General features: G+C 40.7%; 2 protein-coding genes across 2 annotated transcripts; one reads left to right on the top strand and one right to left on the bottom strand.

Moving 5' to 3' along the window:
* Positions 1 to 1,343: 1,343 nt before the first annotated feature.
* On the bottom strand, positions 1,344 to 37,240 carry TRABD (TraB domain containing). The gene is made up of 10 exons (XM_060777784.2): positions 37,068 to 37,240; positions 20,108 to 20,164; positions 17,999 to 18,077; positions 15,445 to 15,611; positions 14,541 to 14,681; positions 12,510 to 12,620; positions 9,944 to 10,083; positions 5,915 to 6,087; positions 4,853 to 4,964; positions 1,344 to 3,088 (listed from the first exon to the last, which is right to left on the bottom strand). Exons 1-10 carry the CDS (start codon positions 37,212 to 37,214, stop codon positions 2,911 to 2,913), a joined length of 1,305 nt encoding a protein of 434 aa, XP_060633767.2. The 5' UTR covers positions 37,215 to 37,240; the 3' UTR covers positions 1,344 to 2,910.
* Positions 37,241 to 48,640: 11,400 nt separating this feature from the next.
* LOC132777186 (tetraspanin-7-like) lies at positions 48,641 to 49,418 on the top strand. Its single transcript, XM_060779550.2, has one exon. It carries the CDS (start codon positions 48,672 to 48,674, stop codon positions 49,416 to 49,418), a length of 747 nt encoding a protein of 248 aa, XP_060635533.2. The 5' UTR covers positions 48,641 to 48,671.
* The last annotated feature ends 12,038 nt before the right edge of the window (positions 49,419 to 61,456 follow it).

Below are 61,456 nucleotides of genomic sequence, written 5' to 3'. Positions count from 1 at the left end.
TTCTTACATACAACGCCCCACATGTCTTTATTATCTCCTCTGGAGAGCTAAGAGAGCTTCCAAAACAGAGTTTTCAGTCTTACAAAAGGAAAGGAAAATCACCCTTTCCTGGATCCCAAGATGGATCTCTTCTATTAGTATAAGAACCCAAATAAATTCTGCCTAGAGATTTAGTAAGAAGAGATTCTATCACCTTAACGTTTTAAAAAGAGAGACTCTGTTTGGGCCATTATTCCAACTAGAAAATAACTGTTTACATATGGTACTCTCAAGCTCATTGTCTCCTTCCTTTCCCCAAAGAGTCATTTCTCAGTCAACCTGTATGAGATAGAAAAAGTCTGGCAACATCATTCTTTAGTTCTCTGCACACTTTGGGTGGATTTATACCTTTTACATTCTATTATCACATCCAAATGAGCAAGTAGGGAACTTGATTTGTCATGAAGGATACATATAAAGATAGTTACTCGTAGAGGGTTAGTAGTTTGTATTGTTTGTATTGTTTACCATTTCAAAAAAGTGTCCTCTGGACATATTAATTTAATTCAGTGATTGGAGTTAAGTCTCAAATGTTATTAACTTGGAGCACTAGTTTTTTTCCTCACCCCAGATACAATTCTGATATATGATTTTTAAAAGGAAGATCAAGTTTCAGTGATGTCAGGATGTACAGTCTATTGGTGGTCAATGGGAAGAAACGGGTCAGTTAGTACAACTAATTTGTATCAATTGTCCATAAATTCCTGACTGGAGTCCATCATAAAATCATTATAAGTCCCATTCAGATCATTAGGAGGGACCTCCCTAAGCAACATTACCAAGTAAGAGATCAAATCTACCACCTCTTTAAAGGTAAGAACCCAAACCAGGCACAAGTGTAACATGGTTAATTACACGAAAGACCTACTGGTTTTACAGTGGGACGTAAATGTGCTTACACCTGCTAGGCTGTGCCCAGCAATTAAAAAACAAACAAGACATGCACATGAGCATTTCAAAAGACAAGCTGCAATGGTATCTTTTGCACAATGGCTTAGGAACCCCCCCCCCCCCCCCCACCCACCAAAGACAGAACCATGCTATGGACCTTATTGAGATCAGGACTCAAATGATATCTTCCCAAAGGAAGAGGAAGGGAAAGGATGGTTAAGGTTAGAAATTGCATTTTCTTCAGACATTGTGCGTTTGTATAAAAGATACAGTAGGCAAGATATTTTTACAGGGCAATGTAAGAGTCACCATTTTGATGACGTTAGATTTCGGCAGGCATGGCATCAAGTAAGACACACTCAGAAGCAATCATATGGGCATATAAATGTCTACAAAAGATACATGACAAAACGTTCTTTAAAAAATAAATGTAGATGTTTAAAAAGTTGGAACAATTGTAAAATAACGCTACACGCAAAAACCCCAGATGTTTCCAAATACTGATTGATTTCTGTTAGTGTAACATTCCACTTATTTTTGAATCAATATTTTATTACATTCGACTAGAACTATGATGAATAGCTCACATGGCATCCAAGAAATAACAGGTAAATATGACATTTGCATCAGTTCCATGTTGATTTTTCCCCAAAAGATCTACAGCAGCCTTCAACAACTTGGTGTTTTTCAGATGTGAACGTCAATTTCCATAAAGACCAGTAAGCAGAGCTGCTAGCACAATGGGAGTTGCAGTTCAGCATCTCTCAAGAACACCAGGCTGAAGAAAGAGCTAGTGAGTCCCTCAATGATTTCCTGGTACTAAATTTCCTACCAACAGTAACAATCTGAACACAGTTACTCCAAGAGGAACTGTGTGCTCTGTAAACATAATTAACCAGCAGCAATTGAAAAGGAAAGAGGAAAAGCAGAGAGATTGCAGCGGAACTTTTTCAATCAAGAAAAATAAAGGAGGCCTTTTAAAGAGGCCAGAAAAGCAAATGGAATGACCCAGTCACGATTAAACAGATTTGAAGGAAGCGGATGGGCTTTCCATCAAAACGGGTGGTTTGCGATGTTTACATCTGGCTGGATCAGACCCACTTGGTGCAATGGAAAAGGCAACTTCTTTATTTTGTAGTCAGTAAGGCTTATAAGAGATAGAGGTTGATCAACAATAGCTAGCACATTTGTTATTTCAAAAGCTTACGCAGTTATTGTTTTTTTAATTTTGTCTTTTTACAAAAAAGCCACTATGTAGAAAAGTCTTCCAGTAAGAAGAGGTCCTTCTAAGTATTTTTTTAGGTGCTTGGCACCAGGAAGGATAGTCTGCAATTATTTATACCAAAAACGCACATGGCTTTGAGGGCCCCTGTGCTTTCTACTAGGAACATAACTAGCATATTGCTCCTCTTCACCAGAGCCTGGAGAAGTGATTTTTGAAGAACAAGTTCCAGAATCCTCCAATGGCCATGCTGGCTGGGAGATTCTGTAAATTGTATTCCAAAAAAACAAACCCCAAGTTAGCATTGCTCTGGACCAAATTCACAAGCAAGTACTTTTGTGCAAGCCTCAGTGAAATGAAGAACAGCATCCTGTTACAACTTGGATTCATTTAAATGATATTTGCACAACAGAAATCACTTGTTGATTGTATCCATCAATGTTAGACTCCTTGTTGTATGTGTACACTTTCATAATCTTTATAAATATGTTATATACACATAATATTATAATATATATGTGTACATACTTTAGGTACCTTATACCGGCATATACTTTTATGCCACACATTTAATCAGGTTGGTTGGTGAATGCTCATTCAGTTAGGTCGTAGCTGGTGTAGTCTTTAATGTCAATCCATGGGTTATGTGGCAACACAGCATCATCAGGTGAAACCATGGGGCAGAGACACAGTCATTTTCCCCCTTGCCGCTGTTATCCCTCTTGTATTTTGCCCCAATTCATTGCAGTCTTCCAAATTCAAGGCCGAGGTTTTACATCTGCCAGTTTCTGAACATAGTTCTGGGCAACGGGCAAGGAGAGAATAAGCTGAACTGTCCTTCGTCCTACCCGATAGCAGCCATAACCCATTAGTCCAAATACAGTAGTCTTTATGACAAGCTTGAGGATCTTGCTGGCAGTTGATGGAGGAGGCACACTAAAATAAGGAAAAGGGGAAAACAAGTTTACCATCCAGTTATTTATTTATTTACTCTATTTATATCCTGCCTTTCTCTACTCCGAAGGGGACTCAAGGTGGCTTTACATATAGGCAATGCCTTCGAACAACATACAATTAAAATACATTTAAGTTAAAATTTGAAATTAATATTAAAGCACATATAAAAACATTGCATTCGCTATTCAAATCACACCATCCACAATCATAATCCTGGGCCATTCCAAAAATCACTGCACATATTCCGTAGTTAGCAACTTGGAAGGCTTTTGAAGGAGATTGGGTACATTCAAGGAAGACGCAGCCATATGAGTTAAGATGCCAATATGCCATTTCCATTAAATGAGACTCATTTGCAGAGAGTGAGGTAGGCAGTGCAGTGATAGGCTTCTTGTGGGCAATTCACTAGCTAATTGTGTGACTGCAACATCGGGTTAAACAGGCCTTTGGTATGATCCAGATTCTTCAGATTGAGATATGAATTAACAACGCATTTGTTATAAGTTCTAGAATCAGTGGTGTCAGTAGGTTTGGTGTCACCCAGTGTAGAGAAAGGAGGCCACATTGCCTCAGGTATTGGGAAATCAGCCCCTTTCACCATCCTGTAATGGCCAGCTGGCAGTCAGATGCCTTCTTTCTCCTAATACAGTCTTGCCATGTAAGGTGGGTGCCATGTAAGTAGGAGAAATTGTGAGGCACTTCTCTTGGACATAAATCCCCTTCCACCCTCACCTCAACAGCACCCCCACCCCATCAGCAACTTATGTTTAAAGGTTGAAAGAGGAAATACGTCCTTCTGGGAGGGAGGGGAGATCCCCTGAATTCTGTTCTTGCCAATTGAAGCAGTTGGAAGGCTGCTTGTCTCACCCAGAGACAGATTGTCTCTGGGTGACACCATCTGTTTACTGTCACCCCCTCTGATGGTGTCACCTGTTCTGGTCTACACTGGTAGTTTTCATGCAGAAAGGCCTTAAAATGGCTGAGGATTTAGCCTTTAAAGTTTCCCATTGTGGCCAATGGGCCAAATCTCTGCTGAATGAAACGGAAAACACCCCCCCCCCTTTTAGTAACTTTCTGGTAAACGAAATGAGGGATCAGATGAAAATGGACCCGAAAACTGTATGCCTTTTGGCCCAAAAGAACATGATTAACGGTTATCATGATTTTCTATGGATGAGCAGATGACTGGTATATGACATATGTTCTGTAATGGGGGGAAACAGGTGCAATTTTTGGAAAGAACAGGTCAAATATATCCAGAAGCAGGGCTAACATTTGATGCATCAAAATGTGTGTTAGTCAGTGCTATATATGTATGCACAAACATTTCTATACTTGTAACAAATTCACTGTTTATGTATCTGCTTCACACTTTGTATACTGAAACTAAGCTTTTGGGTCTTCGTACAGACAAGCACCCTCTCCCAATCCCCATATGTCTATTTGCATAGTAACTGTTTCTAGTCATGTATTTCATGCTGATAATAGCACAATAGCCTCTTTTCTAAATATCCATCTCCTAGAAAATACTTTCACTTTAACACCTGGATAACATGACTAGACTTAATGTCAGGAGAAACCTTTATCTTTACTGACAATAGATCTATTTTGTTTCTTTTATATTCTAGTTCCTCACAGCCTATTTCTGTACCTTTACATTGGTTTTCTTCTTCTGATCCTCAGATTACATGTAGACGTCATGGCTTATAAGTGAAAAAATAAACCTTCCAAAGATAGAATTACCTCATTATTTCCTGGATGTTCAAGTCAGTGTTCCAGTTCTTTTCTATTCCAGGCACGTGGCCCATTCCAACTACTCCAACGACAACAGAAGGGACACATCTTCTGGGTTCAGCTAAAATAGGAAAGACAAAGTGTAAAAGACCATGTTATGAATTTAGTTATTCTTTGGGCACATTTTAACCAGGGCTCACAGAAGAGCATGCATGCATATATATATTTATAAAAAGATATAGAAAAACCTTTGATGTTACTAATCGCCATAGGTGACTAAAACCAACATAAATTATTGACTAAAAGCTTACCATTTTTTTAATGTGAATCTTTAAGTTCTAAAGCCCATAAACAGGATAGGGGGAGGTAGGGTGCAGTCCGTGGCTTACATGTGGACCCTGAGCAAAAAAATGCAATGCCACCTGCATTTTGGGAGGGGCGTTTCCACCATGTTTTGGGCTTCCCTGGGCCAATTTTGATCCGAGAGAGACCTTTTTAAAAAAGTACTTAGGAAGTGACTTACACTCACTATGTGTTGTTAAAAAGTCCTCTCCTGGCACAGGAAGGACCAAAGTATGGTGAAATCATCTCTCATCTCTCCTAAAAAAGACTTTGGGGGCAAAAACATGGGAGCAAGTAATTTAGGGGGTGTGCCCAGCTGAGATCTCTTGGGGGTTTACAACCCTGCCTGGTTGCCCACATTTAAATCAGAGAGTAAGGTCCATTGGAAACCATGAACAAAATCTAACTGTTAGCGCACACTAAAATACTGTAGATCCACTGAATCAAGGAGAGGTAAAGTCTCATAGTGAAATCTAGCCAAATGTATCTTATATTTGAAAAAAAAAATTGCAGTAGTACCAAAAAAAAGCCAACAGATTTTTCATCTAGTGAGCTTGATTAGGAAGGGAGTAACAAAGCTTTCCAGTTCTTAATAACTGTCCACAAGATGCTTGTATTTGTCATCTGCTGTTACAGTCTTACAGACATAGTCATTGTCTTCAGATTTTAGATTTTCTGATAGACAGGAGGATTGGGAAGCATATTATCTGATTATACAGAATGGCATACCTTCAGAAGCACGAGGTAGTTCTGTTCGCTTTGCTGCTTGCTTCAGCATGTAGGTCAAGTAGATATCTCTTTCAGAAACAATTGTTCGATGGAGGTCAGGAAATTCTCCGATCATCTCTGCCATCATTTGCTCCAGCAAATCCTTTTGCTTACATTTTTCCACATCATCTTTACTGATGAAAAAAAGTGACAGTGTCAATGCAGTGTATGCATGGAAAGGAAGTGTAAAAGCACAGAAACCCTAACTTCCTTGTATACTCGAGTACAACCCAAATATAACCCAATGCACCTAATTTTACCACAAAAAACTGGGGAAAAGGAATTGACTCGAGTATAAGCCAAGGGTGGGAAATGCAGCAGCTACTGGTAAATTTCAAAACACAAATAGATACCAATAAAATTATATTAATTGAGGCATAAATAGGTTAAATGTTTTTGAATATTTACATAAAACTGTAATTTAAGATAAGACTGTCCACCTCTGATTAAATGACTATTCTAACTTTCTTCAATGTAAATGTGCCTAGGTATTCTTCTAATAATAAAGAGAGCAAAATAATAAATGTAATAATAACAGTAATAATAGAGTAAAATTATAAATAACCTTTACTCAAGTATAAGCCGGGGGGAGGGGGGCTTTTTCAGCCTGAAAAAAGAGCTGAAAACTCGGCTTATGCTCAAGTATATACGGTACTTGCATTGGTAAAAAAATTAGCAATCAAATGATTATTTTTAAATTAAATATTACACACAGAAGAGCCTCAGTTCTGGCTAGAGCAGAACACAGGATACAGAGAAGAGGGGAAGTTTATGCCAACTAAATTTCTGTAGTGTGCATCCCCATGGCAATTGACCTTATGAAGAAACATCCAACTGTTTTTTTTGTACAAGATTTGTTTTAAATGCTACTAGCTACACTGGAAAGACTGTATCACTGGGGAGGGGGGAGAATGGATAGGAAAAAAAATACATATTTGAAGTTTGTCACTTCAGAATTGTGCATGACATATTGTAAATCTGTTCCCTTCACTATAGAATCCTATAATTTAAGGGAACATGCAAAACAATTAGGTCAACAATTGCCATGGATAAAGATATTAAGGAAAGTAATTTCCTTATCCATGGCAAAGATGTACAGTCATAAAATTGAATATGTTGAGCACCCAAAAGATCTCACAAAAGTAAGAGCAAAAGCAGAACGAGATAAATGTTCCCCTAAACTAAAGGTGCTTTATTCCATGGATTTAGTAGTTTGGAAATAGGATATGCAATCTATCCTCCAAGGAAATAAAATTTCTCCCCCCCCCCCCTTAAAAAATAGTCAAATTTTCTGTAGTTGCTTGCAGAAAAATAGCTGTAAATAAACTTGGCAGACATTTCTATTCACAAGTGTAAGAGGGAGAAAAATAAACCAGTGTGTTACACTGCTATGTGTAGGTAGTGAGTGGGAGGTGTGGATGAGTAAAAGTGCAGAAAAATTATTCTAATTATAACCTGTTGTTTCCTTGGGGTCTATTAGTCTTGCCTTTGCTGTTGTAGCTGTTTTAGGCTTACTAAGTTCAAACATTAATACAGTAGAGTCTCGCTTATCCAACATAAACGGGCCAGCAGAACATTGGATAAGCAAAAATGTTGGCTAATAAGGGGGGATTAAGGAAAAGCCTATTAAACGCCAAAGTACATTATGATTTTACAAATTAAGCACCAAAACATCATGTTTTACAACAAAGTGACAGAAAAAGCAGTTCAATACATGGTAACATTATGTAGTAATTAATGTATTTATTAATTTAGCACCAAAACATTGCAATGCATTGAAACAGCTGTGAATCTGGGCAGGAGGCAGACTGTGTTGGCTAATACAGAATGCTGGATAAGTGAGACTCTACTGTAAAAATGTGTAACAGCACAAGAAGCGCATATCCTGAGTAAATCAATTAAGCTTAATTTTACAATTGTTTCAGTGGCAGCCTTCAAACTCAACCTGACTCCCTTGAGTACACTAGGTGTTTGAAATACTGAACAAATTAATGTATGTCAGCCTCACATATAAATCGAGAGCGGGCTTGAGGGCCAAAATTATAGACTTTTATATGACTAGTGGGTGCGCTGAGGATTCTGTGGTGAGCGAAAGGCAGAATGCCACCTCAGAAAGCCACTAGCCCCTGATTGCAACCACAACTTCCCCACCCAAGTATTCAAAACAGCCAGAAGCCACAACGTAGCCGAGAGAGGAGGGGAATTGGTGCTTCTTTTAGGTCCTCCTGGGACAGACTAAGGACCCTTCCACATAGCCATATAACCCAGAATATCAAGGCAAAAAATCCCACATCTGCTTTGAACTGGGTTATCTGAGCCCATACCACCATATATTCCAGTTCAAAGCAGATAATGTGGGATTTTATTCAGTTGTGTGGAACGGGCCTTAGCTCTTGCTTTTTGCACATTATTCTGAGATGAGTGTAGTTCCTTTTTTATAAGTTTGAACTAAAATTTCTAGACTATATGGGACAAGCATTAGTAAAATGCAGCCTGTGTGGCTCCAAAGTAATTTTGCAACTTCAGAAGATAAATAATTCTTTGACTACCCCCATTCTTTTTTAAAATATATATTTTATTGCTTTTTTTAAAAAAAAATTAAAGTGTGGGATAGGGGTCGATGAGTAGGGATAGGAGTAAGGTTTTTGGGAGAGGAGTGGTGTCTTTCAATGGGGGAAGGAAGAAGTGGGAGGGGAGAAGAAGAGAAGGAGAGGGGTTGAGGGAAGTAGATTGGGAAATTTCAGCTTCCAATCGTCTTCGCTGTGTAATTTTCCATTGGATTGTTGATCATTGTTGGCTGACCCTCTTGCACCATCTTCATTAAGAACGTTGTATTCAATTTTCATTGTATGTCTATCATCCATTTGACCTTGTCTTGAATAAAAACGTTCTTTACTGGAGACCAATCTGTTTTTGTTGTCTTCATCTTTTGATTCATGTTCATCAATTGTGTTAATTTATCCATATTCATGATGTCAATTGTCTTTATTAGCCATTGTTCTTGTGTCGGAGTCGCCTTTGATCTCCAGAGTCTTGTGTAGAATATTCTAGCCGCTGTTGCTAGATAGTTGAAGAGCTTGTCTTTATTTTTTTCCAATTCTATCTCTAATATTTGTAATAAGAAGTGTTCTGGTTTGAACTCAATTTTTACTTCTAGTATCTTCTCTATTTTTCATGTATGTTTCTCCAGTAGGATTTGGCAGATTTACATGTCCACCACATGTGGAAGAAAGATCTGGTTAGTTCTTTGTATTTCCAGCATCTATCGTTTACTTTTGAGTAACATTTGGCTAGTTTTTGAGGGGTGATGTACCATCTATACATCATCTTCATCCAGTTTTCTTTCAAATCCATTGCATAAGTGTATTTTATTTTCCTCTTCCAGATTTATTCCCAGTCTTCCAAATTGATTGAGTGTCCAATATTTGTGGCCCATTTAGTCCTTAATTAATTCTGTCTCAGTGAACCATTCTAATAATTTTCTATAGATTTTGGTTATTAGTTTATTTTCTGATGATAAGATTTGTCCCCCCTAAATGCATTCTATGGGACGTGGGGGCATTCTTCGCATTAGCCATACTCCATTATAAGCCCAGGAAAGCCTTTTTAATGCCCTGGAGAATTATTTGGCATTTTCTGTATATCCATAATAATAATAATAATAATAATAATAATAATAATAATAATTTATTTCTAGACCGCCCTCTCTCCCCGAAGGGACTCAGGGCGGTTTACACATACAAACATATCAAAATAATACACAATAAAGTAACAATATTAACAGTGAACTTATGACAAAGAATTATGAAATGCTGAATAACTTAACATTAGGAATGGACTAGTGCTTATCGACGCAATCCATGTGTCCAAACATATTTGGCAGTGTATACTTTTCACTGGCCTATGCACTTGTTGCTCCATCATTAAAGATATATGCCAACATATTCAGCAGTCAGAGGTTTGAGCATTCAACATCTAGTCATTTCTAACCTGATTGGATCCGAAAGGAAACACAGGCCCCAGGCCAGCTTGACTTTTTGCCAGAAAGAAAGTGCAGCAATGGCTCTCTTGAAGGTGACTGGGATTGGTCTGTCCCCAAGATGAAACTTGCAAAAAGGTACTCGACTTGCCTGTAAAACAATATGCCCATTAGCAGACAACAAGACATTAAAATCCTTTAAGTTGCGATAGATAAGCAACATTTTCATGTTGTATTGCAGTTATCAGTTAAAGGCATTCTACCTACGGAAAGGCGATTTCATATATTTATAATGATTACACAGCGGCTTTTATAAAAGACCCAGAAAAATCACAAATCATTTCAATAAACGGGGGAAAAAAATTCACAAATCCCACTTCCTCAGTGGTGGTTTCTATCCTCCTATTTTTTCTATGTTTATATAGTTTTACACTTATACTTTTGATACACTGGCTGAGTGTCTTCCTTGTTTATCTGGTTATCTGGTTAATTAAAATAACTATATTTATGCATGTTAAAGTTTGTGGGGGGGGGGGGGGGGGGGAAGGAAGAAAGAAAGGAAGAACAATCAGTCTGCCATTCTTTAAGTTTCCCTAATTCCTGGTTTCTAAAAAGTCTCTATTTTATTTATTTATTTGCAGTATTTATATTCCACCCTTCTCACCCCGCAGGGGACTCAAGGTGGATTACAATGTACACATATATGGCAAACATTCAATGCCAAAGACACACGACTTAGACAGACAGTGAGAGGCTATTTAACTTTTTCTGGCCGCCAGGGGAGCTGTTGCTTTCATCGTCCATCTGCGACACTGATGAAGTACTTCTGCATTCCCCGCATGCTTTTGCTGGAGTCTTTTTATGGCCTCATAAATTAGTTAAATTAGCCTCTCCACACATAGGCGGTACCTAATTTTCCTACTTGACAGATGCAACTGTCTTTCGGGTTGCAAAGGTCGACAAAAAGCTACACAGTTGATCTGATGCTCACTCCGACCCGGGCTGGCTTCGAACTCATGACCTTTTGGTCAGAAGTGATCTTAATGCAGCTGACACTCAGCCAGCTGTGCCTAATCCCGGTGCCTATTTTGCCTAAGAAGGGAATTTTAAGCTATCACCAAGAGAGCAGATTGGGGTGTCAAATAGACACTTGTGTTTTTCTTTAAACATGCATTAGATAAATGTTTCTTTGCTCTCTATTCAGCAAATGTAAAGCTTCTGGCATGTGTGAACATCCTACTCCCTATGACACGCCAGTCTAATAAAGTTCTCTGCTATTCATATTCTGTTGGCAAGGGAAACCCTTGAAGCAGAATGCACTATCCAGGAAACACTGTGAAGCTCACTACTAGAATATCATTAATGCAGAAGCAGCCACCTCCACATCCTTGCATTACTAAGGACGCAATTCCACTCAGAGGCGGCCCTAGGTAATTTTCAATGGTAAGCAAACAGTATTTTGGTGCCCCCCCCCCCCCCAATCACTGATATATATATTCTGTTTGTCGTGGGAGTTCTGTGTGCCATATTTGGTTCAATTCCATCATTGGTGGAATTCAGAATGCTCTTTGATTTTAGGTGAACTATACATTCCAGTAACTACAACTTGCATATGTCAAGGTCTATTTTCCCCCAAAAGAGCCTCAAGAGCGTCCCTGGGCAAAATCAACTATACTGCAAATGCTTACTTTGCATAATGGGTTGAGCCGCCCCTGATTCCACTGCAAAAGCAACATTACAATTTTTGTTCCTGGGTTATAAATGTCATTTCTTAATCGGTTCTATCATAAAAACATGGAAAAGGTTTATCAAACTGCAAAAACTTCTTTTTTGTGGGACATCCTGCAGCACATTTAGCTATAGTTCTTCAATGAATATCTCACCAAGTCTCAAACAATTCAACATAATTTATGGCGGCCACAAAAAGTGGAGTTTCCGAAGTATAACAACCATTTTCAAAGTAAGTACTGCATAATGATCAAGAAATAACATTTTCAAGCCAGGAACAGAATGTTTTTCAAATTTTGTTATATGGTGTTGTAGATGTCTAGACATGGGATAAATGTAATACTGAAACAAAATAGAAAAATCACAACATCGAGACTATGGCAATACAAACTGCAAGGAAGAAAAAGTGCCAATATTAGCAACTGTTTCAATACTTTATAAGTATCTTCTGTTAATAATGCTATTCATTTACTCTTTTTCTTGAGTTTGTATGATTCAGACTGTCTTTCTGCATTTGGTTTGTGTGTGTAGGTGATGGATGACCTTCTCTTTTATGGTTGTACTGAAACTAATTTCTGATCTGTCTGAATTTACCTCTGTGGTTAAAAAAGACATGTCTTACTTTGATTAGTTAACATCCTAATGCTGAAGAAGGAAATCCAGTTAGTTAAAAAAAATCAGATCTTCTTTAGATGCCATTTTTTGATCTTTCAAAATTAGCACAAAAAACCTGACGGAGTGGAGTACCATGCCGATTTCTTCAGTTACCTGCTTCCTGCATTTCACTCAGTATTTCTGCCTTTGGAAAACATACAACACATGAAAGAAAGAAAGAAAGAAAAATCCCACCTCTTTGAAAGCCTCTCTGAATTCCCCTCCTGGAGCCATTCCAAGCTGTTCAGTGATATGTGCAGAGACCTTCAGCAGGAGCATTTGCATCAATCCAGACATAAGACCATTCTGTCAGGAGGAAATGAGAGAAAGAGAGGGAGAGACATTAAAGACAGGTCACCTTTACATGGTTATTAGAAAGACAGTGATGTGGTGCCATTCATACACATGGAAAAACATCAGTTGTTGTGGCAAAGAGAAAAATACCAACTCTGTCTTTTGTGACTTATTTATTGCTCATCGCAATTTTCAATATTCCAATTGGTATATAAAGGATGGTTGTGAAAAAGCTTCCTAAAGTAAGGTGATTGTTCCCCCATGACATTGTCCAGTCGTGTCTGACTCTTGGGGGTGGTGCTCATTTCTATTTCTAAGCTGAAGAGCCAGCATTGTCCATAGACGCCTCCAAGGTCTTGCGGTCAGAATGCCTGCACGGAGTGCCGTTATCTTCCCACTGGAGGAAGAAAACATTTGGATGTTTTCAAACTGCTAGGTTGGCAAAAGCTGAGGCTAACAGTGGGATCCCATCCCTCTCCTCAAATTCGAACTGACCTTTTGGACAGCAGGTTCAGCAGCTCAGCAGTTAAACCCGCTGTGCCACCGGGGGCTCCAATAATAATAATAATAATAATAATAATAATAATAATAATAGTCTCTTAGGCATCTGATAATGTGTTTCATCGACAAGGAAATAAAGAAAAAGGCAGGCCCAAATTAGTCTGCCTGGCTTTAGCATATTGATGTTTATTGTTTGAAACCTTCTTCTCCCAAGAAGAGAAATTCCTAATATTTTTGGTAATTAAACTATTAGGCCAAACGAATTACACCCCTCTAAATAATTATTGTGAAAGAAGTAATTTTATATAGCAGGGTGTATAACGATTGCTGGGGAAGTTGGAAGTTAAATGTACATTCCTTTCTTTTCTTTTTTTGCTATTCTTTCTTCTTATTACTCTTTTTTTCTTATTGCTCTTTATTATTGGTTGTATCTTTTCTTTTTCACTTTCTTTTATTAGAAATATTCTAGTAAAATATTATATAGATAATGGATTATGTTTGGAGAAACAGAATTTGGAGTTGATCTTCCAGTTTTTTAATGTTTATGTTGCTTTTTAACTTTTATATCTTGTGATTTTAAAACTATATTGTTTTTATTTGTTATGTATATAATTGTGATTGTTTACTATATTGTATGTATATATTGATATGCAGTTTTCCCTTAACTCTATGTTGTTTGAGGCTGTGTAAGAAGATGCTCCAAGCAGTCATGCCAGCCACACGACCAGGAGGTGTCTAGAGACATAGGCTCCTCAGCTTGGAAATGGAAAAAGAGCACCTCCCCCAGTCAGAGATGAGCTCCATTTTCGAGCCGGAAATGAAAGGAGAAGTCTTTGCCTTTGTCTGTGTATTTATCTCACTGTATGTCATTTCTAACAAGGCACTGAACGTTTGCCTGTCTCTGTGTATATACTGCAATTTGCTCTGAGTCCTCTTGGGGAGAAGGGTGGAATATAAATAAAGTGTTGTTGTTGTGTTGTTGCTGTTGTTGTTGTTAAGCTTGGGAGTTCTCCTGGACTCATCACTGAGCCTGGAACCTCAGGTTTCAGCAGTGGCCAGGGGAGATTTTGCACTGTTAAAACTTGTGCGCCAGCTGCGCCCGTACCTTGGGAAGTCTGACTTGGCCACAGTGGTCCATGCCCTTGTTACATCCCGAAAATATTACTCCAATGCGCTCTACATGGGGTTGCCTTTGTTCGGAAGCTCCAAATGGTCCAACGGGCGGCAGCCAGGTTACTAACAGGAGCGACACTGAGGGAACACATTACTCCTCTGTTGTGTCAGTTCCACTGGCTGCCAATTTTCTACCGAGCACAATTCAAAGTGCTGGCTTTAACCTATAAAGCCCTAAACGATTCCAGCCCAGCTTACCTATCCGAACGTATTTCAAATGAACACAAATAGATGGTTTGGTCACTGTAGAACTCATACCTGCTTTATAGCCTGCTGAAGTTTTTCCAGATTGATTTCTTTGGCTTCTTTTAGTAACGTTCTTTCATCCATTTTTAACATAGAAACTCTATACTGGCATAGTTCAACCACCACTACATCAGGCTGTACCTCTTGTATTGTCTGAAAAAGATTCAGTCACAAGCCAATGAGATTAAAAAGCAATGAAGGCAGTACTGATTCTTCTGTGTGATAAATTTCCAAGCAAACAGTAACAGACTCATCTTCACAATATTTCAATGCAAAGGTAAAAATACAGAAATAACTTTAAAATGGAAGGGCACACATGGCCTCGCAGCAAGGAGAAATCTAAGACATGCTCTTCCAAATATATTATATTTAAAACTATAAACATGTCTGCTTTACTGTACTGATCTAAGGGCTTTCAGAGTGGCTTACAATTTTAAAACATCTCAGCAAAATAAATTAATTAATGTTTTTTAGGTAATCAAAAGAAAAGATATGTATAAGAATTTTCTCAATTTTGATCGACACTTCTAGTTATTTTACATCTGTCCTCAGAGAGAATTACAAAACACATAAAGCATATACTGTTTATCCCGTTCAAATTCTGTCTTTCCCATATGAGATCTCATGGGAAGAAGAATCCAGAACATATTCTTTTATCCACAAAGGTCCAAATATATATAAATAATATGTTCAGACTGAGATTAGAATAAATGAACTACATGTCACAAAGCACTATATACAATATAAAGGCTGCAAGATAACTTGGTTAAAGTTGCTGCTACTAAATAAAGTTAGTAACAGCAACATTACAATCTTAACATGGACTATAGTATAACATCTTTTTGTCAGGCATTAAAAATAATGATTTTCACAAAATAGACTCTGTAAAAGCAAACTTTTACAGGTTAAAGTTTACCTTTACTACATCCCTTTTGCTGCTGTCACTGAAGTGGGCAGTGCCAACGACATAGACTTTGGAGCCCTCTTCGGTGGCAAGTTCTGTCACAGTGCTTGGGAGGCTGGGCTTCTTCTGTCTCTTCTTCATCTTCATCTCCAAAAGTATTTTTAAAGCATCTGATTCAGCTACACAGATTGAAATAGCAAAATATTATAGTATTACGCTACATTCTGCAAAATCCTCAATGAGCTGAATACCAACAGACTAGACTATCTGTATCACAAAGAAATTGATTTATTTTCTCCATGAATATTTTAAGGACACAGAGGGGTTTCAAGGATCTGTTGAAGAAAAATTCCATGGGAGTTCAATGCATTTATTTTATTATACATATTAACCAATCTTTCCTCCATAACACAATTTAATTTTTACACACTCCTTAAGAGATAAATTCTAAAACAATTCCTGGTCCAAAGTCACACAGTATGCTTCAGGCATTGAAGTGTTCATCATGAGGGGTATCACAACAAGAATGTGATTCTTTAGTTGCCCATCATAACAGACATACATTATGTTCTGAATATTGCATTGCTGCTGAAAAATGTTGCTATACTGTCCGTGGAACTGTTTGATTGCAGCTTTTTTAAAACATACATTGAGGTTTCTGCACTAAGACATGGAACAATGTTTTCTCTACTGATTTAAAATAGATCCCAGATTACACTGGCCAACACACATTTTGGTGCCTCAAATGTTAGACCTGTTTCAGCATATATTTGATGTGCTGATTCCTAAAATGGCATCTGTTTTCCCATATCAGCTCTTAGTTTTTGAAACACATAACATATGCCATCTACCAGTCTTCATGTGCTCACCCACTGAAAATAATAATAGCCATATCTAAGAAACTAGACCTGATACGAGTCTATCCAATGCAATTTTCTGAATCAGTGCCCCAAATAACCCCAGGAACAGGTCTAAAAACCAAGGCAACATGAATTCTTTTTTCTTGGGCTGTGTTATCAAAGACAATAATCCAAAGGGCAGTGCCACAACAAGCACAGCCATTATTATTATTATTATTATTATTATTATTATTATTATTAACACAACAAGATTAGTACACAGCAAACAAAATCACTGTGCTGGCTGTTGTACTGGATCACACATCACACACTTCCCAAGTGTTGATGTATCAGTGAATAATGTGTGCAGATCCGAGTAGGGTGGCCTTTTGCAGCTGACAGATGGTAATTTTGTCAGCGCTGATTGTGTTTAAGTGCAGGCCAAAGTCTTTAGGCACTGCACCCGATGTGCCGATCACCACTAGGACCACCTTTACTGGCTTGTGCCAGAGTCTTTGCAGTTCAATCTTTAAATCCTTGTATTGTGACAGCTTTTCCAGTTGTTTCTCTTCCATCCAGCTGTCACCTGGGATTGCAACATCGACGATCCATCATCATCATCATGATAATCATCATCATTATTAAAAGTATACAGCTGAAATCTTAGCATCCTTATTTAGAACTCTACTTATGTGTTTATTGGGTACTACTCCCCCATAAGTTTTCTTTAACAACTTCTTGGCCATTTTCTGCCAGCCTCATTTGACTTTATTTATTTATTTATTTATTTTGCATATTTCTACCCCGCCCTTCTCAACCCCCAAGGGGGGACTCAGGGCGGCTTACAAAAGGCACAATTTGATGCCAACACAACAATACAATACATATATAGACAGCAATTGTAAAGAGTTAAAACAATCAATTATACATCACTATCAATAAAACCAGTCTAGTGCTAGACTTTGTGTCTTACACATGCTTTGGGCTACAGTAAGACCTCTGGAACCGAAATCCATATTCATAGTAACTCTTACCCAAAGGCGAAAAATGGTCTAAGAATTTGCAAGGTCCTTCAAGAAGTTCTTTTATGCTTTCCCCAGAAGCTACCATAAAGTTGTATTAGAGGTCCTAACTCATTCCTAGAAAGGATGCCACTCTAAGAATTTCTAACTCCTCCAATGCACCTCTATGGTATATTGGGACCAGAAGTAAGGCAATTTAGTGTGTTTGGTTATATCTATTTTTGGTTTTTTTGGTTTTAAATTATTGTTATACTAGCTATGGCTAAAGGGAGCTGCAGTCAAAAGCTCAATGCTGGTATTATGCTGTAGATATACAGTTGCACTTCTCATACTGTTGTACGGCAATTGCCATCATCCCTCATGCCTGGTTAACAACACCCTGATCTACACAGTCAGAAGAACACAGCAGTAGACTTGGGCATTTCTCAGTGGCCACTCTGTTCTAAAAACAAATGAACAAACCCTGGAAATATAAAAATGTATGTTAGAAACCAGTGTGATGTCCTCGTTTTCTATGTGAGCATTGCCATTCTACACAGACCTGCAATCCAAAGTAATCTGACCATTTCAGGTGCCACTATTTCTTTCTGCTGCCGACCTAGAAAATACTGTTTTCCTTCCCAATCCCTAGTTTTAATAAATTCCATTGATTGATTTAAAACATGGGGAAACTCCCATAATAAAGTTTAACTGACTATAACATACAAATATTTGGTGTATTGTCTGGAGCGTCTTTTGGACCATCTCCTTGGGCATCAGGCGATGACCCTGGTTCTGCGGCAGCCTGGGCAGAATAAAGAAGAAGAATTAAAAAAATGGAAAGAGTGATGAGGTGAATTTTAACCAAATGTTTTCACACCCTGTTTCACACTAACTGGCATATGAAATCACTTCTGTCATAAATCCTCCACAACAGCACTAAAAAGCACAGTTATTTGTAGGTGTTACTGCAATTATTTTCCTTTTTTCAAATGGACTGTCTGTGATCCCAACACATCAGCACCTCCAACTATATCTGGGGGACTCATTTATACATCACTGCAATCAGAATATGTTTCTCAATTGACTTTTGAAGTCTTGGTGAGTAGAAAGCAGCTTTAGGAGCTGCACACAGGCACACTTAGTCCACCTCCACTTTACATAATTAAATACTAAAGAAAGTGTGCAGTGCCAGATAACATTGATGAAAAAGTCAGGCAAATGGCTCTAGTTAGAGGAACAACCACCACAGAGAGTTCCATTGTGCAGGCATGCAAATTTCAGCAAGACTATTTCCCTCATTTTCTCTTCTAAAGTCTTTTATAACAACATTCTCCAACATCAGATGGGGAAGATCACATAGGAAATTTCTGTCATCACATTTTATAGCTGATAGAAGGAGATATGAATTAAGAAACTCAGTTCACTGAACTGGAGACCTAGGAACAACTTCACAGGGATGCTCTTTGTATATTATGTCCAATAGATCAACATGAGCACAGAGCAGGTATGGGCAAACCCAGGCTCGGGGGCCGGATGCAGCCCCTTGGACTCTTTTCTTAGGCCTTCCTCTCTCTCACCATCCTATTCTTCCTTCTCGCTTTCCTTCCTCCTTTCCTTCCTTCCCTCTTTCTCCCTCCCTTCTTCCCTACCACTCTGTCATCCTTCCTTTCTTCCTTCCCCCTTCCCCCTCTCTCTTTCTCCTTCCTTCCTTCCCCTTTGTCTTTCCTTCCTTCTCACTTTCCTCCTCCATTCCCTTCTACTCTTCCTTCCTTCCATCCTTCTTTTCCTCCCTCCCTCCCTCCCTCCCTTCTTTCCTTCTGGGGGATGTTTAGCTAGGAGAAGAGAAGATAAAGAGGAAACATGAGAACCACATTGTAAGATTTCAAAGGGTGTCCCTCCCATTGAGGAGGAGGGGGAAAACTGACTTTCTGCTGCTCTAGAGACCAGGGCACAAGGGAACAATGGGTTAACATGGCAGGGAAAGAGATTCGACTGAAAAGATTTGGAAGAACTTCCTGAGAGTAAGATCTGTTGGAGAGTGGCAGAGGCTGCCTATTGGAAGTGCTTTGATTGTGCCTTCTTGAATGGCAGGGGATTGGACTGGATGGTCCTTCGGGGTCTCTTCCAGTGCTAGGATTCTATATCAGGAGTAGGCAATACAGGGTCTAAAGGATACACTTTTCCCCTCCTTGTCCACCATCTCATCTTGACCAATACCAACCCTTTTGGGATCCAAATGTTTCCTGTGTTTCGTTCACTTTCTGCCTCCGAAAAGAGAAGAGGGAGGAAAAGGCAGGGAGGGGGCATGGGGAGAACCCCTCCTCCCGCTCACCCCACTCCATCCTACCATGCGGCCACCAAGTTAGAAAGTTTGCCCATGCTTAGCACAGAGCAACTTAATGTACTTCTGATCAGTTTAAATGTTTCATATGGGAAATACACATCACTACATATTAACAGGCATTTCTAAGACAGAGATAGTCAACATCTAGCCTGCAGGCTGCATGAACCTGATCTGGTTTATTGTCCTCAGTGTCTTGGAAAATCCTAAGTGTGATTCTTCTTTAAAACAAGTTCTGGACTCCCTATACATGTTGTTTCAAAAACAAAATTATGAGTTTTCCCACATCTTCTGACAGCATGCAGTACTTAGCAGATTATGGAAGCAGGAAGTTGGCTCCCTAATTAGTTGAAGGTGCTCAAGACCTACTCTAAATTTTCTCAGTGGATTTTGGATGTCTGCTTCAATGCTCAAACCCACAGCTCACAAGAGACATACGAAGCAATGTACTTTCTACTAACTATGCCATACATTGTTATTCCCAGATGTACCTCTTGCTGTTGCTCCTCCTCCATCGCTGGAATGTTCTTTAAGTCAACAATTAAGACCTGAAAAACAATATAGAGAAGAAGTTCAGGAAATAGAATTATCAAAGCTTAGGGTATTTCTCAAAAATATTGACTTCATACTATTGTTTAGCACTTTGCAATGAGTCACTGCATCTGTCCAGGTCAGCCTATAAAAACAACATGACAAATCATGCTACTGAAGATGCTGAAAAATAGGAATGAGCTCTGTCATCTGTTGATGGATGACTGCTACGCAAGAAATTCTAGCAAAAACAGTGCTTACTGGTTATCCCCCCTCCCCCCCCCCCCAAAAAAAGGTGAATGAAAGAGAAAAGATACATAGGGGAAGTCCATAGTTGACTATTCACTCCAAGGGCAATTAAGCAGCACATTACATTTGGACAGTCTCAAGCACATTCTCCACTACTTCCTCTCCTCCTTCCTCTTCCTGAAAGGACTACTTAAGAAGCAGAGTGAAATAGAAGCTGTCTTCTAAGAACAGCTCAGGATGGTTCAAAACAATTTACTCCCAAAAGACTGGCACAACACAAAGCAAACATGTCATGCAATAAAGAGAAGCAGACTCAGTGTGTGTATGTGTGTGTGTTTTTTGCTGCCACAAGCTAACGTGGCTCCCCTTTCAGAACTAATCACTATCATGACACATTAATGGAAACCACCTTCTGTGTTAAGAAGAAATTATTCAAAATCAAACTATTCAACAGTGTATGGATGGCTGATTGTCACAGGCAGAAAGAGTTTTTGATTAGAACAAGGCCATAAGCAGGCCAGGTTCAGATCAGTATTTCTACCTACTTTTTTCTGTACAGAAATTTCCAATACCTTTGCTTAAGAACGAACAGAATTATATAATGTAGCATTGTGTCAGTGTTGATCTAGGGCTTGGGAGATCCAGGATCAAGTCCTTACTGAGCTATGAAACTTACTGGATTGACCTTGAGCCTAGGGTTCTGGGGAAACTAAAATGGGCAGAAGAACAGCCACCTTCAACAAATTATAGATTGGTATAATACAAATGCAAATACTGTAATAAATAAAAGCAGATAAAAGTGATATAAACTCACTCTTTGATATTTTTGTATGCTTGCCAGAAGGTTTGGCTACTGTCATATTACAATAGATGTAGAAACAGACCCAAACATTACGAACATGTATCATGAACACTGGAAATAAATACCCTTTAAAATGATATCAAAAACATTCTTTGTAATATAATGTTTTCATGAATATTCTCCATGGTTCAGACTTTGTTATCAAGTTTTGATACTGAATACATACAATGGATTTAAGCATAAAGAAAAATCAATGACATTAAACACTTGTTGTCCTTGAACAAAAAAATAACAGAGTTCAAAGGGAAATACACAACAAGAATTCATCAGGAAGTGGCTTGAATAAGGACAATGCATATTAAACTCATTTGACTGCACACATTAATTTCCTTATCTATGCAGTTTGGCTGCATCACCACCTAACATTTGTTCATTTTATGACCATGATGGAAGAAATGTCTTCTGTTGGTCATTTTTGCATTTCTGTTCATTTCTTTATGGCAAATCAGCTGTAATGTGGAATGTTTTCTGAGTTTAATTTGCCACACTTTGAAATTTGAGAGAAAACTAATATTTCCAGTCATCTTTTCTTGAACTGCAGGACTAGAGATTCTACTGAAAACAGCTTATTTACACATTTTCCCTACTTATGAAGGTCCTCAGAATTATGTACAACTGGTCCTCCATATTTGTGGGTTTAACTTTTGTGGATTTGATTATTTGCAGATTTTATGAATATGTACTCTCCAGGGAAACCTTATGGTCAAGTTCCTGCAGAAGTTTTCCCCAGTCAGGCTGGAGGACTTAAGAGAGAGAACTCCTTCCTAGGAATCTCTAGGTCCTTCAGGGAATGCTATGGTTACTTTCCAGCAGAAGTTGACCACAGATTTACCATAGATCAGAGCTTCTTAAACATTTTCTATTCGTGACCCCTTTGAGCCCCAGAAACATGATCAGGGTACATAGGTATATGAAATAAGTATTAAAACGATTGCCATTTTTTGTGTGATCCCAACACTGGGCGAAGGGGACCCCATTTGGAGTCCGGACCCACAGTTTAAGAAATAATGCCCCTAGAGCAGTGGTTATCAACCTGTGGGTTCCCAGGTGTTTGGGCCAACAACTACCAGAAATCCCAGCCAGTTTATCAGCTGTTAGGTTTTCTGAGAGTTGAAGGACAAAACATTTGGGGACCCACAGGTTGAGAACCACTATCCTAGAGGATCTAGGTAGATTTTTTAAATACCGGTAGATTTTTTAAATTTGTCGTTTCCCCACTTTTACAGGGTTCTGCGTCCTGAGCCACTGAGCCGGGGGGGGGGGGGGGGGCTCGGGGGGCTTCAGCCCCCTCCGAAATTCTCATGTGGAGGGTCTACTATATAATGAACTCCCCCATCACAGAAACAGGGGGGGAAACCCAGATTATTTAAAAACAGAACAAAATGGTTCTCACTGTTCTTATGTGGAAGACTTCTGTTTTAAGTGGGACACACAGCTATGTCATATCAAGCTGTGCATTTTCTATAACATGGAAGAATTAGGCCACAATCACAAGTTTTTGCAGAGCAGCCAAATGTCTGCTCCAGAACTCACATGCAGAGAAACACATCAGGGTCCTACAAGCCTAGACAAATACTACCAATAGCAATTGCCATAATGAGTCAAAGATAAGCGCCCTCTGGACCAGGCAGCAATGTGTCCTGGGTGAATCAGAGGAAGCATCTCAGAAACAGGACAATTGTGGCAATGCGGTTTCTCTGCTGAAAATAGATCACCAGATCAAGAACACAAGAGAATCACTGCACCAAGTTCATCCTTGAACCAGCTGTCCATGGATGAACTTTGTGCCACAAGATAACAGAGGATATGAAATAAAAACAGCATACTTAAAAAAACCTACTATATACAAAAATACTAAAAGCCTTTTGTAGGGTGGCCAGTGGTTTCCCTTTTGGTCTTACTTCCAAAGTAAGATGATCTAACAAAGGCCAGCCATGTAAGAGATAAATGATTGTGATCCTTCAGATTTTTTTATTAGAACACCCATAACCTTCACTACAATTGACAAGGGCTGATGGGAGTTGTAGGTCAATGAACACTGATTCCCAAGCTCTAATGTAAACTGACCATGGTCAGCTTTGAAGAATTTTACGTATGTCAATGCTAAAGTCCTCAGTGGTTCGTAAGGGGAGATACATTCGGACAGGTAAGTTGGGCCAGAACCATTTAGGGCTTTATAGGCCAAAGACAGCACTTTGAATTGGGCCCGGTAGCAAACTGGCAGCCACTGGAGCTGGTGCAACAAGGGGGTTGTATGCTCCCTGAGCACCGCTCCTGTTAACAACCTGGCTGCCGTTCATTGGACTAGTTGAAGCTTCCGGACCATCTTCAAAGACAACCCCATGTAGAGAGCGTTGCAGTAGACTATACGGGATGTAACTAGAGCGTGGACTACCATGGCCAAGTCAGACTTCCCAAGGTATGGGTGCAGCTGGCGCACAAGTTTTAACTGTGCAAATGCTCCCCGGTCACCGCCGAGACCTGAGGTTCCAGGCTCAGTGATGAGTCCAGAATCACACCCAAGCTGCGAACCTGCATCTTCAGAGGGAGTGTAACCCCATCCAGCACAGGCTGTAACCCTATGCCCTGTTCGGCCTTGCATCTGACAAGGAGTGCCTCTGTCTTGTCTGGATTCAATTTCAATTTGTTCACCCTCATCCAGACCGTCACAGCGGCCAAGCACCAGTTCAGGACCTGGACAGCCTCCTTAGTAGCGGGTGGGAAGGAGTGACAGCTACTGGGTCTTTAGTTGTTGTGTTCCTCTGGTCCTGCAGTGATCTTCCCAGTTAAAACCCAAATGTTTTACTATCTCTTATTATGAGCTAGAGTAAGATATTTCTTCTCTTAGACATTTGAGAGAATAATTGTATCAGGAAAAGGTAAATTGGTATTAGATATTGTTGGCAGCTTTTGTATATTTTGTGAGAGGAGACATTAATAATTTATTTTCAAAGAAAAAAATGGTTAAGAAACAGGACAAAGCCTGGGTCCAATCTTATATATCATTATAAGATGACTACTCTTTCAATGACTGACTACTCTGTTAAAAAGAAAGGTATAGTGTGGAAAAAGAAATGCAACTGTACATGTATATTCTGATGCCAAGTTGCAAATGCCGAATATAGATTTGATGCATCATAAAACCACCTCCATTCAGAACTTTGTGCAAGCAGACAGAAAATGTAACTTTACTCATGTTTATACGACTTCTAAAGTTCACAGATGAAAAATACCTTTAAATGTTCAGTGAGGAAAACAGATCAACAATGAATGTTTTTACCCTGTAATCAACACCATTTAATTCACATGTATGTGTGCGCAATGTATTTAAGCATTTATTCAAGTGTATTCCTTTTCAGAATGGCATTATATAAATCGAGCCTGATTGTGAACCAACTAAGTACGAAGATTACACTATGTAACATGATTTTTGTTACATAGGTTGCAAGTGTAATTTCCCAATTGGTTCTAACATAAAAACATGGAAAGAGTTTATTGAACTGCAAAAACTTTGGGTTGCTGTGAGTTTTCCTGTCACAGACCTCACAACCTCTGGTGCCTGCCATAGATGTGGGCAAAACGTCAGGAGAGAATGCTTCTGGAATATAGCCATAAAGCCCGGAAAACTCACAGCAACCCAGCAATTCCGGCCATGAAAGACTTTGGCAATGCAAAAACTTTGTTTTTTGCACGACATCCTGCGGTATATTTTGCTATAGTTTTTCAAAGACTATCTCATAGAGTCTCAACTAATTCAACAAAGTTTGTGGCACCCACAAAAACCAAGTTTCTGGAATATAACAACTATTTTCAAAGTAAGTACTGCACAATTAAACAGGAAATAACACTTTCAACTCCAGCAAAGGATCACCGCCTTGTCGGGGCGCTGGAGCTAGAGCACCTCAATGATGTCATGAGCGAAACCGTGAAGGGCCACCCAAGACGGGACGGTTGTGGCAGAGAGGTCAGACCAAGCGTGATCCCTGGGGAAGGCAATGGCAAACCACTCCAGTATCCTTGCCAAGAAAACTAAATGGACCAGTACAACCAGAGATATGTCGGTATGCCATTGGAAGATGGGACTCCCAGGTCGGAAGATGGCCAAAATGCTACTGGGGAGGAGCAGAGGATAAGTTCAACTAGCCCCAGATGTGATGACGCAGCTAGCTCAAAGCCGAAAGGAAGGCTAGCGGCCGATGGTACTGGAGGTGAACGACGAATCCGATGCTCTAAAGATCAACACACCATAGGAACCTGGAATGTAAGATCTATGAGCCAGGGCAAATTGGATGTTGTTATTGGTGAGATGTCAAGACTAAAGATAGACATTCTGGGGGTCAGCGAACTGAAATGGACTGGAATGGGCCACTTCACATCAGATGACCACCAGATCTACTTCTGCGGACAAGAGGAACATCGAAGAAATGGAGTAGCCTTCATAATTAATAAGAAATTCGCTAAAGCGGTGCTTGGATACAACCCAAAAAATGACAGAATGATCTCAATTCGAGTGCAAGGAAAGCCTTTCAACATCACAGTGATCCAAATATACGCCCCAACCACAGCTGCTGAAGAAGCAGAAGTAGATCAGTTCTATGAGGATCTGCAGGACCTACTGGATAATACACCAAAAAGAGACATTATTTTCATTACAGGAGACTGGAATGCCAAGGTGGGAAGTCAAATGACAACTGGGATCACAGGCAAGCATGGTCTGGGAGAACAAAATGAAGCGGGACGCAGGCTGATAGAATTCTGCCAGGAAAACTCGCTGTGTATAACGAATACTCTCTTCCAACAACCTAAAAGACGGCTTTATACATGGACCTCACCAGATGGTCAACACCGAAATCAGATTGACTACATCCTTTGCAGCCAAAGGTGGCGGACATCCATCCAGTCGGTGAAAACAAGACTTGGGGCTGACTGTAGCTCAGATCACGAACTTCTTATTGCCCAATTTAGAATAAAACTAAAGAGATCAGGGAAAATACACAGACCAGTTAGATATGATCTCACTAACATTCCTAGCGAATATACAGTGGAAGTGAAGAACAGATTTGAAGGACTAGATTTAGTAAACAGAGTCCCAGAAGAACTATGGACAGAAGTCCGCGAAATTGTTCAGGAGGCGGCAACAAAGTACGTCCCAAAGAAAAAGAAAACCAAGAAGGCAAAATGGTTGTCTGCTGAGACACTGGAAGTAGCCCAAGAAAGGAGGAAAGCAAAAGGAAACAGTGAAAAGGGGAGATATGCCCAGTTAAATGCGCAATTCCAGAGGTTAGCCAGAAGAGATAAGGAACTATTTTTAAACAAGCAATGCATGGAAGTGGAAGAAGACAACAGAATAGGAAGGACAAGAGACCTCTTCCAGAAAATTAGAAACATTGGAGGTAAATTTCAGGCAAAAATTGGTATGATAAGAAACAAAGATGGCAGGGACCTAACAGAAGCTGAAGAGATCAAGAGAAGGTGGCGAGACTATACAGAAGATCTGTATAGGAAGGATAACAATATCGAGGATAGCTTTGACGGTGTGGTGAATGAACTAGAACCAGACATCCTGAGGAGTGAGGTTGAATGGGCCTTAAGAAGCATTGCTAACAACAAGGCAGCAGGAGATGATGGGATCCCAGCTGAACTGTTTAAAATCTTAAAAGATGATGCTGTCAAGGTGATGCATGCCATTTGCCAGCAAATATGGAAAACACAAGAATGGCCATCAGACTGGAAAAAATCAACTTATATCCCCATACCAAAAAAGGGAAATGCGAAAGACTGCTCAAACTTCCGTACAGTGGCCCTTATTTCTCATGCCAGTAAGGTAATGCTCAAGATCCTGCAAGGAAGACTCCAACAATACATGGAGCAAGAGTTGCCAGATGTTCAAGCTGGGTTTAGAAAAGGCAGAGGAACGAGAGACCAGATTGCCAATATCCGCTGGATAATGGAGAAAGGCAGGGAGTTTCAGAAAAACATCTACTTCTGCTTCATTGACTATTCTAAAGCCTTTGACTGTGTGGATCATAATAAATTGTGGCAAGTTCTTGGTGGGATGGGCATCCCAAGCCACCTTGTCTCTCTCCTGAGGAATCTGTACAAGGACCAAGTAGCAACAGTCAGAACTGACCACGGAACAACAGACTGGTTCAAGATTGGGAAAGGCGTACGGCAAGGCTGCATCCTCTCACCCAACCTTTTTAACTTGTATGCAGAACACATCATGCGATGTGCGGGGCTGGATGAATGCAAAGCTGGGGTGAAAATTGCTGGAAGAAACATTAACAACCTCAGATATGCAGATGACACCACTCTGATGGCCGAAAGCGAGGAGGAGCTGAGGAGCCTTCTAATCAAGGTGAAAGAAGAAAGCGCAAAAGCCGGGTTGCAGCTAAACGTCAAAAAAACCAAGATTATGGCAACAAGAATGATTGACAACTGGAAAATAGAGGGAGAAACCGTGGAGGCCGTGACAGACTTTGTATTTCTAGGTGCAAAGATTACTGCAGATGCAGACTGTAGCCAGGAAATCAGAAGACGCTTACTTCTTGGGAGGAGAGCAATGTCCAGTCTCGATAAAATAGTGAAGAGTAGAGACATCAGACTGGCAACAAAGATCCGCCTAGTCAAAGCCATGGTCTTCCCTGTAGTCACCTACGGATGTGAGAGCTGGACCTTAGGGAAGGCTGAGCGAAGGAAGATCGATGCTTTTGAGCTGTGGTGTTGGAGGAAAGTGCTGAGAGTGCCTTGGACTGCGAGAAGATCCAACCAGTCCATCCTCCAGGAAATAAAGCCCGACTGCTCATTGGAGGGAAAGATACTAGAGACAAAGTTGAAGTACTTTGGCCACATCATGAGGAGACAGGAAAGCCTAGAGAAGACAATTATGCTGGGGAAAGTGGAAGGCAAAAGGAAGAGGGGCCGACCAAGGGCAAGATGGATGGATGGCATCCTTGAAGTGACTGGACTGACCTTGAGGGAGCTGGGGGTGGTAACGGCCGACAGGGAGCTCTGGCGTAGGCTGGTCCATGAGGTCACGAAGAGTCGGAGACGACTGAACGAATGAACAACAACACAACACTTTCAAACCAGAAACAGAACCTTTTTCAAATTTTGCCATTCGTTATCCATCTCTCCCTTTAACTTTCATTTGAATGGTCCCAACCCATATATTTACTGATAATGGGTAGCTGTCCACACATATAAGCAGAACTAGGATTACCATAGCGGTGAACTGTTGATCCCCATTGTATTCTCTCAAAGCATACTAACAATTACAGCATTTCTGGGACATACAATTGGAGCAGTCAGTCCAACACAGTTTGTGAAAAGTTGCTGGAGCTGCCGCATTTTTTAAAGAGCTAAAATCTGATCAATCAGCATTTTTGCATGAATCACTGCATATGGAGCAAGTGAGAGTGGAATTAATGAATTCAGAGCAAAAGAGCCCAATTCCCAATCATCCACATAGCTTATTAGTTTTTTGGCTTTATCATTCCTTGGTCTAATCATGGAAACCCACCCTATAGGTTTGTTGCAAGTGAGGAAGAAAAGACCACATATGACCAGAAAATGTGAAGGGATGAATAGCCCCATGTTCTTAATACATTTGAAGTAATTATTTTTTTAATTGGCTGTTTGGATTCCCCCAATATGGTAATTATGTGAGGTTAAATTAAAAAAATACTATATTGCAGAAAAACTGAAAAAAGAAATCAATTTTTAAAATCAATTTATGTATATATGTAGTTTAGACTTATATGTAGTTATAATAGAGATTATGTTGTGTAGTGTGAAATGTAATTATGGTTAGATATGTCTGTGTTTATGTATGAATAAGTATTGTTATTGTATGTTTATTTGTGTCTTTTCCCGTTAAGTTTTTGTAATAATAATAATAATAATAATAATAATAATGTTTTAAATAAAATGTTGCGGAGGGAAGGGAAAAACATGAAAAATGTGAGACTGTATGACATTTAGACTTGAAGGGCTTTCAGAACCAATTAATATAAGAACATGAGAAGCATAACTCATCCAGCATTCTGACCACACAGTGTCCAAATAGTTGCCTAAGGGAAGCAGGATAAGAGTACAGTCCATGCCCATATTATGGGGCAATTTGAATTCATAAACAGGGATACTGCAGAAGTGATGTGAATATATGGTCATCATGAGTAGTAATAAGAATAGCCTGATCCTCCATGAAAATATATTGAACCACAGAGCACACATTCATATGCATAACAAATGAGAATCGTTTTGCAACTTGTTCTACAGTACGCATTCTTAAACTAGACTTTTAACCCTTATACATAAACACAACCCAGAATATACTAAGGACAGCATACATTTAGTTCATTGCTATTACTTTTATTTTGTTTTTTAAAATCAAGATTAAAAATCTTCTCTCCTTAAACAACTTAATTGTATGCGCCCAAGCTCTTACAAATTCATTAAGCATGAATATTTGACCTTTAAATTAATTTTCTGAGACATTATGTCACAGGGCGCCACAAACAAGATTTGACTGCTGCACCAGCCACACTGGTTTCGAGGACGCAAACAGGTCAAGTGCGTGCCAGGTACAAACGTCAGCCAGCAACGAATCTGATGCTGGAATTCTGATCCCATTGAGCTGGCTTCCCATCAACAACTCCTCTTCCCAGAACTCTTATCTGATTCAATAGGGTTGCATGAGTTTTCCTGACATCTTGTAACCTGCTAAACTAGAACTCATTCTTTGAAGATTATGTTTAAGAAATAAAATATAGGCAACCTCTCTCATTAAATCTATCAGGTATACACCAAATAAACCTAGAATGCTGCATAACTGTGCAAGAGAAATGCATACGCATGGTGTGAAGATATGGGGAGCCACTGCAGTCAACTGCAGTGTTTCACAAAAAGAACAGAAGCACATCTGGATCAATAACCCAGCATTCTGTTCACAGAATAGGTCAACTGAGTGCCTACAGGAAGCCTTCCAGCAGAACATGTTTATGACTACACCTTCCACCTTTCATTTCCCAGCAACTGATGTACGAAAATGTACTGTTCCTGATATACACAGGTTGCCAGGTTGTCTACACAGCAGTATTCCTATTTGCTAGGCCAATTCACAACTGGCCAAGACATGACTTCCAGGCAAGAACATGGAGATTGGCAGATGTCTCCTAGTCACTCTGGCTTTCAGTGGCATGCCAATCAGGGGGATGACACAACAGACAAAAAGCAAACAAGCAAACAAGCGACTGAAAGAAATGCTTTATTGTTTTATATGGAGGGGGGTTAGATATGCACACATTTACTACAGACTAATTGCCAGTGAATTCAAAGGAACTTACTTTGGAATAAACATGACTAGGATAATGTTGGGAGTACCATTAATTATAGAAATATATTCTTCCCAGCCCAAGGAACTGTGTTGGCTGTGAAAAAACATAAACATTGTGCTTTTTCTATAGTAATAAGCATGTGGGTTTAGGATAAAGCTATCTGCTCATTATGTTTTGCTGCTTTCTACTGTATTGCCCTATGATGACATACAATATTGATTACTGTATTAATTTAAATATTTATATAACTCTTTAGTGTACGATCTTGAAGCAGCATACAGTATAAATAATTTAAAATATTTTCCAGATCAAAACCATAAGTAACTTAAACAAGATAAAGACCTATTAAACAAGTGAGAAGTTCAAGAAGTTAAAAGATGCAACCATTTTACTATCATGTATATGCATATTTCAAAGTAAATTAGTCCCCTTTTTTTTTAATAAAAAGACATGTTTGGGACTGGCATCAGAAAGAAACAACAACAACTTAGCCACCACTTGTACGTCCAAAGGGAGGGTACTCCACAGAAGGGTGCCCTCTCCCATGTCCTCCAATTTCATTATGTTTCCATGAGTGGGATCCTGGCATATTGCAGACCTCAGTGCTTTGGCAGCAAAATATGTTATTTCAAGTACGGTAGTCCCAAGCTATTTAGATGCCATCAAAAGTATCCTGAATTGGAATTGAATTTGAATTGAAAGCCCAAGCATCTCTTTTGAGACTGGTGTTGTTATTATTTATATGGTACTCCGGCGAACAATAACTAAAGACAGTAGAATGTCTCAATGAAAGCCAGGGTGGTGTAGTGGTTTCAGTGTTGGGCTACGATTCAAGATACCAGGGTTCGAATCCACACTTAAGATAACTTTGGGCAACTTGCACACTCTCCGAAGAAGGAAAATGGAAAGTCCTCTAAATAAATCATGCCAAGAACACCCCACGATAGGTTCTTGCCTTAGGGTCAAAGTAAACTGAAAATGACTTGAAGGCACACAACAACAAAATGCCTTCAGGAAGTCTCTGACTCTATAAGGTATCTTTAATATTTAGTGATTCACATCAGGATTTTTTTCTTTGCACCATCAGGGACATTGGAAACATCTTCCCTTTTGCCTGCCATTTGAAGGCTACTCTGCCCCACAATCTAGACCAGTGACTGGTACAGCCCAGAATGACAACTGCAATATCACTCAAAGAATTGCCACAGCACATACCACAAGATTTTGGTTTGTTAAATCTATAGTGCAATATGTTTTCATGGATATACAACCCACTTCATCAGAGTGGAGTTTATGAAACTTATGCCATAACGATGGTTGTTAGTCTTGGAAGGTGCCACAATTGGTTACTGCAACTGACTTAACCATGGTTACCCCATAAAACAGCACATTAATGGTCAAGCTGATAGCAGAAATATCCACATGGCTGGAATGTATAAGCCTCTTTTAAATGTAGCGTAACCTAGAAAATGCATGGCCTGGATTTTGACTGCACAGCATTCCCGTCTATTCCCTTCGACACTCCCAATAACCAAGTTAATTAGGTAACATACAAAACATTAACAAGTTTCAAACAAAAGCAGTGACATGGACTGATGTAAGACTTCCTAGAGAAGGGATGACATTGTTGTAAACATCCCTGCTCTAGCTACCTGCTTCACTTCATCTGATAGAAGCATGTAGAAGAGCATCTCAAAATATAACTTTAATATCCAGCAAGTGTGGTATAGTGGTTTGAACATTGGACTAAGACTCTGGAGATTAGGGTTCAACTCCTCACTTGGCCATGGAAAGCTACTGAGTGACCTTGGACAAGCCACACACTCTCTGCCTCGGAGGAAGGCAAAGGCAACATCCTCTGAACCAATCTTTCCAGAAAGCGACAGGTTTGTCTTAGGGTTGCCATAACACAAAAATAACCTGAAAGTGCACAACAACCAAGTAGCTGTGGGAGAAGATACTCCTTCAAGTTAACTTGTTGCTGGCTACTTACAGCTTTATCGCTTAAAACCAATACTGTCAAACCAATGAGTCATTCTGCATTTTGCTTTAATCCAAAGTACCATACTATAAAAAGTGCACGGAATCGTAGAAGATATCACAAGGGTCATCCAGTCTAACCCGCTGCCATGTCACTCTATCAATAAACCACATTTGTTATTTGATTTAAGGATATAAGTATGTTACTACAATGACACCGTGACCCCACATTTAGAATAATTAAAGTAGCATAATAAGCAGATAAGGCCTTATGTTTTCCATAACATAGCTTCAGCAGTCACATTTTGAACCCAAGCTGCCTATTGAAAGCCACTTTCACAATTTTGGTTCAACGCAAAGCCCATTCACAAGGCAAATCATTGCCAGTGAATGGGTCAAATTGCATTGCAATTTTGTTTTCAAAGGAATGGCTTGTATGTGGCACAAGTCAACCTGAAACAAACTATACACATTGTTCTCTTTGTGGTAATTGCAGAAGCATCGTGTGCCTGTTTAACTGCTGTAAGCTGTACCAACTACCCTCCCAGTTCCAAATAAAAATACTATTACCAGTTGAACAACCATTATCCAAAAAGCCTGCGACAGTACAGTATTTTGGAATACTTGCTACCCAACATTGGAAGTGGAGCACAAGTTTAAACATGAAATTCATATACAGTTTATGTACATACTCTGAAGGCAGTTTTTAACATAGTATCTGTACTAACTTTGTGTATGAAACTAAATGTGTGCACACTAAACCCCAAGAAAGCAAAGTTGCCACTATCTCAGCAGACATCTTTAGTGGTTTTTTGGATTTTGGAGCATTCCATATATGTGATGATGAACCAGTACTTTGGAGAAGGGGCCTGGATGGGGTTTGAGAACTAATATTACAAGTTGAACATCCCTTATCTGAAATACTTGGGATCAGAAGTGTTTTCGGTGGAGATACCTTATCCCCATGAAAACTCTTTATGGAGTGAATTTCCCTTCTGAGGGTAGATTTCTCTCACTTCCTGTTATCTCATCTTAACTGTGAGTCATTTGAAAGTTGGGTGTTTGAAACTTGAGGACTGCTATATAGGTAAAGGTAAAGGTTTTCCCCTGACATTAAGTCCAGTCGTGTCTGACTCTGGGAGTTAGTGCTCATCTCCACTTCTGAGCCAAAGAGCCAGCATTGTCTGTAGACACCTCCAAGGTCATGTGGCCAGCATGACTTCATGGAGCACCATTACCTTCCCACAGAAGCGGTACCTATTGATCTACTCACATTTGCATGTTTTCGAACTGCTAAGTTGGCAGAAGCTGGGGCTAACAGCGGGAGCTCACGCCACTCCCCGGATTCGAACCTGTGACCTTTCAGTCAGCAAGTTCAGCAGCTCAGTGCTTTACCCCACTGTGCCACCAGGGGCTCCTCTGCCTGTATAAGTGTGTGTATTTGTATCCCATGTTTTCTCCCTCAAGAAGACACAAAGTGGCTGACAATTGAAACCACACAATATGTAAACTAAAACCTAAGGTATATTAACATTAAAAGACAATTAAATATGAGAGTTATTAAAAATACATAATTGAAACCAATAAAATCATTAAAATGACTAAAAACCTGTTGAACTATATAAAACACAGCACCCCCTGGTTTGGTCTTAACAACTTTCCTCTCCAAAAGCCTGCTTGACTAAAAAGGTCTTAGCTTGCTGCTCCAAGGACAGCAGGGAGGGGGCCGTTCCTGGCTTCCCTGGGAAGAAGGGACTTCCAGGGTTGCGGGGCAGCTACTGAGAAGGTCCGCTCTCTCATTCTCACCAACCGAGCTTGAGATGGAGGTGGGAGCGAGAGAAGGGCCTCTTCTGAACATCTCTGGGCCCAGCAGGTTCATATAAGATGCAGTCAACCACATAGCCTGGACCTTTGAATTGTGCCAGAAACAGATTGGCAGCCAGTGGAGCTGCTGCAACAGAGGGGTTGTCCACTCCCTGTAGCCAGCCCTAGTGAGCAACCTGGCTGCAGCTCTTTGGACCTGCTGAAGTTCCTAAGCACTCTTCAGAGGAAGCCCCATGTAGAGCATGTTACAGTAATCCAGACAGGATGCAACTAGGGCCCTTTCTACACCAACATATAATCTAGATTATCAAATCAAATAGTCCACATTCTCTTCATGGAACTGGATTATGTAAGTCTACACTGCCACCGAATCAAGTTCAAAACAGATAATCTGGATTTTATATGGCAGTGCAGAAGGGACCTAAAACATAACAAATCCGGCTTCTCAAGGAACAGGCGCAGTTGGCACCCAAGTTTTAATGTGTAAAGGCTATTGCAGAAACTTGGGCCTCCAGGTTCAATGCCAACTATGGACCTATGTCTTCAGGGGGAGTGTAACTTCATCCAGCACAGGCTGGATCCCTATTTCTTGACTGACCAGGAGCACCTCTGTTTTGTCTGGATTGTTTCAGTTTGTTTGCCTTCACCCAGTCCATACACATACCCTGAAGGTGATTTTTAACACTGTATCTGTAACCATTTTGAGCACAAAAGTAAGTTGGCACACTGTGTTGTCGAAGGTTTTCATAGCTGGAATCACTGGGTTGCTGTGAGTTTTTCAGGCTCTATGGCCATGTTTCAGAAACATTCTCTCCTGACATTTCACCCACATCTATGGCAGGCATCCTCAGATTGTGAGGTCTGTTAGAAACTAAGCAAATGACGTCTAGATATCTGTGGAATGCCCATGGTGGGAGAAAGAACTCGTCTGCTTGAGTTCCATCTGAACATTAGGAAGAACTTCCTGACTGCGAGAGCCATTCAGCAGTGGAACTCTCTGCCCAGGAGTGTGGTAGAGGCTCCTTCTTTGGAAGCTTTTAAACAGAGGCTGGATGGCCATCTGCCAGGTGCTTTGAATGCAATATTCCTGCTTCTTGATAGGGGGTTGGACTGGATGGCCCACAAGGTCTCTTCCAACTCGATAATTCTATGAGGCAAGTGTGAATGTTGCAATTGGCCACTTTGATATACAATGAATGCCTAGTAGCTTCAAAGCCTGGCTGATTGCTGCCTGGGGGAATTCTTTATTGGGAGATGTTAGCTGGCCCTGATTTATTCTTGTCTGGAATTCCCCTGTTTGTTTCTTTTTTTTTAGTGTTGCTCTTTATTTACTGTCCTGATTTTAGAGGTTTTTAAAATACTCATAGCCAGATTTTGTTCATTGTCATGGTTTCCTCTTTTCTATTGAAATTGTCCACATGCTTATGGATTTCAATGGCTTCTCTGTGTAGCCTGACATGGTGGTTGCGAGAGTGGTCCAGCATTTCTGTGTTCTCAAATAATATGCTGTGTCCAGGTTGGTTCATCAGGTGCTCTGCTATGGCTGACTTCTCAGGCCGAATTAGTCTGAGAAGTCTGTATTTGGGCAATGTTGCGTTTGGTGGTCCCTATGTAGACTTGTCCACAGCTGCATGGCATATGTGGATTCCTGCTATTTAAGATGGCCAATTGCAACGTTCACATTTGTCTCAATGTCCTGGGTGGGAGAAAGAACTCTTCTTTCTCCCACTCTGAACATTCCACAGATATATAAATCCAATTTTCCTAGTTTCCAACAGATTCCAAAACAATGTATTGTCGAAGGCTTTCTTGGCTGGAATCACTAGGTTCTTGTGGGTTTTTTCGGGCTATAGGGCCATGTTCTAGAGGCATTTCTCCTGACGTTTCGCCTGCATCTATGGCAAGCATCCTCAGAGGTAGTGAGGTCTGTTGGAAATAGGAAATAGACTCCAAAACCTGAGGACGCCTGCCATAGATGTGGGCGAAAGGTCAGGAGAGAATGCTTCTGGAATATGTCCATACAGCCTGGAAAACTCACAGCAACTAAGTTGGCACACTTTGAACCCTCTTAAAGCCAAGCTGCCACCATCCAGTTCTGGAATATTTCTGGATAAGGGATGCTGGGGACATGTGTTCCCAAACCTGAAACGCTCCCCAAGTGGGGAGGAAAGGAGTGCTGGGAGGAGAGGCAGATGAGATCACCTTCCCTGGCTGGGCTTTTGTTCCTCCCTTTCCAAACTGCCTCGTCAGCTCCTGCGGTGACAAAAGGAGGCCCAGGAAAAGTTTCCTCGAGCCCAGGCACTCGAAAAAAGCACAACACCCTTCCCAAGAACTCGGGAAACAGCTTCCCCTTTCAGAAGCGGCCTGGAAGTGGGGAGAACAAAGTTGGCCACAAGGGAGGACAGAAAGGCAGAGCTGGAAAACTTCTCCTGGGTGAACCCCTCCGCCAAAGAAACTCCCAGGAAAGGGAAAGGCAGAGGGAGGGAGTCCAAGCCCATCGCCACCTCCTCTTCAATATGGGGGGATTTCCTGCCATGGCTAAGTAGCCCAGGTGCAACACAGATGCCTCCCCCTCTTTCCCCTCCTCTCCCCCCGCCGCCGCCCTCCCTTCTCGTCCGGGGCCAACTCGGTCCCTCAGGCTCCCGCCTCGCCCGCTGCCTCACTCACTTCTCCGGCGCCGCCACTCGCTGACCAGCTCGGGAACCACCGGGCCCGGAACTCGAGAGCAGCGCCCGCGCGGGCCGGGGGGGCAGAGAAGAGGAGCCCTCCCGATACTCGCCGCTCATCAGAGCCACAACATGTTGGATTAGTCATTCATATAGAGAGGGCGGGGAGAGAGCACCCCGAGGAGGCGGGAGGGGAAGCGCGCTGCCTTCTGGGAGGCGTAGTTTTGCCCTCGCTTCCTGCTCCGACGGCGAAGGCCGGAAAACAACGCAGCCGACTACATTTCCCGAGCTGCAGTGCAACCCTTTGCTGTCTTCGGTTATAGAGTTCGGGTCGTTTGGTATCCTGCCCGCGCACCCTTGTATTCCGGCTCCGCGACGACGCTGTCCTGACAGTGGGGTTGTGGCGTTGCAAAAGCGTCTCAGGTCCTCAAACTCTGGGCCAGTCCAGTGACTGAGCCTGGAAGTCCTGGCTCCTTCCTGACTCCTACACCCTTGTAGGAGTCTTGAGGCCCTTTCCACACAGCTGAATAAAACCCCACATGTTCTGCTTTGAACTGGAAGATATGGCAATGTGGACTCAGACAATCCGTTTCAAAGCCAATATTGTGGGATTTTCTGCCTTGATATTCTGGGATATAGGGCTGTGTGGAAGGGCCCTAGGACAGGGTCACCTTTTTCGCCTGGTGCTTTTATGGACAATGGAAGATGTTCTTTAGAGAACTGTGGACTTGTTGGCTTTCTGAGGACAAAGAGGGAAAGTTAGGAGAGAGGCAAACTGCAGCCCCATAACTTCTATCCCCATTCAGCACAGTCTTTGGAGGCCCCTTCCACACAGCTGAATATAATCCCACACTATCTGCTTTGAAGTGGGATATATGGCGGTATGGACTCAGATAATCCAGTTCATAGCAGATATTGTGGGATTTTTCTGCCTTGATATTGTAAGGACCCTTCCATATAACAGCCATATAACCCAGAATATCTGCTTTGAGCTGGAATATCTGAGTCCACAATGCCATATATTGATGGGGAGATATTGGAAAAATAGATTTTTATTTATGTATAAATTGTATGTACTTTACAAGCACTGAAATGTAAGAAAAATCAGTGCCGTGCAATCCTACGAGATGTTCGGTTGTTCAGTGAGGTACAGTGATGAGTGATTTCAGCTAACTGTGAAAAGCGGATTCGGCCCCTGGTGAGCTCTGCTACTGCCAATGATCCAGATCAAAGACATTAAACGGTTTTGGGAAAAAAATCACATGCAGAATAATCACAGGATGTCTGAAACCTACACCAGTTGATAAGCTCTACAAGCTATCTGGCATTGCTCCCCCCCCCCCCCCCGGATGTGCGACGGGAAGTTGCTGCTAAATGTGAGAGAAATGAGGTTGAAAACTGTGAAAGCTATCCACTACATGGCTACAAGCTTCCTCCCAGTAAATCAAGGAAAAGCTTTATGAGAACTACTACTCCTCTTGGCGTCCCCCCAGCAACAGCAAGGGTATCCCTCTGGGCAGTTAAACCAGGAAATCCCAACTGGATGGCTCCCCACGAGGGCCTTCCTCCAGGGGCAAATCAAGAATGGGCAACTTGGAAGTCCCTGAATAGACTCAGAAGTGGAGTGGGCAGATCAAAAGACAACCTGGCAAAATGGCATTACATAAAAGAATCCCACACCTTATGTGACTGTGGAGATGAACAGACAATTCCTCCTCTGTATGCTTGCCCTGCCTCATGTACAGAGGAAGAATTGTTGGAGGCTACAGACAGTGCCATTGCTGTTGCCCGTTTTTGGTCAAAAGATATTTAGCCACCTGTGCTCCTTCTATTTTTATCGGTTTTATACTAATTTATGCAATGCTTTTGATACGAAATAAAATAACCGGGTTTGAAGGCAGGAACAGAGATTTATTTCTTTCTGACCTGAAAGGATGTCAGATACAAAGTCTGCACTCTCAAAAGATCCAACATAAAGCATCTAGCAAAATACATTACATTTTATTCATTCTGACAGCCATTCAAAATATCCGCGCCTTCCCCTGATTGGCTGAAAGCCGGCTCAGCTAGGATCTAAGTATTTATGTGTTTGAAGTTTAAATCATATGGAAAGTCCGCCCTGAGAAATGTGCAGACCAATGGAATGTCGTGGGACCATATGCAAAGCAGTCTGTGATGAGGTTAATTTCCCAGTCCATTGTGCACAAAGAGAACACAATGTTTTTATGTAAATACAAGCAGGTCAATGAAAAGTATACAGAGTTAATCTGTGTGCTGATGTCTGGCAGTGACTCATCTTTGCTCTCCCCCGCCCCCACCACCCCTGAAGTTATAAAACTACTTTACATGCTGGCATTGTTGTTTCCTGATGGCCCCAATCCCATAGAAGGTTGGAAGGTGGGGGGAAAAGACCTTGGGGATACATGTGGACACAGCATTTCATTTTAGTTTCCCAGGAGATAAGCGTTGGACTGTATGAGTGTAAATATGGTTACCCCGCTTCAGCACATCTAGTTATCTTTATTAATAAAAATATAACCTGAGATCAGAAGGAATGATGAAGGGGACTGCGTGAGTTTCATAAATGTCTCTTGGGGATGATAGGTGTTATATCTTTGAAAGTGTGGGCAAGCTCTTTCTGTGAAAACTGCAAACATCCAACTTACAAATGACTCCTAGTTAAGAATGGGGATGCGACAACAAGAAGTGAGAGAAATCTACTATCCCACCCCCCACCCCCCCAAGAAGAGAAATGCACTTTTGAAATAGTTATCCTGGGGAAAAGGGGTCTCCACTGAAGTTTTATCACCAATCCTTGTTTCTACAACAATATACCTTTTCTGACTTACAAATAAATCCAGCTTAAGAGCAAACCTACAGAACCTATCTTGTTCTTAACTTGGGGACTTCCTGTTAGAAAGGTTTCAACCTGAGAATAGTCAGGCTGTTAGGCTGTTTATGAAAGGTGAGTTAATCTCTTGTAGAATATAGACTTTCTGTCCCTCCTGGTAGGGATAATGGAAATGAAACAAAAAGGGGGGGGGGGGTGTGCCACTTTTTCAGTACTGTATAACCCTATAAAATGTCAAGTCCTGTGATGGCGCGTCTGGCGCCACTTGTATATAAATATATACTTGAATTGTTTGGTTATTTACAGCTGTCAATCAATGTTGTTTTACATCAATTGGCTTGCTCCCCCAGCTCAGTTGTTTGGCTCCATCCCTTCCTTGGGAGAAGGACTGTGCCTTTTTTATTCTTACCACCAAAGCTCAACAGATGGACATGCGAAAGGCTTGGCTCAAAGCCCTTGGTCATTTCTTACCACCAATTCTCAGGTTTATACCCTTAAGATTTATACTTCATGCCCAGCTCATCTGGACTACGTTGAGGAATCTTAAGCGCCTTCAAACCAGTCCTTTGGCATCAAGAGGAAGACTTTGTGCCTTCAATATAGGCAATTGGACTGGGGCTGTGAGTGTTCCGACCTCATAGCCATTGAGACAGAGGGAACTTGGAAGCTACTTAGCTGGAAAACTCCTTGGACCCAATACAACCAGAGACTGTAATGTAACTTTTCTTTACCCCTTTTGGAACATCAAGTTTAATGCCTCAGAAAGATAACTCTTTGTGAACAATAAAGCCTATTTCGAGTTATCTATAGTGTCTTGATCCTTGAGAGTTCCAGTTCTCTAAAGGAAGGCAAGAAGCAATCCCCTGGGGAAAAGTTGCCACGTTCTTGTTTTTTCACTAAGAACTATAGCCCCCAGGCAGTGACGGCATAAGTCCATCTCTTGGGAAGGGAGTCCGCTTTTCCAATAATGGCACCACCACTCTTTGGCAGAAATGGCAAAAAAGAACTTGTAAAACTACAACTCCCATGATATCATAGCATTGAGTTGCATAAAGTTACATGGTTTTATAAAGTTATACATTTGTGAGTCACTTTTAGAGTATCAGTATCTTCCACATTCTGGTTCCCAAAATATTCTGCTTTGCTTCCATAATTCAACCAGTTTTGTTTTGCTGCTTGAATCATGTTCTTCAGAACATTAACAAGATTGCCCCCCAGTGGAGATACCTTGATGAGCCAATGCAGTACTTTTCAAAGAAGTAGCAGTATTACCTGTAGTTTGTTGTGGCACCAGAGCTCTTTAACAGCGAAAGCTAAATACCTCACAAAGGTACAAATCCCAGAATGCCATAACAATGAGTCATGGCATTTAATGTGTTGTCAAACTGCTATAATTCTGTGGTGTAGATATTTTGTGAGATTTGACTGCATGGATCAACGGTCCTCAAACATTTAAAGCCAAGAGCTGGTTCACGGTTATTGGGAGGCTATACTATAGTTTGAAGAAAAAAAAAACATGAACGAATCCCTATGCACACTGCAATATCTTATTTTTAGAGCAAAAAACACGAAAGAACAATACAATATTGAAAATGAAGAGTAATTTCAACCGATATAAGCTTACCAGTATTACCGTGGGAAGTGTGAGCCTGCTTTTGGCTTATGAGAATGTCAAGTTAATTAGGATTGTTGTTGTGTGTCTTCAAGTCATTTTAGACTCAGGGCAACCTTAAGTCTAAAGCAATGGCTCTCAATCTTTCTAATGCCGCGACCCCTTATCTAGTTCCTCATTTTGTGGTGACCCCTAACCATAAAATTATTTTCATTGCTACTTCACAACTGTAATTTTGCTACTGTTATGAATCATAATGTAAATATCTAATATACAGGATGTATTTTCATTTACTGGATCAAATTTGGCACCAATACCCGATACTCCCAAATTTGAATACTGGTGGAGTTGCAGGGGTGGGGATTGATTTTGTCATTTGGGAGTTGTAGTTGCTAGGATTTATAGTTCACTTGCAATCAAAGAGCATTCTGAATTCCATGAAAGATGGAATTGAACTAATCTTGACACACAAAACTTCCATGACCAACAGAAAATACTGGAAGGGTTTGGTGTGCATTGACCTTGAGTTTTGGAGTTGTAGTTCACCTACATCCAGAGAGCACTGTGGACTCAAACAATGATGGAACTGGAGCAAACTTGGCACAAATGCTCAATATGGCCAAATGTGAACACTGGTGGTGTTTGGGAAAAATTGACCATGACATCTGGGAGTTGTAGTTGCTGGGATTTATAGTTCACCTACAATCAAAGAACATTCTGAACCCCACCTATGATAGAATGGGGCCAAACTTCCCACACAGAACCCACATAACCAGTAGAAAATACTGTGTTTTCTGGTGGTCTTTGGGGACCCCTCTGACACCCCCTCACAACCCCGCCCCCCCCCAGGAGTCCTTACTCCCAGGTTGAGAAACACTGATCTAAAGTATTGGGCAGGGCCCAAGTAAATGACCTTGGAGGGCTGCATATGGCCCGCAGGTCTTAGTTTGGAGACCCCTGATATAGAGGAAGTTAGGTGATGGAAAGACTGAATGAGTACCAGAGAAAGCCTAGTGATGAGAGAAGAAAATGATAGAAGAAAAGAAATACTCACTTTAAAGAAAATTTGAGGGAGAAAGATAGAAAATTAGAACTGGGCTAATGGCGGGACTAGATACTTTGGGTAGATAATTATAGATTTTTAAGAGGTAACTTCATTGTAACATGAAAAATCCTGGCATTTCTCTTTTTCTTTTCAGGACAATGTATCACCAAAGAAGAAATGGCACTTTTCCAATAGCTCTGCACAGTAACCCAGGTACATCAAGTTATTGCATGCAGTTGATACAGATCAAATTATAATAGACTGTACCTGTGAATGTTTGACTCCACATTCTTCAGGCCTTGGAATGAACCGATAGGTACACATTCTCACAAAACATTGCAAAAATCTGTGTCCTGAATATTGTGTTTGGTTGCTTTTGATCTGTCTCCTTTAAATTATATATATATATATATATATATATATATATTCCCTTATATGTTATCACTGTTTAAAAAGATTAATTTCTTTTGGGAAAAATCTATCATTGCTCAGAAATCAACTTCCAAGGCTAATGTTGAGTATTTTCTTGGCTTCCAACTCCTCATGACTCATAATAAAGAAATGGTGATGACTTCCCTCACAAAAGGCCTTTACTCCGAGAAACTCAAGCATTATTCATTGGTTCTCCATAAGCCTGTGCCTATCTTCAGTTGGCCCTTCATATGCATGTATTTGATTATTCATGAATTTGATTTAAAATATCCTTTCTAAAGCAGTGGTTCCTAATATTTTTTGACCAGGGACCACTTGAACAGAGATCACTTTGACCAGGGACCACTCTTCAACATCAGTACCAAAAGGGTTATGAATCAGTTTTTGGTCAGCTTTAGATTCAGTTTGTTTATTTGTGGTGCTGGTTCAGAAAATTGCATTGAATATAACACATCAGCTCAAGTTTCTGATAGAGAACATATGCTATCTAGTAGTCACCATCTGCTCGACCACAGAAAAGCATATTTAATAAGCCTCAGCACTATAAGAAGGTTTTGTGAGACCAGTCACTCTCGTTGCAACGGTGTAGTAATGGTGACGCCGTGGACTATATTTTAGTTCTTGTGGACCACTGGTGGTCTATGAACCACAGGTTGGTAACTACTGTTCTAAAGCATTTATAGTTTCCCCAGTGTGACTCTATGGGCAACGTCTGCTCAGAGTTAACCATAGAATCATGCATGAAGCCCTAGAGATTTCCAGAGAAAACATCTTTTTAGGAATATCTAAATCTTGCAGAACAACTCAATGGTCAGTTTCTGGCAGATTTTGATACTAGAGTTGTGCTGTCCCAGATAAAACAATTAGTGTTTTTTTTTCAATTTGTGGTTTCCCCACTTTTTTTTTTTTGAGGGGGGAGTCCTATGTGCCTAACCACAGCAAATGTGGAGGGCTGACTGTAGTCTTCTCCTGCTCTTCAGTAGAAGTCAACATACAAACCTGTTCTTGAGCATTGTGTGCTCCAGTCCAGATGATTCCAACAATGGAGGTAATCATCCTGCTCAAAAAGCAACCTTCCAAGATTAGGGTTGACATATTCTAATTTCTCAAATCTGGCATAGTTCACATATTATTTAAATATCTTCAAAATGTGAATAAGAGACATTATGCTTGTTTTCATAGGGAGTAGTACTTTGGACAGGTCCTTCCAAATTTGGGTTAAAACACAGATTTGGTGTCCCCACGACTTGCAAGCTACCAGCAACGCTTGGCATCTACACTGTAGAATTAATCCAGTTTGACACCATTTAAATGGCCATGTCTCTACTCCATGTAGTTTGGAGAGGCACCAACACTGTTTGGCAGAGAAGGCTAAAAGTTTTGTAAAACTAAAACTCCCATGATTCCATGTCATTGAGCCCTGGAAGTGAAATTGGTGTCAAATTGGATTAATCCTATAGTGTAGATTCATCTAAGGTCTGCCGAAATTTTTATATTAAGGAAGCTATGTGAGCTATGACCAGTGTCCTGTTGATATCCATTCAGTGACACCTCCCAACCCTTTAGAAATAGTTTTTATATCCATATCACCTAAATACTGCATCTTGCCACATTTCCCCAGCCTTGAAGAGCTTGAGCGAACAGAGAAAGACCTCTGAATTGTGTGGAATGTTATCTTCTTTATCTCTACAAATAAACAGGGACCATTTTATGAATTTAAGAAATGTAACAATCCTCAGTGACAGTGGATTTGCCCTCGCCCCAAATAGATTGGGCTTCAGAAGGTGATGGTCTTTCAACATTTGTGGAAGGAGCAGATAAAGAGTCGTGTTCTTCAATCTAAAGCTACACAAAGATCGAGGAAAACAGAGCAGGATAAAACTGATGGCTGGATATGAAGGTCTGTACAAGTTGTTCCTGGGCACCAGCTCAGTTCTGTCCTGAATTCATATTGGAGGCTATTTGCTTATGGATACAGGTGTGCTTTCTATGTTCTGCTTATGTATTTGATCATGAAAGAAATATTACAAGACATCTCCAGTCTGGGGAATTTGAGCAAATCAAATCTTGTAGCACAGGTCTGGAACTTCTGACAGCTTGGGTAAAATATTTTGCTTTGAGGTTAAAGCAGCCATTATGCGTAAATCATTAAACCATGCAAATTTCTTCTCTTTACTCTGAATAGCTCAAATTGCTGATCTCCAATAAAGATTACCATTTTTTCCAGATAGCATTCTGTATCTTTATAGAAGAATAAAAGTACAGTCTGAGTATCCTGTACCTGAAATGCTTGGAGCCAGAAACATTTTGGACTTCAGAATACATATATTTGCATATATCATATGTGTATTATTATTATTATTATTATTATTATTATTATTCTTTGAAACACAACAAGATGAGTCCACAGCAAACAAGATCACTCTGTTGGCTGTTGTATTGAATCACACATCAGACAGTCCAAGTGTCTAGGACTGTGTGATGTATCAGCAAATAATACATGCAGATCCCAGTAAGGTGGCCTTTTGCAGTTGGCAATTTTGTCAGCGCTGATTGTGTTTAAGTGCAGGCCAAGGTCTTTAGGCACTGCACCCAGTGTGCCCATCACCACTGGGACCACCTTGACTGGCTTGTGCCAGAGTCTTTGCAGTCTGATCTTTATTATTATTATTATTATTATTATTATTATTATTATTATTATCTGGAGACTGTGCTCGGCTCTGGCCACAGGGGGTATTGTCGCTCCATCCTCCATGCCGAGGAGCTTTGTTGTCTTTAGACACTCTCCCGATCGAATCACTGAGATATTTGCATGGGTGCCTTTTATTACATCCCTGCCAAAGCAGTATCTATTTATCTACTCACATTACTGTTTGCAAACTGCTAGGTGAGCAGAAGCTGGGCTAACGGTTGGGAGCTCACCCCAACCTGGGCTTGAACTGTCGATTTTTCGATTGGCAGGATTTTCTGCACCTGGCAGATTAAGCCGTTGTGCTAAAGCCTGACTCTAGAAAGAAAATACTAGAAAAAACCCTCAATTTGTTAGATACATCTTATATTACTTATAAAATCCTCTAAAATTCTGCCAATATAAAGACATTTTAAAATACAAAAAAACAGAAATTAAAATTGACTGAGCTGAGCTGAACACCTAAACCACTCCTCCATACTTTCCAGTTAGTCAAGATAGCCCCATCTCCACAGCCATATAAAATTCAGATTATCTGCTTTGAACAGGTTATATGAATCTACACTGCTATATAATCCAGTTCAAAGCAGAGTCTACACTGCTGGATTTTATACAGCAGTGTGGGCCTTTGGGCCCTTCCACACAATCCTTGATCCCAGAATATCAAGGCAGAAAATCCCACAATATCTGCTTTGAACTGGGTTATCTGAGTCAACACTCAGATAATGAGGGATTTCATGCCTTGATATTCTGGGATAGAGGACTGTGTGGAAGGGCCCTTAAAGAAGTAAAACTTGCCTTGAACACAATGGTAACTGGGCATTGGAGAGATATCTCAGCACCAGACTGTAGAATAAAAAGAACTTTCAGTTTTTAAATTATCTTTCTGACTTGTCTTCGATATATTGATGCAGAAATAGAATAGGAAATATACTGCGCCCAAGAGTAATCTTGTGCTGCCAGCTGCAGAACCCTTTCATTTTCTTTGACTTACAGTTCAAAGAAAACAGTGATCGTTTTATACAGGTCTCTATTTATTATGCCTTGAGTCTATCAAAGGGATATCTAAACAGTCTATTTGTGTCACCACCCTGAAATCCCATACTGCTATGTATAAATGTTAGCACAGAAGTGAAAAGGTTAGGTTTTCAGTTCGGCAATCATTATCTCTACACACTTCTCTAGTTTCTTGAAGGGAATGTCTTTTCCTTAGATCAATACACCTTAGATTAATACATAGAAACCAGAGTCTAAGAATAGTTGTTTGTTTTTCATACTTCTCCATAAAATTGCATGATATTGTCCTGTATCCTGGGTCTTTAAAGGTCTCCTGTATTTAATAATAATGCAGCTCCTTAGTTTTTTAAATCATGGAACACCACAACTCTACAATAGCCTCTCTTCCCTTTAACCTTTTATTTTCATAGCCCTTATCTGTTGCTGTTTCCACTTGGATGACTCCTAGTGCCATATTTTCCACCTTAGATATTTAATTGAGAAAAGGAAAACAAGTATAGAAGGAGCAGTAGTGGAACACAGAAAAGTTACACATGGAAACCAGTGATATCTTAAGGTAAAGGTAAAGGTTTCCCCTGACATTAAGTCTAGTCATGTCCAACTCTGGGGGGGGGGGGGGGGTGCTCATCTCAATTTCTAAGCTGAAGAGCCATCGTTGTCCTTAGACACCTCCAAGGTCATGTGGTCAGCATGACTGCATGGAGTGCCGTTACCTTCCAGCAGAAGCAGTACGTCTTGACCTCACATTTGCATGTTTTCAAACTAGGTTGGCAGGTGCTGGGGCTAACAGCGGGAGCTCACCCCTGCTCTCCAGATTCTAACTGCTGACCTTTTGGTCAGCAAGTCTAACAGCTCAGCGGTTTAACCAGCTGCACCACCAGGGATATTTTAACCTCTCATAAAATTCTGTAAATGAGAAAGGGCAATTGCAGAACAGAATCCATGCTGAAAACGGAAAACACCTGGAGTTACTCTATCCTACATATCACTGGCATCTAGTCCAGTAAGAAACACATTTCACCTGCTTGGGAGTTAGGAATAGGAACTTCTTGCAGCATGTTTTAGCACTGCCTGAGACAGATTGCAAAAGGTAGTGATGTTTAGCCTTGAATGAAAACAAAAGATGCATTATGGTTTTTAAAAAAACCCTTATCTCTATATAATAAGTACCCCCCCCCCCCAAAAAAAAACAACAACAACAAACCACAAAGAATTAAATTACCATGGAGCCAAGTAGGAAAATCTATTCTCTGTGGCAATTAAGTGCAAAGCAATCTTGGAGCAACAAAAGTTTGCAAGAGGAGGGAAAGCAAAGACTGGACGAATGAATATACCTTGTATACCAAGGTGGGGCATGCAACTTGAGAAGCAATGACAGGAGGGGCTCTGGAGTAGCTGAGTGACATCACAGAGAGAAGGCAGTTCTCTGCTCCCTTTGAGAGCCTTTAGTGTGCCACAGACAACATTTACTTTAAGCCCAGAAGGACAAAAAAAAAATTACAGGAGAGACAGTCCAACTAGTGTGCATTTTTCCTCTTATTCTGCTGGAAACCCAACCATCGGTGGTGCCAACTGTAAAGAAGAAGGAATTTATAGTCCGGTTTTTGAGTAGTGAAGCAGGCAGAGAGCTCCCATTCTTGGTAATTGGCCTGGGAACCCTACAATAACATCCGCCACAAAGAAGAGCTGTTGAACCCCTTGAAAGACCGTCCATCATCATCCTCATCATCATCATCAGCAGCAGCAGCAGCAGCAGCAGCAGCAGCTAAAAACATTTTTTTTGGAAGCATTTCATGTTTCTCAGAAATCCCCAGTAAAGGCAACAGCTTCCATCCAGCTTGCAAGGTGGAGGATAAGCATAGCATTAACAAAACATCTTAAGGTGGCACTTGGGGACCTCGATTAGAAGCATCCAAGCATCACTCCTTCAAATCACAGTTGATCACCTACAGAGGTACGATGGCGGCTTTGCTCAAGCTTTTTCTCATGGCTTTCAGCTTTGTCTTCTGGGCAGCAGGCCTAACAATGCTGATCATTGGTATTTGGGCTAAACTTTCACTGGAGACCTACTTGGTGTTGTCCACCAATGAATATCCCAATACCCCTTTCATTTTATTGACTACGGGCACTGCTGTCATCGTCTGGGGTTTTTTGGGTTGCTACAGTGCTGCCACTGAACACCGTTGTCTCTTGCGCACTTATGGGAGTTTTCAGCTGGCTGTGCTGGTGGCTGGCGTAGCAGTGGGGCTCTCCAGTTTGCTTTATCGCAAGGATATTGCCGAAGGCTTCCAGAATGGACTATGGGAAGCCATACATTCCTATACTGAGGATGAAGGGAAGGCAGAAGTGTTGGATGCTATTCAACGCTCCTTGAACTGCTGTGGAGTTGAGAGTTACCGCGATTGGTTTTTTTCACCCTGGTCGATGGAAAAACCAACACCCAACAACTCAGTGCCCATGAGTTGTTGCAGGGCACGCAAAGGTTGCCTGCACAGTCCTCTCCCTTCAGATGCCTGGGGTGTTAACCGTGATGGATGCTTCAGCAAGGTCTCTCATTTTGTCAGTGATAATATGTTCTACATTGCCACAGCTGGACTTGGGGTAGCCATCATGCAGGTAGTAGGTATTATCCTGACTGGCCTGCTGGCTGCTCGAATCCCATCACATGCAGGGCCACCAGGTGGTGGTGTTCCACATTCAATCTGATGACTTCACTACTAGGATGAACAGCACTGAGATCTTTCCTTCTCCTCTCATTTAAAGGTACTGCATTCTCTTCCATCCCTTGAATAAATCTGCAATCATCCTCTCTTCAAAGGCACGAGACCAAAACTTCAAATCATATTTATCTAATACTAGCTTGGGGATTCGGTGGCGCACAGGTTATTTGAAAAAGGCATTGTTTGTTTTGGGGTGTTAGGTAATATCATTTAGTTAATTAATAACACTATTTATTAGGAAAAAAACAGTCTTTTCTGTTGTTTTTTTATGAATGCTTCCATTAGAAAATGCATAAGGGTGTGGGTGAACTGCAATTCCCAAAATCGTGGTTCATTCACCCTCAAACCCTGCCTGTATGCACAGTTGGCTATGTTAGGTCTGCCAAGTTTGGTCCAGATCCGACATCGGCTGGGTTAAGTGCTCTCCGGATGGGGGTAACTACAATTCCCAGATCCAAGGTGATTCACTCACAAACCCTGCCTATATACACAGTAGGCCATGTTGGGTCTGTGTGCCAAGTTTGCTCCAGATCTGACGTCGGCTGGGTTCAGTGCTTTCTGAATAAGGGTGAATTACAACTCTCAAAATCATGGCCCATTCCCAACAACTCCTATAAATCATGGTGAATTCTTCCCAAACCTCTTGTTCAGTTGCTGATCAATTCCTGTTTGCTCTGTGCCATAGGAAAGGGTTAAGGGAGAGGCAGTAGGCTGGCACATGCAAATTCCACACCAATGGAGAGAGTGAGAAATCCTGGGGTGTCCATTCTGGAGGAAAAACAGAACATCTAGCATGACATTATCCCCGAATGAAAGCCTTCACTTGGTGGTGGGCAGTATGGTGTTTGGGAGGACATTGGCAGGGATTGGAAGACATGTTCATGGTGCCTGCTGTAATCTGAAATGTCCTTGGAGGGAGTGCTTTTGGTGGCTCCCCAGCACTGCGGGTTAAAACTGTTTGTGGAGGCGGGAGGCTGTCTGTGTAAGTGGACACCTCCGTCACATACACATTTTCACTTGTATTATGCATGTAGACGTAGTTCCATCAAATATTCACTTCCATTGCATACTCCTAATGGCAACTCAGTGTCTTGCTGCTTCATTGCCCTTCTTCACCCTGCTGTTCGTGCAGCTCTGCAAGAGAACTGCTACGTGACTCCCGTATTATTATGTGGCAAGAAAGAGAAATTGTGCCTCCTTTTGTCTCTCTCTCACCTCCACCACAGCTCCCCTTTTAGTTTCCTCAAGACTACTAGAATGGCAGCAAGGGTATAATTCAGCCTGTCTTTTGTTCTCTTCCACGAATGAAAAAGGAAATATTTTCCACCTGCAAAGATGTCCTCAATTTGGGTGCTACTTAAAGCCACTCTCTCATATCAACGGGGGAGAACAACAAATCCCTCTCCTTTCTTGAGGCAGCTGGTGATGCCTTTCTTGACTTTCTGGAGGAGAAAAGTAATTAAGGGCCACAAGTGTGAAATTTTAAAAAAATCTTAAGAAAGAAGGCAGTGTTTTTTGCAATCTGTTTACTGGCCATGAAAGACCAGATGAACTGAGGTATATTTCCTTATGATGTAAGATAGCCTTGATGTTTCATGAAGAAGCTTATCTTGAAAAATAATTAGCTATTGCAGCTTTCAGGCTTATGAAAGAGAAGCTCAAAGGCTCCTTTGTACATTCTCATTGTATAGAAAACTTGTGAAAATCTGTCAAACTATTAGGGATTTTTCTCTCTCCAGATGTCTCCTTCTGCCAGAAACATTATACATGGACTTTTACCCTTGATGGAGCAATGCCTCTACATATTTTGCGTGTTTTAAATGAGAAAAAGCCCTATATGGTTATTGTTAGGCTTTGCCATTTTCTAGGTATGCTAATTTTATCCAATTCATCCACAGCCTTATTTGGTAGCTATCCAGTTTAGTTGCAATAAACATTAGCAGTCGTAGGTTGAAGCTGGGGGCAAAAATGCCACAAAACGACAGGTACCCAATGGCCTGTGAAAAATAATGTGGAAAAGATGGTTTCTTTTTACAAAAAAAGAATACATCAAAACAAAGAGAATTGAATAGCTGAGAGACTGGAAGGCAGTCTATACTGAATGTGAACAGCCGCCTTCTGACAATCCTCTTGAACCTTCATAGTCCAGATGTAGTAGTACCAGAGAACCGGAGCTTCAGTATCCCTGGGGCAAAGTAATTATTAAAAGCCAAAACAAAGATAATTTATCCCAGGATACTTCTAGCAGTAACTGTTGGAAGCACTCTAATCAAGCATAACCTGGAAATCAGTAATTATCCTACAGATAGCAAACTATGAGCTGTTACATAACACATTTTTTATCTATGCACAAAGAATAAACAGTACAAGCATCATACTTGCAGGGGACTTATTGTAGAAATGAAATAATAATGAACCCTATTGTTATGGCCCCCGGTAGGGCAGTGGTTTAAACCGCTAAGCTGCTGAACTTGCTGACCTTAAGGTCGGTGGTTCAAATCCAGGGAACGGGGTGAGCTCCCACTGTTAGCCCCAGCTTTTGCCATCCTAGTAGTTTGAAAGCATGCAAATGTGAGATCAATAGGTACCTCTCTGGCAGGAAGGTAATGGCGCTCCATGCAGTCACGCCAGCCACATGACCTTGGAGGCATCTACAGACAGTGCCAGCTCTTCGACTTAGAAATTGAGATGAGCACAACCCTGAAAAGAAAAATTGGTTCCCTTTGAACTGAAGAGACCAAAATCCACTAATTGCAGTAATGCAAATGTATCTAAGTGAACTCAATGTATACATACAAATACAAATGTCAATAAAACATAGGATTGTTACATTCACATTAAAAAGAAATAATTTGTTCTTTTCCTGAAGGATGAACAAAAATGAAAAAAATCTTCACATGAGTAGAAATAGTCCTTGTGTCTTTAGTATAGACGAGGAGACTACAGGTCCTTGCACAGTGAATATCCTATTTTCTTTATTACATAAGAGTAGACTCCAGCATTGACAGTAAATGCCCTATACTCTTTATTACACAAGAGTAGACTCCAACATTCAACCGGTTTCAACTCACAGGAGTCTTCATCAGGTAGTTGGGTTCATTTATCAAAAAGGCTCAATATTTGAGGCAAATGGTTTACTGACAGGGTTCTTGAAAAGTGGATCAACAAGTCCTTGTTAGTCAGTATACTCTGCAAAGATGTTTTATTCTGCATTCATACTCACTACAGAATAAAACGTCTTTGCAGAGTATACTGATTAACAAAGACTTGTTGATCCACTTTTCAAGAACACTGTCAGTAGACCACTTGCCTCAAATATTGAGCTTTTTTGATAAATGATAATATTATAATGTAATACAATACAATACTAATAATAATACAATATTATAATTATATATATTTATATTACATGTAATATTACTAATAATATCACAGTATAATGGTATAGTACAATATGTAATACTAATATTGTGCTATGGTAATAATATAATATATTGTAAGCCGCTCTGAGTCCCCTTCGGGGTGGGAAGGGTGGCATATAAATGTAGTAAATAAATAATAAATATCTTTATATTTACCTATTAAAATGAATGACTTCTAGTGAAAGCATAGACTAGAGATATTGTTTTCCCAGACATGGGTAAGTAAAACCTTAGGTATTCATCCTGCAGATACAGAGACCATACTGTACAGTTATTCTGGGAAGTTCATTATTTTTCTGAGAATTTAATCTAATATTTAAGCTTATGCATCAAAATGGAAAGAGAATATCTTATCACCAACCATGGACACATTTTTGTATGAGTGATAAGTCATATGGATGTCATGATACTGCTTTCAGCTATGTATGAGTAGTTGCATTTATATTTTTATTTCTCTGTATTTAATATATTTTACCTCACAAAGCACCAAGTCATAGTAATTAGCATGTGGGTGGGAGAGAGAAGCCTACACATATGAACACTGGTGGCCACATTGAGAATAAATGGAGCAGATGCTAAGAAATTTCTCAGTGCGTGGAAAATGCTTATTTATTTGCATTGTTTAGAAATGGCCAAGGGGACAATAGCATTCATGGTACTAAAGAATGTAAGATGTGATATATAATCTCGGACTATATTGCTGAACCTTGTAGATTCTTCTACAATTTTCGAGAGAAGTGTGAATTGATTGTATCTCTTTATGGAGTGTGCACCTAGTGCCTGAATTGTGTAAGGCTGTTTATTAAAAGTTCCCTGTATTTATCTGTTGTGTTCTCTTCCTCATCCGAATGGCTGAGAGAAGATCAATAAATATTTTACTAAAGAATAAATAGCTTCAGCAGTGTTTACTAGCAAAGTCCCATTAAAGCAGTGTTTCTCAATCTGTGCTCCTCCAGGTGTTCGGACTTCAGCTCCCAGAAATCCCAGCCAGTTTACCAGCTGTTAGGAATAGTGGGAGCTGAAGTCCAAAACATCTGAAGGAGCACAGTTTGAGAAACACTGTATTAAAGGCATCCTATTAATAATTTTCAGTGTTATAAGTGAGATTTATGGTTGCATACCTGTTCCTCATTCACATTTATGACCACAATATCATTGCTGTGACTGCAAATACTCCTGAAGCCCATCTTAAAAGCCAGTTAGCCATGGGATTCTGTGGTGCTGGTGTGCAGGAAAATACAGGCTAATATGATGAGTCCATTCCCACCATCAGTGCTGTCTTAATACATGAGCATGCTGAGCAGTTGCATAGGGGACCGTGCCTATCTAGGTATAGATCAGAATGTAACACTAATTTTCCAATTACCTGCTTCAACATTCAAATTTCCTGCTCACTCAGTAGAAAAATTTCAACTTGTAATAGAGAGTTATCATGTCTGTATTTGGAAGAGAAATGTCAACAGCACAGCTGGTTAATCACTAGCAGCAATAGATCACTGCAGACCAAAAGGTGGCAAGTTTAAAGCCCAAGTTGGATTGAGCACCCGACTGTTAAGCCTAGCTTTACTGTCCACCTAAGCAGTTCGAAAACAGCTGAGCTGTGAGTAGAGAAATTAGGGACCACTTAAAGCAAAGAGGTATTTTATGACACCATAAAAATGCTGTCAATCAAAGAGCAAGGAGGAACTACAATCAAAATGTCTCGGTGCCATAGTGGATGAAGTGACAGCACCCCCTGTGGCCGGAATCGAGCATAACCTCCAGCTGGCAAAGTTGGAAATGCCAGAAAATTACCTCTATCTGTTTGTCTCTTGTGTATGTCTAAAAAATGGCATTGAATGTTTGGTGTGTATGTGTGCATTGTGATCCGCCCTGAGTCCCCTTCGAGGTGAGAAGGACGGCATATAAATACTGGAGATAAATAAATAAATATTACTTGCAATAAAGACGTACACTTAGGTTTCATTCCTGGTTTGTTTGTTTTTTCACATCTTTCCCTTCCTCTTTCTCCTCTGGCTCTATAAATTCTCATAATCCGTCCAGGTATCAATCTCAGAAATTAAAGATATCTAATAAATTGTATAATGACATGTGACAACAAGGAAATGATCTTCAACGACAAGTGAATTAAGATTGGGTTGTATTGTCAAAGGCTTTCATGGCTGGAATAACTGGGTTGTAGGTTTTTCAGGCTATATGGCCATGTTCTAGAAGCATTCCCTCCTGACGTTTTGCCTGCATCTATGGCAGCATTCTCAGAGGCTGTGACCTACAACCTCTGAGGATGCTTGCCATAGATGCAGGTGAAACGTTGTGACCTCACAACCTCTGAGGATGCTTGCCATAGATGCAGGTGAAACGTTGTGACCTCACAACCTCTGAGGATGCTTGCCATAGATGTAGGCGAAACGTTGTGACCTCACAACCTCTGAGGATGCTTGCTATAGATGCAGGTGAAACATTGTGACCTCACAACCTCTGAGGATGCTTGCCAATAGATGCAGGCAAAACGTTGTGACCTCACAACCTCTGAGGATGCTTGCCATAGATGCAGGTGAAACATTGTGACCTCACAACCTCTGAGGATGCTTGCCAATAGATGCAGGTGAAACGTTGTGACCTCACAACCTCTGAGGATGCTTGCCAATAGATGCAGGCGAAACGTTGTGACCTCGCAACCTCTGAGGATGCTTGCCATAGATGCAGGCGAAACATCAGGAGAGAATGCTACTAGAACATGGCCATATAGCCCGAAAAACCTACAACAACCCTAAGTTTGAATTTTTACGTTTAGCTGTCTCTGATCTCATTTGATTTGGTAACTGAGATCAGAGGGAGAATACAAGCATCTTGCATTAGCCTTTAAAAAAAATCTGATTGTGGTAAAAATAAATGCATATGCAAATACATAGTTACAAACATACGGAACAAGTCGACACTGTTTTTCTCCTCTGGTTCAGTTCTTGAAGAGATCCATGTTTACTATCTCGCCATATGTTACTCATACACACCATTTCAGAGACTTTCCAAGCTACAGAGTTCCGTTATTATGTTTCCCAAAATACTTCTCAAATTGAACTGCAAACACACACGAGTGTATGCATACCCTTGCACAAATTCACAGTAGGTATTTGTGTCTAATGCCATATGTTTCACAACTAATTAGACCGATTACATCAAGCCTCCCTCAACACTTCCTGCGATGAAGCGTTTACCTAATCCTAAAGAAATGCCAATGAAGCAAGTATTCTCAGCAATAAAGCCTAGGCAAAAAAGGGAGTGCAAGACTTGGAAACAATCTGACTTAGTTTTTTCAGTCAAAGTTTATATCATAGAATTGCCCATCTGGAGCCCCTGGTGGTGCAGTGAGTTAAAGCGCAGAGCTGCTGAACTTGCTGATTGAAAGGTCGCAGGTTCGAATTTGGGGAGTGGGGTGAGCTCCCGCTGTTAGCCCCAGCTTCTGCCAACCTAGCAGTTCGAAAACATGCAAATGTGACTAGATCAATAGGTACTGCTCCTGCGGGAAGGTAAGGGCGCTCCATGCAGTCACGCCAGCCACATGATTGTTGTTGTTGTTCATTCGTTCAGTCGTCTCCGACTCTTCGTGACCTCATGGACCACATGATTACACATTATTTATCGAGTAATGTCTTCTCATGAGATAGCCAAAGTATGACAGCCTCAGTTTAATCATATTGCCTTCTAAGAAGCGTTCAGGTTTGATTTTCTCTAGGACTCTTTTCAATAGCTCAAAATATCTATAGAATTCTTTTCTAGCCCCACATTTCAACGAGTTTATTACCTTCCTATTGGTTTCATTATTGTCCAACGTTCACCATACATAAAAACATGAGAAACATGATGGCATGAACAAATTACTGCATATCTCTATGGGCACATTGGCTTTGTGTGAGACATGCCAAAACAAATCTTTAGAAGAGATTCTGTCTGAAGAACTGCTTAAACCAGGGTTAATTTAAAGATAGTCCTTCTGACAATATGCTTTACTCATATTACAGTATCAGCAAGAAATTTATGACAGCCCTGCAGAGTAATCCCATGCTGAGGACTAAAGAAGAAACTAGTTTAGATAGTCCAACTATCTTGATCTTGGATCACACCGATCGGATTCCAGGACCTGTCATAAGAAAAGCTCTGAAAATTCCGATATGGAAAAGTAACTCATTGTTATAGGTTGAATCAATCTATTGAAATAGACCACACCACATACACAAACTTACAATATTCAAAGCTAGGTGACATGGAAGAGGAGCTGGAGCACATTGTAAACGTATAGGGAATATATTGTAAACGTATACATTGTACACATATAGGGAATACATGCCCAGTGTTGTAAATGTATAGGGAATACATGCCCACAGTGTCTCTGTGTTTGCGTGCCTTAAGAGAAAATAAAACTCTAAGCAAGAAATAAGGCTACCACATGTACATTTCAATAGCCTTAATACTATGAGACGCTAAGTGTACACTTTGAGAAAATGTGAAAAAAGGCTCTCAGTGGCATTGGTCTTGAGTCAACAACTTTCAAAGTCTCTGGCTTTTAGTATTTTGAATTGAATTATCTACCAAGTTGGGAGCCACCGGCTTAGAAATGCAGATGAGCACCAACCCCCAGTGTTGGACACAACTGGAAAACAATTACCTTTACCTACCCAGTTGAAATGAATGGTCTCTGTACACATAGAAAGTAACTCTGATCAATCTGAAAATGAGGAACATTGCCATCTACTGGACAGCAACACAAAAGTAATTGCCTTGACTTTAAAAAAAATCTGTATTTGGATTCAATGTATTGTCGGAGGCTTTCATGGCTGGAATCACTCAATTCTTGTGGGTTTTTTCGGGCTATATGGCCATGTTCTAGAGGCATTTCTCCTGACGTTTCACCTGCATCTATGGCAAGCATCCTCAGAGGTGACCTCACCTCTGAGGATGCTTGCCATAGATGCAGGCGAAACGTCAGGAGAAATGCCTCTAGAACATGGCCATATAGCCCGAAAAAACCCACAAGAACTGAGTGTATTTGGATTTCCTCTGTGCATACATGCAGTTGACTTGAATATGAGCTCAAACTATGTAAATGGCATAAATATACAGGAATTAACAACTGAATTCTTCAGCAATGGTTGGCTGGTGGCTTCTATGTCTGTGAGGTCTAGAATCCATTTAGTTCAAATTATGCCACATGGTGAATCTATGTTGGAAATACAATTCAGATATTTGGATAGCTTTCTAAAAATCTGCATTAAGATCTGGAGCAGATTCACTGCTCCACCAATGTGGAACACTCCAGCTGAACCATTACCTAGAAAAATTAATGGATTTTTTAAGCAGGCTTTTGACCTCGAATAAGCTGAAATTGGCCCATATGAGGATGACGCATTGGCACTTTAGTTGTGATTTGAAGGCAGCTAGTTTTAACTACAGATGGTCAGTGTTTAAAACTGTGTTTTTATTTTTTGATGTGTTAATAATGGTTGTTTTTATAACTTTTATGTGATACTGTTTTTATACTCTTGTACCGTTTTTATATTCTTGCATACTACACTTGCAGTGCCTTGTAAGCCGGCCCGAGACCCTTTTGGGAGATGGTGGTGGGATGTAAATAAAGATTATTATTATTATTATTATTATTATTATTATTATTATTATCAATTTCAGAACGCCCCCAGGTTGGTGTGCTAGCTGAATGCATCTGAGAGTTTCAGTCCAAAAATGCAACATTTTCAAACTTTGAATGGAACGTACAGAGAAGATCTGCATTTGTCAATAATGCTCATACTGTATTTTCTTGATTCTGGCACTGAAGTAGGATGGGATTTCCATCCTCTTGTCAGGCCCGTAGCCAGGATTTCGTTTGGGGGGGGGGGGGCTAAAAAAAATTTCAGGGGGGGTTTCGGGGGGGGGCTGAGTTTCGGGGGGGGGGCTGAGTCTGAGTGAAAGAGGGTCTAGCCTAGCAAACCTTTTGTATCATTACCCCAATACCCCCATGCATAATGGATATATTGAGTATGGTGATCAGATCATGATATGAATAAACATAACAGTTTAAATAATGCACCAGTAAGGCCTTTTCGCGAACCACCATGAGAATTTCAGGGGGGGGGGGGCTGAAGCCCCCCGAGCCCCCCCCCCCCCGGCTACATGCCTGCCTCTTGTACGTCCTCATCAGATTGGGCAATTTGTTCATCATATTCTGCTTTCTCTCCCCTTTCACCACTGAGCCTATCATACAACACACATCTCCTTCCAGCCATGTTGCCTTTGAAGAAATGGGAGGAAGCTGGGCAATGGCTGCTTCCTCCTATAGGATGTGCTTCTGGGTAAGTCAGGCAAGGCAGGCAGGGGCAACAGGTTCTCCATGCCCCCTCCCCTGCCTGGGACATAATGGATTTGCCATCATGTGTGGCAAATACAGATGTCAATGTGATAAGGTCGCTAATGATAGAAAAGCTAACTTTTATTGAGTTGTGCTATGATCACCATCTGTCTTGAAGTGCGTCAATTCATCACTGAGCCTGGAACCCCAAATTTCGGTGGTGGCCAGGGGAGCTTTTGCACAATTAAAACTTGTGCACCAGTTGCGCCCGTACCTTGGGAAGTCAGATTTGGTCACAGTAGCCCACGCTCTAGTTACATCTTGAATTGACTACTGCAATGCACTCTACGTGGGGTTGCCTTTGAAAACTGCTTGGAAGCGCCAAATGGTCCAATGGGTGGCAGCCATATTGCTCACTGGAGCGGAGTACAGGGGGGCACACAACCCCTCTGTTACGGCAGCTCTACCACCAAGCACAGTTCAAAGTGTTGGTTTTAGCCTATAAAGCCCTAAACAGTTCCAGCCCAGTTTACCTGTCTGAATGCATCTCTCTCTATGAACCATCTCGGAGGTTAAGCTAATCCGGGGAGGCCTTCACAGGTGGGACTGTTGGAAACGACAGACAGGGCCTTCTCAGAGGTAGCCCCTTGTCTATGGAACTCTCTCCTCAAAAAATTAGAGTGGAATATAGTATGTGTGTGTGTATCTGTAATGTGAGCAGCAGAAGCACAAGAGGGTAGAGTAACAAGGTTATGTGGAAGTACAACTGTAGCGCTGTAATGAAAATGCAAAAATGCGCAATAACAAGGGTGCTCATCCCAGCATGCTGCTGCTTTCTATGATCCTGTAACTGCTCTTGGATTGCAGCTCTGTGCAATAAGGTCCCTAGACCTTGGAAGAAGTGCAGCTGGTTTGCCTTTTAATCATCTACAAACCCAAACACACATGGATGTATACAGGAAGTCACACTTTCGTAGCACATAATTAATTCTGCATAATTAATCAGTGAAACTCGCCAGCTGTTTGGGGAGTGTTGAAGTGACAAAAGTATCACACCTCACCAGAGGCCTCTTGGGCAAATGATCATTCTAAGCTCTCTTTCACACATTAATGAAACGAGTGTTTGGTTTTGTTTATTACAAGAAGCTTCTGCACCCAGCTTTAAAGGTCTTATCACTGCACCATCCTCATTAAACAGGATACTCTGCCATGAGATTAGCCCATGCTGCGCTCTGCTTTGAATGGCAGGAATCCAAAGGATCTTAAGACAGGAAATACTGTGGTACCCTGGACTGAAAAACACAGGAGGCGGCATCAATGGCTTTTTCAACTGCGAATTATGAAAAACACAAAGAGAACCAGAGGGGGGATGAATGCATTTTGCATATTCATGAAGCTGCAGTACAGGCAGGGCTGGCCCTAGGTAATTTTCAAGTGTAACCAAACAGTATTTTGGAGCGCTCCCCTCCCCTTCCCAAACCAATCACTGAAAAATAAAAGGTAGAACCAGCTGGATCAGATTCTCCCACCCACTCTTCGTCCGCCACAAATAACATTTTAAAACATTAACAAATGCCTTTCATTCATCCAGCCTTTTAAAAATGTTTGTCAACTGAACAGGAGGAGCAATGAAAATAAAACAAAATCTTGCTTTCAGTACTTATAAACTCTAAAATCAGGACAGTAAATAAAGAGGAACACTCAAAAACAGGGGAATTTCAGACAGGAAACAATCAGGGCCAGCTAACACCTCCCAACAAAGGATTCCTCCATGCAGGAAGCAGCCAGGCTTTGACACTGCAAGATCGTTCAATGCTAATCAGGGTGGCCAATTGCAACATTCACACCTGTCTGAAACAGACAAAAGTTCTTTCTCCCACCATGGACATTCCAAAGATATATAAACCCACTTTCCTAATCTCCAACAAACCTCACAACCTAACCTGAAATAGATAAATAATAATAATAATAACTTGCTTTATACCACATCAACCATTTTCCCAAAGGGACCCAGGGAGGCAAAAAATGGGCCCAGGCCCAGGCAGTTACAATAAGGCAAAATAGAATACATAGAAAACAGACAATAACATCAAATAAAAATGTATGTTGTGAATGGACTCCATAGCAAAAGGGGAAAGGAACCAACATACAATGGGTAAATTAGCCCATATGATGAGGTCACTAGAACAGCTGAAAACAATCTTATTCTCTCCCTAAAGCCACTCCTCATAGGGACTGGCTTCCAAACTTTTAACAATCTTG

This window comes from Anolis sagrei, chromosome 5 (genome assembly GCF_037176765.1).
Source record: "Anolis sagrei isolate rAnoSag1 chromosome 5, rAnoSag1.mat, whole genome shotgun sequence".
In the NCBI taxonomy this organism is placed as follows: Eukaryota; Metazoa; Chordata; class Lepidosauria; order Squamata; family Dactyloidae; genus Anolis; species Anolis sagrei.
The sequence above is the reverse complement of the archived record's forward strand: the minus strand, read 5'-3'. Positions and strand labels throughout refer to the sequence as shown.

Coding starts and splice junctions, on each gene's coding strand:
- TRABD (XM_060777784.2), bottom strand. CDS start 37,214: ATGACTAATCCAACATGTTGTGGCTCTGATGAGCGGCGAGTATCGGGA. Junction 20,165..37,067: donor CGAGTGGCGGCGCCGGAGAA/GTGAGTGAGGCA, acceptor ATTGTTTTTCAG/GTCTTAATTGTTGACTTAAA. Junction 6,088..9,943: donor TTCCTTTCGGATCCAATCAG/GTTAGAAATGAC, acceptor TTTTTTCATCAG/TAAAGATGATGTGGAAAAAT.
- LOC132777186 (XM_060779550.2), top strand. CDS start 48,672: ATGGCGGCTTTGCTCAAGCTTTTTCTCATGGCTTTCAGCTTTGTCTTC.